The 72089-nt window shown below is 38.6% G+C and overlaps 6 protein-coding genes across 6 annotated transcripts in view; 4 read left to right on the forward strand and 2 right to left on the reverse strand.

Annotated features, from left to right (window-relative positions):
• Window positions 1-16985: 16985 nt before the first annotated feature.
• LOC138888705 (uncharacterized) lies at window positions 16986-17444 on the forward strand. The gene has a single exon (XM_070170617.1). The coding sequence runs from the start codon at window positions 16986-16988 to the stop codon at window positions 17442-17444; it is 459 nt and encodes a 152-aa protein (XP_070026718.1).
• A 9119-nt stretch (window positions 17445-26563) lies between these two features.
• LOC104216309 (probable calcium-binding protein CML15) lies at window positions 26564-27376 on the forward strand. The gene has a single exon (XM_009766332.2). The coding sequence runs from the start codon at window positions 26708-26710 to the stop codon at window positions 27245-27247; it is 540 nt and encodes a 179-aa protein (XP_009764634.1). The 5' UTR covers window positions 26564-26707; the 3' UTR covers window positions 27248-27376.
• A 1045-nt stretch (window positions 27377-28421) lies between these two features.
• LOC104216308 (G patch domain-containing protein TGH) lies at window positions 28422-46994 on the reverse strand. Its single transcript, XM_009766331.2, has 16 exons — window positions 46721-46994; window positions 46062-46152; window positions 45854-45948; window positions 45312-45412; window positions 44658-44719; window positions 44500-44574; window positions 42377-42528; window positions 41157-41232; window positions 40992-41078; window positions 40813-40890; window positions 35352-35496; window positions 33284-33773; window positions 32528-32809; window positions 32321-32449; window positions 30763-30984; window positions 28422-29694 (listed from the first exon to the last, which is right to left on the reverse strand). The coding sequence occupies exons 1-16, from the start codon at window positions 46853-46855 to the stop codon at window positions 28894-28896; spliced, it is 3021 nt and encodes a 1006-aa protein (XP_009764633.1). The 5' UTR covers window positions 46856-46994; the 3' UTR covers window positions 28422-28893.
• Window positions 46995-58158: 11164 nt separating this feature from the next.
• Window positions 58159-59436, reverse strand: LOC138888706 (uncharacterized). Its single transcript, XM_070170618.1, has 4 exons — window positions 58939-59436; window positions 58741-58881; window positions 58583-58665; window positions 58159-58477 (listed from the first exon to the last, which is right to left on the reverse strand). Exons 1-4 carry the CDS (start codon window positions 59434-59436, stop codon window positions 58159-58161), a joined length of 1041 nt encoding a protein of 346 aa, XP_070026719.1.
• Window positions 59437-66363: 6927 nt separating this feature from the next.
• LOC104216306 (protein Dr1 homolog) lies at window positions 66364-70001 on the forward strand. The gene is made up of 6 exons (XM_009766330.2): window positions 66364-66764; window positions 66876-66937; window positions 67777-67866; window positions 68644-68738; window positions 69238-69306; window positions 69621-70001. Exons 2-6 carry the CDS (start codon window positions 66883-66885, stop codon window positions 69792-69794), a joined length of 483 nt encoding a protein of 160 aa, XP_009764632.1. The 5' UTR covers window positions 66364-66764; window positions 66876-66882; the 3' UTR covers window positions 69795-70001.
• A 561-nt stretch (window positions 70002-70562) lies between these two features.
• The window catches only part of LOC104216305 (protein MIZU-KUSSEI 1), a 1902-nt gene continuing 375 nt past the window's right edge, over window positions 70563-72089 (forward strand). The window contains exon 1 of the mRNA XM_009766329.2: window positions 70563-72089. This exon is cut by the window's right edge and continues 375 nt beyond it. Within this exon, the coding sequence (XP_009764631.1) occupies window positions 71414-72089 (676 nt within the window). The 5' untranslated portion in view covers window positions 70563-71413.

Here is a 72089-nt window from a genome sequence, read left to right on the forward strand (position 1 = left end):
AAGATCAGAGAAAATCAGAAAATTAATATCATTCAGCAAAGTCCAAAGAGTAAAGTTGATGCAAGAATAAACAATTTTGAAACCAAATCTTGGTTCTGTGACTTTCTTTTTTGTATTGAATGAAATGTCATATGTAAAGGTATAGCCAATTTATACAAAAATCATATGTACTATTTTGCTAGGTGTCCCTATACTATTTTGTATTTCTCTAATTGATAGAAACTAAGAGTCCACCAAAGTATATAGAGAAGTTCCCACAATAAGCAACTGATTGTAAAACCAAATAGTATAAGGAACCAGGTTCTCTATCAGTTCTCTCAGTAAGCAACAGATTGTAAAACCAAACAGTATAGTTGTATAGGGAATCAGGTTCTCTATCTGTTCCACAATAAATTGATAGTAAATAAAGAACACGCGATATTTACGTGAAAAACTCCTTGCTCAAGGGATTAAAAATCATGGCCTATCCTAGTATGATTTCAACTCCACTAAACCGAGCAAACTTCATATTACAACCTATTGTAATCTAGGAATTAAACTCTTAATCTTTCACCCCTTACAATGACTCTATTGTAAGCCCTTTGCAATAACTCTATTACAAAGCAACAAACCTTGACTAACTCTAGTCAAGAAACTAAACCAAACAGTTGTTTAAATTTGTCCTACAAAGTCACTTCTTGAAAGTAGTGTATGATTAAAAATGAAGAACAAAATAATAAAAACTCAACAAATCTAAGGACTTAAGATATCTTCAATCTTTGGATCTGGTCCTTGAGGTTGCAGCAGCTTTGTGCTTGAGAGAGGTGGTGGCTAGCACTTGAGAGAATATTGTCTTTTGATTTGCAAGTGTTAGAGAAATGAAATCCCTTTCCTCATGTTGATAATATGTGTGTGTGATGTCATCAAGGATGATGCAATAAAGCGTCCTTTAGTTTGGCCTTAGCAAGCTACAGTTGTGCTGCCAGACAGTACAGTGCAGCAGTGTCATGACTCAATTTTCCTCCGCAGGATATCGTTATGGCGCCTAGTTTCTAAGACTAGGTAAGCCTAACACTTACTGAATTATTAGAAGAATCTAACCATTAACTACTAAGATGAAATAAAATCCTTTATTCACAACTTACAATTTTCAAAACCGGCAGTACAAGTCATAAGCTCTACTAAGTTCGCTAAGAAAATCCTTAAGTACAAATGTTCGAAATGGAAATCAAACATTACAAAAACAAAATCAGAAGATGATTCCGAGGCCTGCGAACGCGACGACAGGTTTACCTTGAGTCTCCGCAGCTCGACCAGCCAGCTAATAATCAACAACAACCATGGAACCTGGATTTGCACAAAAATGTGCCGAAGCGTAGTATGATTATACTACAGCGGTAACCAGTAAGTATCAAGAAAACCTCGGTGAAGTAGTGACGAGAGACAGTCAAGATACCTACCAGACTAAACAACCTGAACAAGTATGTAGATGAACTAACAGAGGACAATATCAATATAAAGTTAAGCAGGATAAGGAACATAGATTAATACTTGCAATGATACACTAATAACAATAATATTTAACAAGAAGTTGTCAGGTGTTAATGCTGTAGAGTAAGCTGAACACAGTTTAAGCCGGGGAAAAATCAAATAAAAGGAATCCAACAACAACTCTATAAGAACAACCGCTTTCACACCAGATCTATTCAAGCATTTTTACGAGGTATCGAACCTCATAATCATAGCTCGCGGGTCCCAATTCTTGAACCCTAATCACTTGGCATCTTCTGCCCACATTTTAATTTGTAACCACACGGACGGCTCACGTGCCAAGGGAAAGAAGCTCTCACACAAAAGGCAAGTAGACAAGGATACATGTAGTGGTCAATAACGTTAGGATTCCTCTTCTTAAATTGATGTAGGTGATTAATCTACGTGTATGCTTGTGCAAGTGTTCTACCATGATCCAAGTCAACAAGCAAGAGCAAAGACGATGAATGGCACATAAGAAATGATCACCACAAAATATACAGTGTAAATAAGACAACAACGAAGTTTGAAGCAGCGACCAGCACAACGAGATAGAACTAAGCAAATAATGCAACACGGAGGAGAACAATTAGTAGTACACTAAGGAAAAAAACAATCAAAGACAAATGCATAGAAAAGGAAAATGACAACAGAGCCCTCCCGATGTATCACCTCGTAGTCTCAAATCATAAAATGAATCACAACAGCACGGCAGAATCCTCGTGCAAACAATAACAACCGCACGGTAGAAACCTCGTGTAACAATAACGACCCGCACCGCAGAAACCTCGTACCACAATAACAATCCGCATGGAAGAAACCCCGTGCCACAATAACCTCCGCACGACAGAATTCTCGTGTCATAATAACATCAACATGGCAGAAACATTGTGCCATAAGAAATGATCACCACGAAATATACAGCGTTTATAAGACAACAACGAAGTTTGAAGCAGCGACCAACACATCGAGATTAGCTACATAGAACTGAGCAAACAATGCAACATGGAGGAGAACAATTAATAGTACACTAACGAAAACAACAATCAAAAAAATTGCACAGAAAAGGAAAATGAAAACAGAGCCCTCCCGATGTATCGCCTCTGTCACGACCCAAACCAATGGGTTGCGACGGGCACTCGATGCCTTACTCAACCGAATACCAACGTAATATATCTTTCATATCATATTATCATAGATAAATGAACCAGAAAGGTTGTCATGAGATAACTAGAATAAAGCATGAGGGAATACTCGACATAGGGTGACCCAACTTGATATACGGACTTATACATATGACATACAGGCCTATAAGACCGGTATGATCCTTAATATACTTAAAGCATAGGCCGACAAGGCCATACAAGTATATGTATGTATGACATCTGTCTACAAGCCTCTAAGAGTACATAAATATCATAAATGTTGGGACAGAGCCCCACCATACCAATCAATACATGTCCAAATCCTACTGACTAAATACTCAACTCCGGAGCAAATGGAGCGCACCAACACCTTCTGTTGAGTTGATAGCCTACTTGTAGGACTTTCAACCTGTGTATCGGGACCTCCGAGCATGAAATGCAGCATCCCCAAGCAAAAGGAACGTCAGTACAAATAAAGTACCGAGTATGTAAGGAATGAACATCAGTAAATGAAAGTCATGAGAGAAACATGGAGTAAAAGACTCAACATGTAAGTCTGAATAGTTTTGTGAACCATTTAATATTTAAAAGGTCATGCATATGCATATAAATGTCATACCATGCATAGGTATATGTGTACATAACATCATCAAGCCTTTGTGGGCATCCCATCATATTATATTGGCCAATGTGGGCGAAATCATCAACGTATACCAGTTGATCAGGTGGTGGTATGTATATAACGTCGTAACCTTTTACCATAACCCATATACATATAATATATGCGTATATAACGACATCTGGTCATGGGTCGATATAAATGTATAAATGCATGAAATGCATAAGAAGTACGTCTGTAAGATCTTTCGATATGTCATAAAATCAATATGCCTTCGATTAATATCATGAATAAACTGTATTAACTTACGTATTTTCTGAGATCCATGAACAAAAGATAGAACAATAGGACACATGGGGAATCAAGAACATAGGCACCTCTAGTGTTTCTATGAATAGAGTCATTAATGAAAGTTGTGCATTTGCTCGTTTCGTTTGTATCGTATGGATCATGCCAAAAGGAAAGAAAGGATAGCCTTAACATACCTGAGTCGATTCTCTTGACAATCCATCTAACACACATCAATCGCGGCAAATTACGTAATGGCAGATCGAAGTAGAAAAAATTTGTATGATATTCTTAAGAAAGATTGTACCGTACTCCCTTAGAATCGCGATTTCACACTGCTGCAATTTCATACGAATTGTTGAGCTCCATCTGTTACTTTTATTGAAGATTTCATCCTTTATTTTGTTGAATCCTTCCTCCATCCCCATTAATGAATTAGGGATGTTTCTTATTATATGTGTGGGGCCCACTTTGCAAGATGACTTGGCCAACAATTTCCTCTAAACATGCCACCTACTTACATGAAATAAGAGTCATAATTGCCTAAGGCCTTTGCTGCCACGTTAAGGTTCCTTAGGCTTATCCAAGATCTTAATTAATTATTCACCAATTTCTTAATTAACTTATTAATCTCTCATTAACCAATAATTAATCAATTACCCACATAATTAAGAATTATCTTAAATTACTTAAAATACTACACACTTTATACATCTTACTATCATGGTCATGTGGTACCTTGTATGGCACTAGTCCATAAATACGAGGTATTATAGCTTGGACCATATTTTATCTCAAAATGTCAAACTTCGATGAAACTCATTTTCTTCGATTTGCTTACCCTCTCACCTTCACGAATTTACCTATCACTTGTTTGAAATAGCATAATACTTATAACCTCAAAAATAATCTTGTCCTTGAACTGATGTCAATTATCTTACGACAAATTCAACGTACAATACTACGAGGTGTAACATCCTCGTAGTCTCAAATTGCAAAATGAATCACAACGGCACAGCAGAAACCTCGTGCAAACAATAACAACCGCACAGCAGAAACCTTGTGCAACAATAACGACCCGCACTGCAGAAACCTCGTGCCACAATAACCTCCGCATGGTAGAAATCTCGTGCCAAAATAACATCCGCACAGCAGAGACCTTGTTCCACAATAACATCCGCTCGGCAGAAACCTCATGCCACAATAACTTCTGCACGATAGAAACCTCGTACCACAATAACATCCACATGGCAGAAACCTCGTGCCACAATAACATCCACACAGCAGAAACCTCACGCCATAATAATATCCGCACGGCAAAGACCTCGTGCCACAATAACATCCGCACGGCAGAAACCTCGTGCCACAATAATATCTACATGGCAGAAACCTCGTGCCACAATAATATCCGCACGATAGAAACCTCGTGTCATAATAATATCTACACGACAGAAATCTCGTGTAACACAACACTGAGTACAACAGAAACAACGACAATACACAAGAATCAGGCAAGTAAATCAACTTAGGAACCCCGGAACACAAATAGACGGAAGAACAAACTCATAAGGAAAGGAAAAATAGGAAATAATGGTACAACATAGCAATAACTCAACAAGGAAGAGATAATGTGTAGCAAATATTCTACATAAGTACAAATTCAACGATAAGAGGATAACGTGAATCAATGGCTCCAATTAAGGGTAAGTCAACAATGATATGGGATCATAAATCTTCAATTAGGGCTGAGAAATTACGAAAGAGAATTAACAAACTCAATTAAGGATAAGTAGATCATGGTAAAGATAATAATAACTTCAATCAAGGATAAGCAATTATGAAAAGGATAACATAGCAATAAAAGAAGCAATAACTCCAATTAAGCACATAAGAGTTTAATCGGCAATAAAGGTAAAACATGGAGCAATTAATTCCAATTAAGACACGTAAAGTGAATTTAGTAAATGAGAAATTTTAAATAATAAAACAACTTCATATATAATGAACATAAGAACCTAAAAGGCCTAAACGATCGAATTTCCAAAAAATAAGTCTGAGCACGTACTCAACACCTCGCGTACACGGGCTTCACATGACATAATTAACATAATTAGTACCAAAGACTCAAATCCTAAAGGGTAGTTCCCTCACACAAAGTTAGGCAAGATACTTACCTCAAAGAAGATAGATCTTTACTTTAAAATGAACTTCTCGAGTGAAATAACCTCCAGATGACTCAAATCTAGCAAAAACAACTTCAAATCATAAATAAAACTCATAAGAACAACTCTGGATAATAAAGCTTCAATCTTTAACAAAAACTAAAAAGTCAACCCAAAAGTCAACCCCGGGCCCGCACCTTGAAAGCCCATAAAATTTATAAAACCTAAACACTCATTCCGATACGAGTTCAACCATACCAAAATTATCAATTTTCGATACCAATTTATCCTTCAAATCATCATTTTACATTTTGAATGATTTTTCACAAATTTTCCCCAATTTTCCAACTTAATTCACTAATTAAATGATAAAAATAGCAATGGATTCATGAAATATAACAAGAGTTGGATATAGAACACTTACCCCAATGAGTTGCTTGAAAACCCCACGAAAAATCTCCTAAACCGAGATCTACATCTCAAAATATGTTGAAAATTGCAAAACCCTCGACTTATATGATTTTGCACAGGCACGATCGCACACGCGGCGCATTAGCCGCTTTTGCGATGTCGCATTTGCGACAAAACATCCGCTTTTGCAGAGAATCACCGGAGGTATCTCACCGCACCTGCGGAGAAAGCCTCGCTTCGGCGCTAATGCAGGTGCAGCTAGTGTTGCACTTATGCGATGCCTCTTCACTCTTGCGCCTTGGTCGTCCGCTTCTACGATCACGCAGGTGCGGAATATTCTTCGCAACTGCCTAGACCTGCCCATTTTGCTTCTGTGACCATTTCACGCTTCTGCGTGCACGCACCTGTGGTCCCTCGCGCGCAGGTGCAAAAACACCAGTTAAGAGAAATTCCAGCAGCTCTAAACAATGCTCCAACTATCCAAACCACGTCTGAAACTCGTCAAAGCCACTCGGGAACTCGTCCAAATATACCAATAAGTTCCATAACCTAATACGGACCTGCTCTAGGTCTCAAATCGCATCAAACAACGTCGAAACTATGAATTGAATTTATGAACTTTCAAATATTCCAACTTTCAAAACTCGTGCTGAAACATACCAAATCAATTCGGAATGACGTCAAATTTTTCATGAAAGTACCAAATGACATAACTGAGCTAATAAAACTCTCAAAATTGCATTTCGACCCCGATATCACCAAAGTCAACTCTCGGTCAAACCCTCAACATTCCAAAACTTCAACTTTCCAATTTTCACCGAAATGATTCAAATCACCCTACAGACCTCCAAATACAAATATGGATGCACGCCTAAGTCCAAAATCACCATCGAAGCTATTGGAATCATCAAAATGCCATTTCAAAGTCGTCTACACAAAAGTCAAATTCCAGTGAACTCTTACCGCTTAAGCTTATAAAAAGAAGAATCATTCATTCAACTTGATCCCGAATCATTCAAAAACTAAACTCGTCCACACACGTAAGTCATAACAAAAAATACGAAGTTGTTCGAGACCTTATGCCACCGAACGGAATGCTAATATTTAAAATAACCGGCTGGGTCGTTACAAGCGCTTGCTAGACGATGCATCAGCTTTTACAACTGTAGAGTTGACTGTATGACAACCAGGGGAACTGATCCATATATGTTCCCTATGATGTTCTCTTATCTGATTTCATTGAGAATTGAACCATACATCTGACTAGTTATACTACATGCAAGGGAACTAATTGTATTAAGTTACTTATCTGGTTCTCTCATGAAGTTTATCAAATCATCAAAATAGAAGATGCATAACTTATCAACTTCCCATTTTTTGATGATGACAAAATTAGAATTGATATTCCTCTTGAACACTAGATCTCTACATTGTTCCCCCTACAAATCAACCATATTCCCCCTGAGAACCAAAACAAAGTAACTGATCACAACCGGTTCCTCGAGACTGTTTGGCAAATCATCAAACACAAAGCATAACATATCAATTTTTCCCTTTTTGATAATGGCAAACCCAGAATTGATATTCCCCCTGAGAATCAGATTCCTTACATGTACTGATCACATCTGGCTTGTACCTAGTTCCATGAGAACGTTTGACCAATCATCAAAACATGAAACATCGTAACTTAGAGCAATTTCCCCCTTTTTGATGATGACAAAATTGATGTTGCTCTTGAGAACCAGATTCCTCACATGTTCCCCTGCGGATCAGACCTATAATGAACATGTTATCAACAATGTTCCCCCTATGAAGATGAGTTATCTTTCATGCACAACACAGCATATCAATTCGATTTTGTTTCCCCCTTGTTGACACCTATGTAACTTTCCTTTTTGGCATTATTGAAAAGAATAACAGAAGAAGCATAACTAAAAAGAAGTTCAGCAATATTAACTCATGCCACTTACACAATACAGCATAAACAAGAACAACAAGTGAATGTGATTGCACAAAAATAGAGTAATTTCCCATAGTAGAGTAATTATAATAAAAATACAGTAGTTTCAACAATATAGAAAATGACAATTTAAACAACTAAAGTACCATTGTCATCAAACATAGGGATAAAAAGAAGATAGGAATTTGAGGGAATTTGGAAGAAGTGAAAGACATGGATCACTGGGTAGGAATAAAAGTAAGGGTTTAAGGCCTTGATGAGCTTGTCCATTCATACATTCGCAATCCTTTGATCAATAATCATCTGCTCTCTCAGGTCATCCACTTGTTTCTCAATCTTTCATTTTCACTCTTCTACTTAGCATTATATTTTGTCAAAGGTCCATAGGGACCTGGATCTCTACTTATCTGTGCATGTTGGACCATCAATCAGATCACTAAGAATCTTCCCAAGCTTCTCCTCTTCAAGAACAAACTCTGTCCCATGCACATATAGCATCAGAGTATCATATACAACATAGAAGTTTTTACTTCTTCTTCATAAATATTGGGACTTGGAGGAACAAAGAGGTGATTCTAATCATCAGGATTAATATCCTAAGAAGGATTTGAGGGACCAGGTCCTTCATTCAGTTCCCTATTTTCCAACACATTCACCAGTTCCTCCATCCTTCAAGGCCTCTACAAACCCAGCAATAATTTCAGCCTTACTCTCTAGAATATTAGATCTACCATAATCCTTTTCAGTTAAAAACCTATCAAAATCTACCAAAGACTTCTTGGGTTTCGATTCAGATGGAGTTAGGATTTTGGAAGGTGACACAGTTGGGTTCACTTCTAGCATATTTGGAGATAAAGATTCTTTTGAGATAAGGATGATTTGGTTTTGAAGAAAAGAACCGATTTTGGTTGGGTGTGAGAGAAGGAAATGGTTTTCCTTTTTTTGGGGCAACAGGTCAGTTCAGAAATGTTTAACATTGGACGTCAAAAATTAAGAGAGAGGCAGAAATAAATTAATGATATGACACTTCAGCAGTTTAAAAAGGCATACAAGTATTGAAGAGACTACTAACCTGAGTCACGGGAACCAGGTTCCTTGACGGTTTTTGAAAATTTGAGCAAAAACTCCTAGAGTGCAATGGCACTCATACTTGTTTTCTCCTGAAACTGTTATATGTGTATAACTATAACAGTATAGAATTGTTTATGGAATTTTTCTTTCTCGTATCATTTCCATTCAACACTATATAATCCACATAAACTGCTATGATGGAAATTAAAGTTCCTTTTTTTTATTAAAGAACAAAGAATAATCATTAAGAGAGTGTGAATAACCTTTAAAATCGAGTTCACCTGTGAGCTTTGAATACCACTGTCTTGATGCTTGTCGAAGTCCATAAAGAGACTTCTTTAATCTACATACATGTTTGGGTGATGAGGGATTCATACCAGCTGGAAACTTCATATACACTTTTTTATTTAAATCTCCTTGTAAAAGCGCATTGTTAACGTCTAGTTGGTATAATCGCCAGCCTTTCTTGACAGCAGTTGCCAATAAGAATCTAATTGTGGTCATTTTTACCACGAGAGAAAATATTTTATTGAAGACAATTCCATCTCTTTGTATATCTCCTCTGATTATTAGTCTGGTTTTTAATCTTTCAATGCTACCATCTGAATGATGCTTCACTTTGTATACCCATTTACATGGTAGGGGTTTCTTGTTAGGAGAAAGTTTTATAATTTTCCATGCGTCATTTTTCACAAGTGCTTCAATCTCTTTCTACATCGCCTCCTGCCACCCTGGGTGGTGGGCTGCCTGTGCATAGTGAGTGGTTCTTGAATATTTGAAATTGAATTGAAGAGAAACTAATTAAAAGTTGATAATGCAGCAAATAAATATGAATTGGGTGTTATAGGAGAAAAAACATGAAGTGCTAAAATTTGCTAGTTGAACTGCATTAGTGATGTAATCACTTAGGTAAGAGCGAGTTGTGCGAGTTCTCATGGATTTCCTGACTGTGAATGGTGTGTTACTAGAATTCCTAGGTGCAGGTTGAGGACTGGAAACTGGCATGGGGATTTCTGGGATTTGTGTAACTATGGAATTGCTTGATTGTTCAATATTATTATCTGAATTGTTGGGGGACAAGTCAGGAACCTCAATATTAACTTCTGATGGTTTGGAAAAAGGAAAAAATGATTTATGAGAAGTGCTAGGATTTATAGAAGCAAAAAGGGTAGATATCCTCATGAAAAAACTATTTCTCTAGAAACAAAATTCCTCTGTGTAGTTAGATCAAGCACCTTATATCCTTTCTTACCATGAGGATATCCCAAACAAATACAAGGCAAGGCCCTTGGATCAAACTTTTTCCTGTGAGATAATAGTGTAGGTACAAACATAAACAACCAAAGAATTTAAGCCTAGAATAATTAGGCTTAGTCTTGAATAGGATTTCATAAGGTGTCTTTAATTTTAAAACTTTAGAAGGGAACCTATTGATCAAATGTGTTGTAGTCAACACATAATCTCCTCATAAATGAACTGGTAAATGAGGCTAAAATTAAAGAGATCTAGAAGTCTCCAATAGGTGCGTGTGTTTTCTTTTCATAATTCCATTTTATTGTGGAGTTCCAACACATGTGGTTTGATGTAAAATTCCCAGTCTCAAGAAAAATTCTGCTTGAGTGTTCCCAGTACCAAGCTCAAATGCATTATATGAATGTATGACTTTTACTTTTCTGTGAAACTGCCTCTCTATCATAACTAAGAAAGATCATAAAACAGGAAAGACATTCGATTTGGTGCTAAGAAGATATGTCTGAGTACTTCTATTATAGTCATCAACTATAGTTAGAAAATATTTATACCCATCATATGTGGGGGTGTTGCAGGGACCCCATGTGTCTATGTGAATTAATTCAAATACTAACTTAGTAGTAATGGAACTATTAGGAAAAGGCAACTTGGATTGTCTAGCCATTGGGCACGCCACACAAGGCATAGAAAATTTATCACAAGAAGAATTAGAAATAAAAGAAATATTCTTCATATTACTCAAAGGCATATGGCCTAAACGATAGTGCCAAAAATTCTTTACATCAGATTGTCTAAAGAAGGAAAATAAAATTGGAAAGCTTTTCTGAATACATGATTTCTTCCTTAAAATAGATTGGCTACTAGGTAAAATTGGTTGCTTGGAAGTGAGTTCTAAATGCCTTGATTGCAAAAATGGCTCCTTGAAAATGAGTTCCAAATGCCTTGATTATAGAAGATAAAGACCACAACTTTGTCTACCAATCACCAGAGGCTTCAAGGGGGCCTGCAGGAAAAAAACAAAATAAAGATGTGAATAGAAGTGAACAATTATGGTGCTTGCATAACTTGTGAACTGAAAGCAAATTGAACCTAAAGGCAGGAACATATAACACATTATGAAGAGTCATGTTAGAAAAACTTAAAACTCTTCCCGTGTGTGTGACCCTGAATTTATGAGAATTTGGTAAATTTATACTTTTAGGTTTAGGCAGAGCAGTTATATTATAGAGAGCAGTTTCATCAAATGTCATATTTTCATATGCACCACTATCTAATACCCATGTTTTTCTGCTATTGTGTGCAAAATAGGTGGTGCGATTATGAGAAAAAGTTGTATCAGTGCAGTTAATATCTACATTATTCTCCGAACTGTTGTCTCCATGTTTACTCATCTGAACCTGCTGAAGAAGCTGCAGGAGTTGAGAGATGTTTCCTGAGTAAGTGACTTGATTCCTGAGTCATGTTCTCCATTTTTTTAGAAGTGAAAACAGTACTTCCTTGAACTATCCCTTGATATTTCTTTTGGTTGGTAAACTTGAAATCTAGGGGAACCCAATTAACCTGTAGCATTCTTCAACCACATGACATGGCTTCTTGCAATATGAGCACAGGTTGTTCTTTTTTCCCTCATATCTAGTTTTCTTCCCTTTTGAGTCTCTCATATTGAACCTTTTTGCACCAGCACCCCATTGTGCCGCTATGAATGAAGCAGAATCTCCAGGATAAATAGGAGAATCATGTAATTCCCTTTGCTTATTGAGTAAGCTTGCCCAAGAGAAGGCAAAGGAGAAGACAATTGAATATTGATCCTCGCACCTATATAGGTGTCATTGAGTCCCATAAAGAACTGCAGAAGTCTTTGGTCTTGGTGAGTCTTCAAATTTCTTCCGTTTGCACCACAAACACACTCACATAAATAAGTAGAGAAATTGATAAGTGTATATAACTCATCCCACTAGCTTTTCATTTTTGTGAAATAACTAGACGCACTAGAATTTTCTTGAACCACGGCACTTAGTTCTTTCTGTAGTTGAAAAAGTTTAGCCCCATTTTCTGACTAAACCTGTCTTCTAAATCATTCCACAGGTCTTTTGCACTGTGTAAGTATAGGACACCCTCTGCTATATCCTTTGACAAAGAAGTGAGCAACCAGGAGAGGACCATGTCATTACATCTTGTCAAGCACCTTGAAGACTATAGTTTTCATCTGGATAGAGAGGGTTCCATCTATGAACCCTAATTTGTTCTTTACAGAAAGGGCTATAACTACATCTCTACGCCAAGCTCCATAGCGTTTGCCATCAAAAGTTGAAGAAAACAACTTCATCCTTGAATAGTCAGAAAGATAAAGAAAAAAAGGATGAGATAAATCAATCACCTCTTTCTTGGATAAACCAGTTCCAAGAACTGTAGCAGCAAGTGTAGGTTCACTTTTTTCAATCATCTTGAAAGAAAGCAAGGAAAAACACAAAAATTGAAAGAGAAGATTTGATAACAAGCAAATTAATTAACCTGCTTCTGATACCATGCAAGAATAAATAATTTTGAAACCAAATCTTGGTTCTGTGACCTTTTTTTGTATTGAATGAAATATCATATGTATAGTATAGCCAATTTATACAAAAATCCTATGTAATGTTTTGCTAGGAGTCCTTATACTATTTTGTATTTCTCTAATGAATTTGTACCTTTGTACTATTTATTTATATACAATAAAAATAGAAAATACAGCTAAGATGTTCTAGACTATTCCTTCATTTATCCGTTAGAGAAACACCTAGATAATGAGTCATGTGGTGCTAGCACTTTTGGGGCAAATTGGTCTTTTTCTGCATCTGAAAATATGTCAAACGTAACAAAAGACTCTAGGTTAGTGTTGTACTTAGAAATTTTAGGTCATTCTTCTTCTTCTTCTTCTTCTTCTTCTTTACTTTATCATACGATGGACCTCTATAAGCCTCGATCATAACTTCGATCATCTCCAATTTTAACGTCAACAGTTGAATTGTTCAAACTTCAGACCCAAGAGAACAGTATATGTGCCTCTTTCTGTTACAGATTACTTTCTTAATCTCAATGTAGTGGACTAGGAATTTGCTCTGTTGGTCACCATTTGGTCTACGACAATGTGTTGAGAGGGCATTAATAAGCAAATATAAAAGGGCACAGGCGGAGCCAGTATTTCAAGTTTATGGGTTTAGGATTCTAATCATTTGATGTTACTGGGTTCTAAATTAATAATTTATGCATATTCAATAAAAAATTAAGACAAATACATGATTCGAACCAAAATTATTAAGTTCCGCCGAACCTGCTCCTATCACTATAGCTCTGCCCCTGTAAAATGGTGATAATTTTGCAATGAAAGTACTAAATTATACATGTTCACCATCATCATGTACACTCGTAAGAGGCCATCTTCTTAAGACTAAGAAAACAACAATCAGAAGTGTTTGATCAAAAAGTGTTGAACCATTTATCTAAATCAATTAATGATGAGAAGAGGGGTGAATCTTAGTAAAAGATAATAAAATCTAGACCAAATGATAAATGAAGTAGACGAGACGAAAGATGTTAGTTAATATGTTGAGCCGATTAGACACTTATGAATGTAGCAACATCAATGCACAATAAATCTAGATAAATACGGCTAACGTAATCAAAGTATTACTACCCAATTATTGTGATCTTTTGGGAAGCCTCTTCCCCTGGCCATAGTGTAGAAAAGAAGAAAGTATCAAATGATTGAAGACTCATTGGATCTTGTCAGTATAGAACAATAATGTACACTTTGAGTTATGCAATCAATGAATCAGTTCACCTTTGTATATTCTTTTAGATAAATCTTTTACAAAGTATTCTTTTGTTTTTTTTGCCGGATCCGTTTACTTCTTTACTCTCTCTTCCTATTTATAAGGGACAATTTCTCAAGAAACCCTTAAAATTACAGCATAAAGAATATTTGAAAATCATATTCTCACTATCTCCCTCTAAGTTTAAACTATCGTTAACGTCCTATTTCGGCTGACCGCTCTTGGTTGTCGTCCTTGGCCATAATGACCATCAGACGTTGTGTTGTAGTAACCTCATTCTTCACCTTACTTAACAGCTATCAAGTTGCCAAATTTGGACCCATACAGTTAGTTCATTCACTTGTTGAGGTCGTGGCCCTGCACGTCCTTGATAAGCGGACATCGCCTATATTCGTTTGAGAATTTGGCTATTGGATTACACCGGTTTGGCGAAGGCCGAGAGAGTGACATATTCTATGGAACCCTTGTCGGTGCAGCTTATCAAGATGTGACATCACTCCCATGCGCGTCATCATTACGCACCTTCCCGAGACAGCGATTGATTGCTTATCGCTTTGGTTTTAGCGCCATTGGCGGCCTTCCGCTTCGATTCTCGCGCCACCCAATCCTATAAATAGGGGAAGGTTTTATTTTTTCAAGAACTTTTAGCCATTTCCTTTCTTGTATATACATTGCCTCCTTTGATCACCTCTCATCGGGTCTTCAGCTCGGTTTTCGTATTTTTCTCTTCTTATCTTTTCCGTTCAACCACTATTCCTCATTTCACATTTCACCAACATACCTTCTATTATCAAGATGCCGATAATGCATCGAACACATGAAGAAATTTCCGACGCCACTTCGTTATCCATGGCACCTCCTCCCGGTGGTGAGGATATGGCAGTTGAGGAAGAGGATAACTTTTCTACCGTAAAAGAGATACCCCCAAGAAACCTTATATCCCGGAATGACTTTCATAAAGAACCTGCCTCTTCCCCTATTCTGGTGGTCTCTGAAACTGGGCAGGCTCACATAAATGACCTCCGATCTACATACAACATTCCTCCCCACATTGAGATGGTTCCGTCTAAGAGGGATCTTATGGAGGTCCATAGACCGGGATATAGTGCTTTCTACGTATATCCCTTTGTGATCGGTCACACCCTCCCTCTTCTTCCACTGGTTGAGGAATTTTGTCGGGTCTACGAGGTCTTCCCGGAAACTATCTCCGTATACGTATAAAAATTTTCTAGTACTGACAAAGTATGCGGAGTTGGCGGGGTGTGAAGTTGGACCTTATCACCTTTTACACTTATTTTCCCCAAGTTTTCATAAGAGCACCATGGTACACTTGCGGCATCGTGGGACCAGGGGGTTATTGGTCGGAACAGACGATCGGTCAAGCTGCAAATTTTGGCAAAAATACTTCTTCATTAGAATCGAGCACCTAGTGTCGGACCCCGCTGGATTCCCAGAACGGTGGAATCATAATCGTAGGTGTTGGTACTCGTTGTTTACTTTCGTTCTTCCTAATTTGTACTTATTTGTGACTTTTCTGTGTAGCTGTGAGACGTGCACCTCTTCTCGTTGTTGGTATCGAGGACTGGGTAGCTTGCATACTTCCTTATGTGGGGGGAGAATCGAGATTGGCCTGCTTTCCTCAAACGCTTTGGGCCAAAAGTTCCATCCGGTAAGTGTTCCTTTTGATTTAACCTTTGGCTGTTTGATGTCATCTATTGATATGACCTCTTCGTGATGATAGGTCGTAAGGCTTCCAAGAAGAAGGCCTTAGTACCGGAATTTTTCCAGGCCATCGCATCAGCAGGGATGCAATTTGCCCTGGACGAGTCCGTCCGAGGAGGCCGTGCTCAATCTGTATCGGATAAAGACTTTTCTCGTTACATCATTGTACGGGAAGAGATCTCCTCTCGACCCGTCTATTACCTCATGGATGAGACCTCCAACGGGGATGAAATACCATCGAGGAATAGGAGGAGGTTAGAGCTTGGGAAGGTTATCGCCGCAAATACTAGAAAGAACAAAACTGATGCTTCGGGGGTGGCGTCTTTGCCTGGATCAGGCACAGGTGCTGTTTTTATGGCGGACGCCATTTTGACAGGGAAGTCCCCCAGGACCGAAGGAATATATCAAGGTGGGGGGTCTGTACGATCCGCCCTAGGTGGCGCATCGTCTGTCATCGGAGAAGGCTGAGTTGAGCTTGTCGAGGTCAATGATTCAGGTTTGGATGTCAACCCAGAAAACGTACGAGCTTACTTGAAGTGGCATACTCACGTAGAAATGAGGACGGAAGGTCCTGATCAATACATAGTCATCCTTGTGGGTTATGACTTGTTGGCGAATTACGAGCAGGCAACATCGGTGTTTGCCCCTTTGTGCACTGCTTCCGAGAGCGTGGTACTTAAGGCAATAAGTGATGTAGAGCTATTGCGAAGTATTTCCGACATGGCTCTGTGGGTAAGTGCTTTTCTCTTCTCTTTGTTTTTGGGTTTTTTTCTATACTTAACCCCTTCCTTGTTTTGTATTTGCTTTTCACACTAGACCCTTATCTTGGAGACTGAGCGTGATCGGAGGGATAGGTGGAAGAGCTGTCTTTAGGAGAATGGCCTCCAAATATAAGGAGTACCGTACCAAACATCATGCATTGGCCAATCTCTTCACTTAGGACAGTGATTTTGGTTGTTCCGTGATGGGCTCAAGTAGAAGGAAAAATAGTTGGCGTAGAAAGTCGAATAGCTGAAAGAGCCGGACGAAGACCTGATGAAGGCAATTGCCCGATGTAGTGAACTTGAGGCAGCTCTTAAGGCCAAAGAAGATGAACTCGAGATGAGTAAGGGGGTGATGGATGAGAGTGTCGACATTCAAGTGCGGATGACTGCCTTAGCTGCTGAGCTTGACAGGAGGGCGGCGGAGGCTGTCGACCTTAGGGGTGAGCTGAGCGCTAAGGCTAATGGATTGGCTCATGCTAAAAGGGATAGGGTGTCTACCATCTCTCAGGTAGCGTCTTTGGAAGACGCCCTTCGTGTTTGTAGATCAGAGCAGGATAAGGAAGCGGAGACGTCTGCGCTTAAGGCAGCAAGGTTTGAGGGACGTATCCGAGATCTGGAGGCGGAGTTGTCCGTGTTAAACGAACAAGTTACCACTTTGAAAGATGAGGATGTGAGACTGTGGTTGCAACCCTCTACATCTCATGCTTCGGCCGACCATGTCATGCTATGAGGTTTATATGAGATGTGGGTTCATGCCGAAGCTCAACTTGACATGTATAAGTCTCTTCGTGCCGATGAGAAGGTGTTTGAGGCAAAACTTTAGGAGGTGCGTATTAAAGCAGGTGTCGCTCGTAAGGCATGTGGTTACGACCCTGGCATGCCTAGAGGAGACGATGTTGATTATGACGATACGGACAAGCTCGCCTCCGATTCGTGGTACAATGAGGAGTATGCCACGAGGGACGATGTGGCGTAGGACTTGGTTGTATTTATTTTTGTTTTGCTATTTTTGTGAGTGCGTCCTTGAGCCCTTTATAAAAAAAACTCTTATAATGTTCTCTTTTTTTGTTGCGAGAGGGGGGCCCTGGGCTATCCAGCCTTGTGCGATATTTTGCCGTAGGTGACCGCGGTATTTAATAACTCGAACGAGTTTATAGTGATTCGGGCGATGTCGGATGTCAAGTAATCCATGTGACATAGACTATTTAATGATTTTGAGCGAGGTCGAAATCTTTATTTGGCGATGACCTTTGTCGTAAGGGTGTTATTTCGAGTAAATGTAGAAATGTTAACCCGTTGCATTTCGAACAATGTCGAATCATTGTCTTTGGCAACGGCCTTTGCTGTAGGGGTGTTATTTCGAGTAAATGTCGAAATGTTAACCCGTTGCATTTCAAACGAGGTCGAACCATTGTCTTTGGCGACGGCCTTTGCCGTAGGGGTGTTATTTCGAGTACATGTCGAAATCTTAACCCGTTGAATTTCGAACGAGGTTGAACCATCGTCTTTGGCGACGGCCTTTGCCGTAGGGGTGTTATTTTGAATAAATGTCAAAATGTTAACTCGTTACATTTCGAACGAGGTTGAACCATTGTCTTGGGCGACGGCCTTTGCCGTAGGGGTGTTATTTCGAGTTAATGTCGAAATGTTAACCTGTTGTATTTCGAACGAGGTCGAACCATCGTCTTGGCGGCGGACTTATCCGTAGGGGTGTTATTTCGAGTTAATGTAATAATAACTCGTTGCGTACGAAATGAGGTCGGACCATCCTCTTGGGCAACGGCCTTTTCCCTAAGGGTGTTATTTCGAGTTAATGTCGAAATGTTAACCCGTTGCATTTCGAATAAGGTCGAACCATTGTCTTGGGCGACAGCCTTTGCCGTAGGGGTATTATTTCGAGTTAATGTCAAAATGTTAACCCGTTGCATATCGAACGAGGTCGAACCATTGTCTTTGTCGACGGCCTTTACCGTAGGTGCGTTATTTTGAGTAAATGTCGAAATGTTAACCCGTTGCATTTCGAACGAGGTCGAACCATCATCTTTGGTGACGGCCTTTGCCGTAGGGGCGTTATTTCGAGTAAATGCCAAAATGTTAAGCCATTGCATTTCGAACGAGGTCGAACCATCGTCTCTGGTGACGGCCTTTGCTGTATGGGCGTTATTTTGAGTAAATGTCGAAATGTTAACCCGTTGCATTTCGAACAAGGTGGAGCCATTGTCTTGGGTGATGGCCTTTGCCGTAAGGGTGTTATTTCGAGTTAATGTTGAAATGTTAACCCGTTGCATTTAGAAAGAGATCGAACCATCGTCTTTGGTGACCGCCTTTGCCGTAGGGTTGTTATGTCTAGTAAATGTCGAAATGTTAACCCGTTGCATTTCGAACGAGGTCGAACCATCGTCTTTGGAGACGGCCTTTACCATAGGGGTGTTATTTCGAGTTAATGTCAAAATGCTAACCCATTTCATTTCAATCGAAGTTGAACCCTTAGTTGTGAAAGAGGATCAATGGAGAAAAGTTTTATTTCATTTACTGGAGTATTGTACATGTCGATTTCATTCATTCATTGGAGATACATGTTGCTTTCGTACGTACATTATTGTACATGTGGATTTCATTCATTCATTGGAGATACATGTCGTTTCGTACGTACATTATTTTACATGTCAATTTCATTCATACATTGGAAATACATGACACTTTCATACGTACATTGAAGAAGTTTCCTTGTATCTAGTCCCTTCATTTCTTGGCATGAAGATTTCATCGGTAGGCGGGGCGATGAATTATACTTTGAACTTCGAGACGTCCCCCTTGTCTCCTCGTTAAAAACCTCCCTGAGAAATCCCAATTGGGATAAAACCTGAGTGAGGGAAAAAGAGTACGACTTGGGTGGCGTCGTTTTTCAGAAGTGGAAGTATTTGAGATGGGCGAAATTCCAGTTGTTTTGTAGTAGTTTTCCCTCCATCGTTTCTAGTTGGAATGCCCCTTTCCTTGCTGCCGCTGTGATTTTATATGGCTCGTCCCAGTTGGATCCCAGTTTTCCTTCTTTTGGTCTTTGGTTGCTTGTGTTTTGGCCTTGAGGACGTAGTCCCCGACTTTGAGCGGTCTTATTTTGGCCTTCTTGTTGTAGTACCTTTTCGTTTGTTGTTTTTGGGCTACTATCCTCATATGAGCCATATCTCTCCGTTCTTCTACTTCGTCCAGGTCTTGTATTCTATTTTTGTCGTTGTTTGGTACACTCTCATTGGAGTATCTCAGGCTGGGTTCTCCGACCTCAACGTGTATGACGGCGTCAGTTCCATAGACTAACGAATATGGTGTTTCGCCTGTGCTGGTTTTGGCATGGTGCGGTAGGCCCGTAGTACTTCTGGTAGTAGTTTCGGCCATAGCCCTTTAGCGTCCTCAAGCTTTTTCTTTAGTATATTCAATATTGTTTTGTTGGAGGATTCTGCTTAACCGTTTCCAGCAGGATGGTATGGCATGGAGAGTATTCGCTTGATGCGCCATTTTTTGAAGAACTCGGTCATCTTTTTTCCGACGAACTGAGGTCCATTGTCGCAGTTGATTTCTTTGGGGATGTCGAAGCAGCATATGATGTTTTTCCATATGAACGTGATGACTTCCTGTTCGCATATTTGGGCAAATGCACCTGCTTCCACCCATTTGGAAAAGTAGTCAGTTAAAACTAAAAGGAAACGTGTCTTACCTCTCCCTGCAAGGAGGGGTCCGACGATATCCATTGAAGTGACGGAGTGCAAAAGTTTGCCTGCTTGGTGTATCATAGATGTGTACTTTTGGCATAGTTCACATTTCTTGACGTAATCTAGGCCTCCCTTTTCATAGTGGGCCAGTAGTATCCCACCTGGATGAGGCATCTGACGAGGGCTCGATTGCCTGTATGGGCACTGCAATGACCCTCGTGTACTTCCTCGAGCACACGCCTTGTTTGATTTGGTCCTACGCATTTTGCCAAAGGACTATCGAACGTCTTTTTGTAAAGGTCGTGATTTATGAGGTTGTACATGGTCGCCTGTATTCGAAGCTTTTTGGCCTCCTTTTTGTCTTGCGGGAGTGTTCCCTCCTGCAAATATGTCATGATGCGGTTGCGCCAGTCCCATGTTAAATTTATAGAATGTACCTCTACTTGGTCTATTGATGAGTGGAGGAGGGTGACCACATTTTCCCTGATGATATTTTTGGTTGCTGCTGCCAGTTTAGCGAGACCATCTACTTTGATGTTTTGTGCCTGGGGTATCTAGTCGAGTCAGTAGTCGTCGAATTTTGGCAGTAGCTTATGGATTTCTGCCCGGTATTTTTGTAACCTTTTCTCCTTGATTTGGAAAGTTCCAATAACTTGGTTAATAACGAGTTATGAGTCATATCTGAGGACGACTCGTCATGTACCATATTTGAGGGCCAGTTTCAGTCCTACAATTACGGCCTCATACTCGGCCTCATTATTAGTCATTTTGGGCACCATATGGATTGGCAAATCACTTCGCCTATTGGGACTTCAAGTACAAGTCCCAATCCAGACCCCGATGCATTAGACGCACTGTTAGTATAAAGGACCCAGAGGTCGGGTCGTCTAGGGGAGGTGCGAAGCGCTTCTTGCTCGACCCCGGACAATATTTCTGCACTAAAGTCGGCGATGAAGTCGGTGAGTACCTGCTACTTTATCGCAGTTCGTGACTAATATGCTATATCGTGCTCGCTCAATTCTATGGTCCATTTGGCCAATCTGCCTGATAGTTCGGGTTTGTGCAGGACGCTCCTGAGGGGGGGGAAATCATCACTACTGATATAGGGTGACATTGAAAATATGGTCTAAGCTTTCGTGAAGCTATGACCAATGCTAGAGCTAGTTTTTCGAGGTAGGGATACCTCGTTTCGGTGTCAACCAAGGTTTTGCTGATATAATAAATTGAAGATTGCGTACCTTTGTTTTCACGGACCAAAACCGCGCTTACCACGACTTCTGAGATGGCTAGGTAGACAAGGAGGCGTTAGTCGGGGTCTGCCTTAGCGAGTAATGGTGGCGAGGACAAGTATGTTTTTAGTTTTCTTAGGGCGTCGATGCATTCTGAATTCCACTGGAGTCCATTGTATTTCTTTAGCACATTGAAAAATTTATGGCATCTATCCGATGACCGTGAGATGAACTTCGACAGCGCGGCTATCCGACCCGTCAATTTTTGTACATGTTTTTTTACTGGTTAACATTTTGGGTATTCCTTTGATGGCCTTGATCTAATCTGGGTTGATTCGATGCCTCTTTCTGATACCAAGAAGCCGAGAAATTTGCATGAGGTCACACTGAAGTCGCATTTTTCGGGGTTTAGTTTCATGTCGTAACGCCTTAGTATGTCGAAAGCTTCCTTCAGGTCATCGATGTGGTCTTCTTTTCTTTTCGATATAGACTTCTAGTATTTTGCCAAGTTGATCTTTGAATATCTTGGTGACCAACCTTTAGTATGTCGCTCCCGTATTTTTTAGTCCGAACGGCATGACTCTGTAGCAATACGTTCCCTAGTGGGTAATGAAAGTAGTTTTTTCTTGGTCCTCTTCCTCTATGACGATCTGGTTGTAACCCAAGTAGGAATCTAAGAAGCTTAGCAACTCATATCTTATTGTTGCATCGATGAGATGGTCGATATGTGGCAATGGAAAGGAGTATTTTGGGCATGCTTATTCAGGTCCGTAAATTTAACGCACATTCGCCATTTTTCGTTTATCTTCTTTACCATGACCACATTGGCAACCCATTGGGGATACTTTGACTCTCGGACGGAGCCATTGGCAAGCAGCTTATCGACTTCTTCGGTGATGGCTTCGTTGATTGCGGAGTGAACTTTCTCCTTATTTGCCACAATGATGGGTAGAGGGGGTCAACATTCAATTTGTGCATGGCGATGTCTTTCAGGATGTCTGGCATATCTGAATGGGAGAAGGCAAACAGATCGGCATTGTCAGTTAACAATTTATGAAACTTACTTGGTTCTGAGAGATTGTGCCCGATATAAGCCTTTTCTGTGCTATCATTGCCGTCTAGTTGGACGGGATTGAGATCTTCTATGGTCGACTCGCCGGCTTCCACGATGTCGGGATCCTTCATAACGTCCATCTGTACGTCGAGTTTGGGTCCCGACGTCACTAATTGTTATGCTTCCGTACTTGCTCCCTTTAGTTGTTGGGTGTGTACGCAATCCTTGGTGATGTGATAGCATTCTTACGCGGTGCATTGCTCACTACGGATGCTGAATATTCCCCATGGAGTAGGGAACTTGATTACTTGATAGAGACTTGACGGGATGGCTCGCATGGCGTGTATCCATGGATGCCCTATAATGGCGTTATAGGTTGTGTCTTGGTCCATGACGTGAAACGTTGTTTCCAGGGTGACTCCTCCTGCCAGGACAGGTAGCATTATTTCTCCAGAAGTTTGCTCGACTGCATATTAAAATCCGTTAGTGTTATGCAACGCGGTACTATTTTATCTTCAAGCCTCATCTGTGCGAGGACTCGAGGATGGATAATACACGCTCCACTTTCATCGTCCACCATTATTCTTTTCATATCAATATGTGAAATACGTAAAGTAATAACAAGAGCATCGTAGTGAGGAAAAGACAAACCGTCGATATTTGACTTGTCGAAGATGATACTATCTTCGAGGTCATTATATCGTTCATGAGTGATCAACCGTTTGAGTTTGTGTGTAGTAGTGAACTTTACATGGTTGATTGTTGTCCCGTCACCTCCACCGATTATCATTTGATTGGTACGAGTGAGGGAGGGCAGTTTTGGAGGTCCCTGGGGTTGTTTGCATCCCCGGGCAAAGTTGGCTCGCCCTCAGTCACTCATCAGTTCTCTCAGGTGTCCCTAATTAACATTCTTACTACCTCTTGCCGTAGACCTATGCAATCCTCTGTTTACTGACCTCATTGTTAGTGGAATTCACAGAGGATGTTCGATTTCTGAGTACTTGGATCGGATTTCATTTTTTGCGGCCATTGTACCTTCGTGCCGAGCTTCTCCAGTGCATACACTATTTCTGAGGGGGAAACACAAAAATTGTGAGCAGATAAGAGCGGAGGCATGCCTCTTTCGTTTTGTTGTGTCGTGGCATTATGAGGAGGGTCATCTGTATTCCACGGGGGAGGTTGGATGGCTACTCTAATGTAGGGTTGATGTATATCTCGTCCGAGACGGGGACCCAACTGGCCTCTTCGACCGTCATTATGACGATCCTTCCTTATTTTTGCTTGAACTGATGTCAGTCGTTGAATCTGGCCATTGAGATCGTCCTCGTCGGCCCTTACCTCGGCGCAATAGGCGTTGTAGATTTCTTCCCAAGTGGTGGGAGGGTATTTCATGAGCCTGCTTAATAGCTTCCTGGTTGCTCTCGACCTATTCCTGCTCAACCTATTCTGAAAGGCCGCTACCGCCATCCCCTCTAATAAATTCGATAGGCTCTTTCTCACCCTGTTAAATCGGGCTAAGAAGTCCCTGAGTCCCTCACCGGACGTTTGCCTAATGGCGAATATGTCGTTTACCCTGGCTTTCGCCTTTTTAGCTCCTGCATGAGCGGTGACGAACTTGTCCGCCATTTCCTCGAATGTTGCTATTGATCGCGCCGGCAGTTGTGAGTACCAGGTTGGGCTCCCACCGTTAGGGTTTTGCTGAATTTTTTCAGTAGTACTGATGGTACTTTTTCTTTCGAAATATCATTGCCTTTTACGGTTGTGACGTAGTGGATGATATGATCCTCTGGGTCTGTAGTACCATCATATATTTTCAGGTATGGTGGTATTTTGAAGGTTTTAAGTATGGCGTGGGGGTTGCTTCCTCGTTGTACGGTTGCTCGATGAATCGACCGACGTCCCATTTCGATAACAACTTTGGGGTGCCTGATATTTTATCGACCCTTTCTTGATGCTCCTTCATCTGGTCATGGAGTGCCTTATTCTCATTTTCCATTTCCTCCATTTTCTTTAGAATGGCTGCAAGTGTGTCGTTACATGCGTCAACAGTGGTATGAGTATTACCTGTTCGAGGGGCGTCTTGTTCGCCAATGGTTGTCATGATATCTATGTGTGCAATGTCTCTATTCTCCCTTTGAGCGGATTTTTCAAGTATGTTGTTCAGAGTGTTTGTTAGCCATTCTTCTAGTAACCTTTTTACCGTCGGTGGTGCCTCTCCTGTTGTAGACGTGGAGGCTTCCTTTTCGCGCGAAGCAGTTACGCTTTCGCGTGGAGAAGGCGAAGCGTCTCTCCTAGGTGTAGCGGTTGGTGTCACGTTTTCATTGTCTGCCCTGCCGTCTTTGTTGATGGTGTCCAGGTGGTTAGTTGTGACACCCGCTATTACTTTTAACCTTGCATCTCGTTTTCCTGCCATCGTTAGTTTATGCAAAGCTAGGAAAGATGGATATCCCTTTATACGATCTAGATGAAACTAAAATTTCAACCAAAGACCCCCCCCCCCCACACACACCACATTTCAACTAAAGACCCCCTCCCCCCCCCTACAGACGGCGCCAAATTGTTTGACCAAAAGGTTTTGAACCTTTTGTCTAAATCAATTAATGATGAGAAGAGGGGTAAATCTTAGTTACAGATAATAAAATCTAGACCAAATGATAAATGAAGTAGACGAGACGAAAGACGTTAGTTAATATATTGAGCCGATTAGACACTCATGAATTCAGCAACATCAAGGCACAATAAATCTAGATAAATACGGCTAACGTAATCAAAGGAAGTTACTACTCAATTATTATGATCTTTTGGGAAGCCTCTTCCCTTGGCAATAGTGTAGAAAAGAAGGAAGTATCAAATGATTGAGGACTCCTTGGATCTTGTCAGTATAGAACAATAATGTACACTTTGAGTTATGCAATCAATGAATCAGGCCATCTTTGTATATTCTTTCAAATAAATCTTTTACAAAGTGTTCTTTTGTCTCTTTTCCCGGATCCCCTTACTTCTTTATTCCCTCTTCCTATTTATAAGGGACAATTTCTCAAGAAACCCTAAAAATACAATATAAAGAATATTCAAAAAGCATATTCTCATTATCCCCCTCTAAGTTTAAACTATTGTTAATGTCCTGTTTCGGCTGACCGCTCTTGGTTGTCGTCCTTGGCCACAACGACCATTAGACGTGTTGTAGTAACCTTGTTCCGCGCCTTACTTAACACTTGTCGTTGTAGCCAAATTTGGACCCATACAAAAAGCATTCCCTTTTTCTATTAGGTCCTCTTTAATTTACTTTAACCTATTAAATATCTCTTTTTAAAGTCAATAAGCAATCAGCATTCTCTATCAACAAAAGCTACGCCTCTCAAGCTAGCTGCTGTAGGTTGGTATGACCCCATAATATCATAAATGCTCTATTTGGGTTCATAATATTTCAATGCTCTATCATGTTTATTTATAAGAAGATAAATATATGTAAATCTTTAATAACCAATAGTTTATAAAAATAATAATTTAGTTGTAATCAGTATATATAATTTAAAGTCCATTACTTTTTAAGTTTTGAGTTGAATGATGAGCACAAAATTAAATCCAGTAACCCACCTCAGGGACACAAATGACTTTAGGAAAATTCAAAGAACTGACATACGAACGGCTCTTTCTATTTTTTTATTTTTTTTATTTAAGAACTGAGCTAGGAAGTTCCCCTGAATGATACATTGAACTTCATCCTTCCAACTTTAGGCTAAAAATTAAATTAAATTAAATTAAATTAAATCCACCGACGCCCAATTCTTTACTACAAAATAATCATTACATGGAACCCATATATTGCTTTCAATTCTAACTGACCAATTCTACGCCTTGACTGAACTCACATCTCTTTAACACTGCACAATCTCCTCTCATCACCACCAATTTTCTCTTCCTATTTTTATCTCTTTTCCTTTTTTGTGTCCTCTTTTTTCGTTTCTCATTCTACTATCCTTTAGCTAAATAATACCAAAAAAACATGCAAATGATCAAGCCATTATTATTAGAGGGGAAAAAAGGAGGAAATCAAATTATGTCAATTCTTCAAGTTGATCAACTTGACCAATTACGAAACATATTTTCAAGATTTGACATGGACGATGATGGTAGTCTCACACATTTAGAACTAGCTGCACTATTACGTTCGTTGGGTATAAAACCATCTGGGGATCAAATTCATGTTCTTTTAGCCAACATGGATTCTAATGGAAATGGAGCTGTGGAATTTGATGAACTTGTTAATGCCATTATGCCAGATTTAATTAATGGAGAAATATTGGAAAATCAAGGACAGCTTTTGGAAGTTTTTCGATCGTTTGATCGAGATGGCAATGGTTATATTACGTTGGCGGAGTTGGCTGGATCAATGGCTAAGATGGGACAGCCGTTAACGTATCGTGAACTAACGGAGATAATTAAAGAGGCTGATGTTGATGGAGATGGTGTCATTAGTTTTAATGAGTTTGCAACTGTTATGGCTAGGTCTGCTGCAGAATTTCTTGGCATCCCTATTTCATAACAATGGCGATGCTTTGATGGTTTGGTATTTGTATCAATCAGCTAACTGTACAAAATCTCATAACTGTCTTGGTATCAATGTGTTGATGATCATCTTTACTTGTGAATAGTTTTGAGTCGATTAATGGGATATTGTTAGGCTTTGTTTTATTCTAAATTTTACTAGTTGGTAAGATTCATGTAGATTAAGACTAATTCCCCCCGTCCCCTTCCCCTGGTTTCTTCTCTTTTCTCCCCAACAGAAAGGAAAGAAAATGTGTCTCTGTATTTTTTTTATGTAGACATTAAAGCAGTTAGGTGCGTATTGATTAGCTAATCCAGTGGAACCATTGTGGCTATGATTTGAGTTGACATGGAGACTGCAGAGTGTTTTTCAAGTAAATTTGTCCGCCAGTTGGCTAAAGCATTCCCTTGCCAGAAAGCATTACCAACCAATATAAATACAGGGAACAGCAAGTGAATATTAAAAGAGGAATGGTGACAGATTGTCAAATTTTAGAAAGACTGTTAGCAATAATACAAAGGGAATTTTGGGGGTACAGTTGACTCCAGCAGATAAGACGCACCGTAGGTCATCCTCGGCCTTCTTCGTTTTCGATGAAAAAAAAAATGTCTATCTCCAAAAGCGTTTTCCTTCCCCTGCCACACCTCCCTCCCTTCGTCGAGCCTTTCCTTTAATGGTTGGGGAAAGCCCTACAGGTAAAATACAGGAAAAAAAGGGATGGATTTCAACCTTGCTTTTTTAGGTCTCACGCTAGCTTTTGACTTATATGGCGCTTAGGCCTAAGGTCAAGTAGTTTGCCTGTAGGCGAGGTAACAGGAATTACTTCGACAATTCGTCGAACTGATCCTTATAACTTGTAAAGGCAACTAGCTTATACTTAGTAGGAAGTAAAATCACTTCACCCATGTAAGGCAGTATCCTTTTCTAGAGCTTGATATGGGATCAATTACTCTATCATCGTCATTCCACAGGTTTTTTCATTTTAAAGGATGGAGAATGCAAAGCTCTATCTAGCAATGCATCAGCTTAACAAGTAAACTTCCGACAAGCAAGCCATAAACCAGTTGCGACGTCCTTCCCAGGTATACATTTGCCATTTTTCAGTGCAACCTCCAAAGAAGAAAAGAAAATTGAAAAGAAAAAAGAGTATTGGAAAAATTGAAGCAGGATAGATAGAAAAATCCACTTGCTCAGATAGTAAAAAAGGAATCACATACAACATAGAACGTACAAACCAATTCCCAAGACCTCAGAAAGAAATATAGGTGGCCTGCTTTACCATTAAATAAGTCTTTAAACCATGAAACAGATATTCAGACCAACCCTACAATTATACAACTGTGTACAATGAAAAGCTCGATGGATGAGATGAGCCAGAGCAGACTGAATGAAGATGATCACTTGGCAAGTCGAAGGATTTTCCTAGTGAGATCTTCAGCATCCTGTCTCTTGGCACCTATTGATTGACCAAAGAGCACGAGCTCTCTGCATAGTGCTCAAATGGGCACAAAGCAGTAAAAGCAAGTAGCATGAACTGATCCAGTAGAAACAAACCATTTATCTGGAACATCGTGGATATTTATTCAGCAATGAATTAAAGTAGTTCCTTAAATCCATTTCAATTGGGCAGATGATAAAATGTTTCAGTTCCTGTATCTACGCTTCTCTCTCTTAGCTTCTCTACGTTCTTTTTCTGAACCACCGTGACGAGAATGTCTACTAGGACTTCGAGAGTCTCTCCTTCTATGTTTATGGTGCTTTGAGTGCCTTCTACTACTCTTTTCCTGAGATGATTTTTTCTTTCGTGACCTTGAACGATGACGGTCTTTATAATCTTCGGATGAATGAGAAGAGGCATCCCCATCTGGACTGCTGCTTCTGTGAGCTCGCCTGCGCTTTCTATCAATTTCATCTTCTGATGAACTGCTGCTCTTATTTTGGTGCTGATCTCCTTTTGCTTTTGCAAGTATATGTGCTTGAGTTTCCTTTTCAAACCTATTTTTTTCAACATCATCCCCGTATCTTTCAGTTACACTTCCTCCGCGACCATTTCTCTGAGAGTTGATATCTATAGTTCCTTCTCTACTAGATCTACCTTCTCGAGAGATGTTCTGATTACTATTTCCTACTGCCAATACTGGATCTGACAAATCCGCACCAACAGTGTGGGAGGCGGATGATGCATTACCAGTTTGGTTAATGCTCTTTGCTCCCAGATCTACCGGAACAGCATCCTTTTTAGCTGGGTTACTGGTTTTGTTTTCTGGCAAAGGCATATCGACAGGAACCTCCAAACCTAGTTCTTTGCCCAATGATTCTAAGAAGTCACCAGCTATTAAGCGATTTAAAGTTGTATTAGCAGCTTCAACCTTCTTTTGAGGATACTCTGCAACATTCTGATTGCTAGTTTCTGCTTCATCATCCGAATCATCAGAGAATATAGCCTACAGATGAATATTGAACAATACGATAGGCTGTAAGCTTATGCAAAGGAGACAAAGCACACTAGGTAAATGAATTCATACTACTCGCTCATCAGCAGCTTGATCTTACAATCTCTAAGAAAAGCACCCAACCCCATCCCATCACACACCAGGGAACAAAGCACATTAGATAATTGAAGTCACACTACTCGCTCATTAGCAGATTGATCTTAAAAACTCTAAGAAAACCACCCAACCCCATCCCACTCCAACAGAAGGGGAAAAAAAAGAAGAAAAAACATATCTGCTAGAAACAACCTATGTTGCGCGGACTCTCCAAAATATAGCCGCACCCGTGTCGGATCCTTCAGAAATGCACTACTTTTGGAGGATCCGACACATATCCGGCCACATTTTTGGAGAGTCCGAGCAGCATAGGAAACAGCAGTAAGGCAGTTGCAAATTGAACTACTTTTTAAAATAATCAATATCAGCAAAAAAGCATCCTTCTTCAGGCAATGCACTAGGAAACTGAACCAACTAACCCAAGCAGTAGCTAAGTTCATGAGATTTCCAACTTGATCCACAAAGCAGGGAGGAATTCCTGAGAACAATAGCCCCAATCAGAAAGCAATAGAACCCGCCACTCACCCATTCGTGGAACTAGAAATTGAGAAGAAAATAAGCCATCCCAACCCTTCTTCAAACAAAGAAAAATGAGAGAAGAAACATTCCACACTTCCATCCCTTTTGACCTCCGTAAAAGTACCACCTATCCCTTTTGACCTCCCTAAAAAAACTAAGTAATCGAAAGCACTAGTTTTTTTAACCTAATCTAAAAGCACTAGTTTCTAACCTCGTTTTTGTAACCTCGAGGTTACGATCTATCACATACATCTGATACATCTGATATACAACCTCATCAAGGAGCAAATAGAAGCGCTTATTGCGGATATATTATCGTTGTCCCAATAGCAAAATCAGTATTGTGAATATCCCAAATAAGAGAGAACTTAGCAAGAATAGTCTCCTTTCAATAAGGAACTACAGTATACTTTAACAACTGATTTGGACAAGAAGACTAAATACCTTGTACAAATCAACAGGCCTTTCAACATTTTCTGGTTCTGTCTCAACCTCAATTTCCTGGTCAACCATTAGTTTTCCTTCTTTACGGCCTTCCTGGACTCGGAGAGAGGATTCGATCCTATCCCCAGAAACATCATCTTCTTCAAGCTTTGCAGCTTTAACAGAATCAGGCAAAAATACAAGTGAGTCCAATTTGCTCCTCGAGCGTGGAGCTGGGGGTGGCTGCATAATACAAGATAGAGCTCAGTCAACTTTGGTGATACATGGCAAAAGAATTAGATAAAGATGTATTGAATGACTTCAGAATTAGATAATAACAACTCACCTATTTATATATATCTAAACAATATGTCTAACAAGGACAATATCTAATTTAAAAACTAACACTTCTAACATTCTAACACTATCACTTAACAATCTAACACGCTCTCAGTAATCTTAACATTGTAAGATGCCCCTCAACCTCAAGGCGGGATACCAAATTGAGTTTGCTCATTCTGCGCCTCAATAAATTAAACCCTTGAGAGAATAACACGTAGCCAGTATTTCAAAAAAGCTGCTCGAAAAGTTGTCAAACAAAGGCAGGAAGAGCTGCCGAAAGAATAGGAGGAACTGTGGATGGAGAGAGTGTGACTGGAAAGATCACCAGAACAGTGAGTAGTAGACCACTGTCTGATGACAAAGGAGTTTTTTTATTTTTTATTTTATTTTGCTCTTCTTAGTTTCAATCTTTGTAAAAGACATTCTTATGTCAAAGCCTAAATCAACTTCCAGAACAGAAAATACAAGAGGTGCTGAATGCAAATATAGCAATGACTTTTTTTTAATTGATAAAAAAGGGACTTTTCGTTTTCAAGAGCTGAAGAAAAAGTTAAAAGATTAAAAAAGGCCACATACAAATAAGGTGAATTCTCCCTGGAAACTTGGACTCCCTTAATCTTGCCATATCCATCAAAAAGCAATAATTTACTAGGAGCCAACTAGGTATCTACGGATAACAAGGAGACCCCTTTATCTTCGCAAGTCATAATTACAGCCTACATCACAAGCAAAAGCCTAAATATATCAAATCCATTAAATTCCATGTGAATAACCTAATTCTATTTGGATCACTTAGAGAAGAAATCAGAAAATTCCTACACTCAAGATTCAAGAATGTTTACCGTGACAATCAATTACAGTTAAAAAAAAAAGGAAGGAAAACAACCCGTATCACAATCATCTGTCAACTGTCCTCTCATCTACCAGAACCAACCTCACTGCTAGCGTGAAGATGTGCTTAACTCTTAGCGAATTAGTAGGTACATGTGTTGGTGGGAGGTATCAGGTACCCTGTGGATTAATCGTCCCGGACACCATGGTTTTAAATATATATATAAAAAAAAAGGCTTTCCTGGGAAAACACATGAAGCCCAACTGAACTTTCATAAAAAGAAAAAGTTGATGACTTCAACAACTGCAATTTCTTCAGGAGATACCAGTGCCCAGCCAAAGTACAGGGGTGGAGTTTGATAGATTGACACATAACAATCATGAAATATACACTAATTGTTGGTACCTTGCCCATATAAGGGTCATTAAGATCAAAGCGCTTGCAAAGAAGAGGTGAAGGTCGCCACTGGAATTTCTCCCGTTTTGGATACATTTTTGCTGCCGCTAAACCATCATCTTTACCAAATTTAGGTAGCTGCAACAGACAGCAGTTAAAATCAGGACAAACTGCCAACTTCAAACCATTCACTCAGAAGTTAGATAGTGTACGTGCCTCAGCTCCAGAAGTGAATTGCAATCCTGCAGTAGCTAACGTACTTGAGAAAAACTCATTAGGCGGAACACTTTCCTTTCCCAATTTTCCTTTATTTATTGCCTCGGCTACAGATTCAAATTCTAACCTTTCACGAGCACGAGCAGCTTCTGACATATTACTTGCTCCACCACCATCTTTAGGGCGAAGACCTCCGTGGTATTTTTCCTTCAGAAACTGCTCGAACCTTTCTTGCTTAGCAGGATCATCTTGGAAAGGCTTTGCAGCTTCAGGAAGTTCAGTCTGCAGAAAGGAAGTTCAGAATCAGCAATCACCAAAACAAATTCCAGTTTACGCTGTGGCAAAACTAACTCATGTATGCCTTTCTAACCTCAAATGCATTTTTCATTTTTGAGGCCTTAAACACTAATCTACTAGTTACTCAGCACTAAATCTGAATACAGCTTGCTACATAAACGAGACAACTTTTCAACTAAAAGTAGCCAACTTTGATGATCACTATACATATGACATTTTTACACTTAAAATCGAGGCCAAAAAATTAAGTTTAAAAAAAGAAAAAGGAACCTGGATCCCAAGTATACCAACCTTTGTCTTGGACACCAGAAAAGACAAACAGTAAGACACTACCTTGACCGACCCCTACCAAAGTTGACTTAAAATGGTGCCAAGATAGTTCGTGAAACAACCAAAGATTTATTCAGCCGAAACTGAGTATCAAGCTATACTAAAGCTACCCAGTAGTGAACTACTTACCACTGAAGCAGGTTTAGTAAATGTATCTGAAAGATTGGATGGGAAATTGATCACATCAGCAGATATACCAGCAGTATTTGCGTCTCTCAAACTTCTTTCGATAGGCTTCTCTCCTAATATCTGACCGCGGCTTTCCGCGGTCATCTTCTGCACATTCCGAGACATTTTTGCATCCACCTGTTGTTTGCCTTGATCATTACGTTTCTGTCTCTCCTCCCAAAGTTTCCTTGCATAATAGTCACGACCCATTCCTCCATTCAGGAAACCAAATAAAGGGTTGAACTGATTTTTCTCTCTAGAAATGTCCTCAAGTAATTTACCGGAACGAGCTACTAATGTAGCCAACCCTTCAATCAAGATTCTAAGATTATTATCCTCTGGAGGAGGAACATCAGGGGGAGGGAGATCTGAAGTCTTGTAATCAAAGTCAAGCGGAGCTGCAAACTTATGATGGGGAACAAAATTCTGTGGAATCGCTGGAGGATCAAATCTGTTGACATTGGTGAACAAATATGAGTTAGAGTGAAAAAAATGAAATAAAAGTTGACAAGGTTTCCATCATATGCAAGTGTGACCATACACCTTAAATAACTTAATTTCTTGATCGCATCTAGAGAAATAGCAGCTGTAGAATAGATGAGGAAACAACAAAAGACGGATAAAGGAGTCATTAAATCCTTCATGACCACAACAAAAGCAAAGTAACAACAACAACAAACCCAGTAGTTTCCCACGAGTGGGGTTTGGGGAGAGTAATATGCACGCAGCCTTACCCCAACCCTTAGAATGGCAGAGAGGTTGTTTCCGATAGACCCTCGACTAGAGAACGACAGAAAAAGAGAAAAGGTAATTGCAACAAGTAGGAATAACAACAAGATGAAATAAGATCGAATCAAAGAATGCAGTCAAACTCTAGGTAGTAATAGCCATATATCATACTAACACTAATGCTAGCAAACTGAGTAAGACAAAGAGAAACGCTCGACTACCTATGAACCTTCTACCCTAATCTTTGACCTCCACACTCTCCTGTCTAGGGTCATGTCCTCAGTTAGCTCCAGTTGCGCCATGACCCGCCTAATAACCTCTCCCCAAGACTTCTTAGGCCTACCTCTACCCCTCCTACTGCTCACCGAGGCTAACCGCTCGCACCTTCTAACCGGGGCTTCTATACTTCTCCTCTTAACATGCCCGAACCATCTCAAACTCGCTTCCCGCATCTCAACCTCGCCTCCCACAACAAAAGCAAAGTGACGACCCTTATTGCGGAGAGCTAAAAATTGTTGTGGAAGAACCAAAAAATGGTCTTAGGAATTTTGCTACTAAATTTCTTTATCAATAGAATTTTTCATTTTTCTCTTCTTTTTTTGGATAAAGACTTATCAAGGGATTATAACTTTCCCCTCGAGGCATTACCTTCTATGGGTGCTGAAAACTGAAGGATTCCCACAGTTAGGACATAAGAACATCTGGCCTTTATCATGTCACCAGCTCTCTCATCTTAATATCCACCTCATGTTTGTTAGCTCTATTGCAGCCAATGAATGGCATACAAAACATTCTTTCGGAATCTCATTCTAATAAACAAGGGGAAGTTGTAAATAATAAAAGGCATATTTGTCCAATGGAAGACCAAGACATGACTTGTTTATCTGCATAGTCTGGTACTAAAATGGACAAACCCAGATAGAAAACATGGGGTATAGCTATAGACAGTAATTTGAACATGTTGGGCCATGCATAATAGACATTAAGTGTAAAAACTAAGTCCAAAAATTATTCCAGTTACTGTATCCATTACAAGAGCTTTTTATTTACTTCAATAGTGACATATTGGCTGTTTTTCATCTGGGTGCACCCACAGATGCAGATCCTCTGCTCAAAAACATATCCTTCATCCATCCAAGGAAAAATAAAATGGCATGCTTCAACATTCTTTGCACCATCTGATTTTTTCTATCTTCTAGATTGAACTGTGGTCAAGCAGGCGCAATAAGATAATTAAAGATGGAGAAGATACAAACAGCTTGAGTTTCTTCCGATAAAAGAATAAGTGTCGTGAGAATACCTTTCCAGCTGATAATCGGACTTTGAAGCAGCACTAAAACCAGGTAAAACATCATGCGCCTTCCTGTCCAACAGTTTCAGATTCTCCACCTTTGGTCTTGAAGGCTCTTCAACTTCCTCGACATAAGTCTCTTCGAAGTCATAACCTGTTAAGGAATTATAGCCAAGATAAGAAACTTTCAAGCACAACTACATTTTTGCCCCATACCTCTGCGCTATTACGAGCTGGAGGGATGCGAATAAAGACACAATTAACGCAAAGTCATAAGATCACCCGATACTAGAAGAAAGAAAAATAGTGTGTTACTTTGCAGTTTCCAACCTGCAAACTGGACCAAACGAGCATGCAGGACAACACTTGACTGTATTCAGGAAAAGTCTACTTAGAGAGGGAAAAAAAGTACTGCAAATCCAGGATGGCAAAACGAAGCTATAATCTCTAACTTATAAACACTACTTCTTTCTTGAAAAGTACACATGGGGAAAGAAAAATAGAAGGTAGTAAAGACATTTTGCAAATACAAAAGAAACTTGAGAACGAAAGGGACTTCAATAAAATTGTTAAGTAGTTAGTCATATATAGTGTCCCACATCGAGAAGTAGATACTTATTATTATGTAATCATGTATATAAATAGGGCATTGTACAACATTTTAGATAATTAATAATATTTTTTTCTCGTGCTTTCTCACATGGCATCAGAGCAATCGTGAGATATTTATCGCTGTGCATAAATTCCAGCGACTCCCGGAAAAAAGAAAAAAAAAACAAATAGCCTTTTTCCGGCAAAACAGCACTGTCCGCAAAAAAAAGTCCATATTCGTCTGTATTGTGCAAAAACCAACACCACCACGAGGTAGATCAGCTTTCGGCGATCAACCGGTAAAAATTTCTCCGGCAAACCTCCTCCCACGCGCCCTCACGCGCCGCCGGGAAATTTTTCCGGTGAATCTCCGACGTCACACGCCGGAGCGTGAGGCTTCTTCCGACCATTTTTTTGGCCGAGCTTCTTCGGGACAGCCTGGTTGCACAGTAATTCCGATCCTACTCATACCTTTTTCTTTTTATTCCGATCACTTTGAGATTTTTCGGCAACTACACTGACTTTCCGGCAGCTACAGTTATTTTTCCGACGAAACTTTTTTTTGATAGATTACTCGGGAGGTTATTCCGAGTCTTTTCATTCAAGTTTAAATCAAATTCCGACCACTTTTATATTCTCCGGTGCAACATTATAATGGCATTCATATCAGAAGCCTTTAACTCACAATCAGTTGGATCCAATCCAGATGGTTTCTTTACCAGATTATATTGAGTTCCTTCAGTACAAAGCATGTAAACAGACATCTTCAGGGATAGCTTTCATTGTTCAAAGAGATAGTAGTGTGACTTGTGTCTCCCAATCTTCAACCCCTGAGTCTTGGGTCATTGATTTAGGTGCATCTGATCATATTTCTGGTAACAAATCTTTTTTCACTAGCATTTCGTATTCTAAATCTCTTCCAACAGTCACAATGGCCAATGGGTCTCAAACCATGGCAACTACAATACGTCAAGCAAGTTTACTTTCTTCCTTACCTTTAGATTCTGTTCTTTATGTTCCCAATAGTCCTTTTAATCTCACTGTCGTTAGTTGCTTAGCCAAATCACTTAAATGCGTTGTTTTGTTTCTTGATGACCTTGTTTATACAGGAACGCAATACGGGGCGGATCATTGGTACCTGCATGAATCAGATGAACTTTATTACCTTATCCTTGCAAAATCACATGGCCTCACATCTTGTCTTCCTTCAATAACTTGTCTTGTTACTGATTCACCAAATTTATCACATAAATGGTTGGGACATCCCAGTTTGTCAAAACTCCAGAAAACAGTACCTGGTTTATCTCACTTGTCCACTCTCGAGTATGAGTCATGTCAGCTCGGTAAGCATACCCGCTCCCATTTCCCTCGGCGTCTTGATAATCGAACAAAGTCATCTTTAACTTTAGTCCATTCAGATGTCTGAGGTCCTAGTCGGGGCAGTTCTACCTTGGGATTCCGCTACTTTGTCAGTTTCATTGATGATTATTCCAGGTGCACTTGGATATTTTTTATGAAAAATCGGTCTCAGTTGTTTTCTATTTTCCAGACCTTCCACGCTGAAATTCAAAATCAATTTGGGGTTTCTATCCGCACATTTCGTAGTGATAATGCCCTCGAGTATTTGTCTTCCCCATTTCAGCAGTTTATGAACTCTCATGGGATCATTCATCAAACATCTTGTTCATACACATCTCAACAAAATGGGGTAGCTAAAAGAAAGAATAGACATCTTATTGAAAATGCTCGTACCCTACTCATACAATCTCATGTTCCGTTGCGTTTTTGGGGGATGCAGTTCTTAATCTTGTTATCTTATTAATCGTATGTCATCTTCGGCTATCCAGAATCAAGTTCCATTTTCTGTCCTGTTTCCTCACTTACCTTTATTCTCTCTTCCACCCTGTGTCTTTGGAAGCACGTGTTTTGTTCATAACCTTACTCCGGAAAAAGATAAGTTAGTTCATCGTGCTCTTAAGTGCGTAGGTTACTCGAGAACGCAAAAGAGGTATCGATGTTATTCTCCTGACCTCCAGCGGTACCTTATGTCAGCTGATGTTACCTTCTTTGAAACGCAATCATACTTCATAGGTCCAGGTAATCACTTAGATATTTCTGAGGTGCTACCAGTTTCATCTTTTGGAGATTCAGTCACTATCTCTCATTCATCTTCCTCTACAAATCCAGCTCCAACACTTACAGCTCCTGTTGCAGCTCCAACACCTATAGCTCCAGTTCCACCACTTATAGCTCCGGTTCTACCACCTAGTCCAGTTCAACCTTCTGCAACTCCACCACTCTTGACTTATCATCGTCATCCACATCCAGCATCAGGCCCAGGTGATTCACGTCCTGCATCAGATTTTGCACCTACTGCGGACTTGTCTCCTCTTAGTCAACCAATTGCACTCTGCAAAGGTGTACGATCCACACTTAATCCTAATCCTCATTATGTCGGTTTAAGTTATCATCAACTGTCATCACCTCATTATGTTTTTATATCATCTTTGTCCATTGTTTCTATCCCTAGTCTACAGGTGAGGCACTATCTCATCCAGAATGGCGACAGGCTATGATTGACGAGATGTTTGCTTTACATGTGAGTGGCACTTGGGAGCTTGTTCCTCTTCCTACAGGTAAGTCTACTGTTGGTTGTCTTTGGGTTTATGCAATCAAAGTCTGCCCCGATGGCCAGGTTAATCGGCTTAAGGCTCGTCTAGTTGCAAAAGGATACACTCAGATTTTTGGGCTTGATTATAGTGACACTTTCTCTCCCGTGGCTAAAGTAGCATATGTTCGTCTCTTTTTGTCCATGGCTGTTGTACATCATTGGCCTCTTTATCGGCTAGACATTAAGAATGTTTTTCTCCACGATGATCTTAAGGAAGAAATAATATAGAGCAACTACCTGGTTTTGTTGCTCAAGGGGAGTCTAGTGGTCTTGTATGCCGATTGCGCAAGTCACTATATGGTTTGAAACAATCCCCTCGAGCTTGGTTTGGCAAATTTAGCACAATTATTCAGGAGTTCGGTATGACTCTTAGTGAAGCTAATAACTCAGTATATTATTGGCATTCTACTCCTAATCTGTGTATTTATCTGGTGGTTTATGTTGATGATATTGTTATTACCGGCAATGATCATGATGGTATTACTAATCTGAAGCAGCATCTCTTTCAGCACTTCAGTATTTTCTAGGTATTGAGGTCGCTCAGTCTAGCTCAGGTATTGCTATTTCATAGCGGAAGTATAGCTTAGACATTCTTGAGGAGACTGGAATGATGTGCTGCAGACCTATTAACACTCCTATGGATCCGAATGCTAAGCTTTTGCCTGGACAGGGGGAGCCTCTTTGAGATCCTACGAGATATAGAAGGATGGTTTGCAAATTGAATTACCTCACAGTGACTAGACCTGACATTTCTTTTCCGGTGAGTAAGCAACCCCCACTTCTAACCAAGAGGTTGTGAGTTCGAATCACCCCAAGAGCAAGGTGGGGAGTTCTTGGTGGGAAGAAAGTCGAGGGTCTATTTGAAACAGCCTCTGTACCCATGGTAGGGTTAAGGTCTGCGTACACACTACCCTCCTCATACCCCACTAGTGGGATTATACTAGGTTGTTGTTGTTGTTGAATGTTGTAAGTCAGTTTATGGATTCTCCCTGTGATAGTCACTGGGATGCAGTTGTTCGCATTCTTCGGTATATAAAGTCAGCTCCAGGCAAAGGATTACTATTCGAGGATCAAGGCCACGAGCAGATTGTTGGGTACACAGATGCTGATTGGGCAGGATCACCTTCTGATAGGCATTCTACGTCTGGATATTGTGTTCTAGTAGGAGGTAATTTGGTCTCTAGGAAGAGCAAGAAATAGAATATAGTTGCTCGATCTAGCCCGAAGCCGAATATCGGGCCATAGCTATGGCAACATGTGAGCTAGTTTGGGTCAAGCAGTTGCTCAAAGAGTTGAAGTTCGGACAAATCAGCAAAATGGAACTGGTGTGTGATAATCAAGTTGCTCTTCATATTGCGTCAAATCCGGTGTTCCATGAGAGGACTAAACACATTGAGATCGACTATCACTTTGTCAGAGAAAAGATACCCTCAGGAGATATTGTTACAAAGTTTGTGAAGTCGAATGATCAACTAGCAGATATTTTCACTAAGTCTCTCACTGGTTCTCGTATTAGTTACATCTGTAACAAGCTCGGTACATATGATTTATATGCACCGACTTGAGGGGGAGTGTTAAGTAGTTAGTCATGTATAGTGTCCCACATCGGGAAGTAGATACCTATTATTATGTAATCACTGTATATAAATAAGGCATTGTACAACACTTTAGATAATTAATAATATTTTTCTCCCGTGCTTTCTCACAAAAATTACTTGAAAAGTGCACCAGAGTGCATTTTGCACCCCAGTAAATGGACTTCTATTAAACCTTACTTCTGCATTTTGCACCAATGAAATTCCCCATTGATAACATATGAATTTCAAACTTTTTATGCCTCAATTTCCTATCCCGAACTTTTGGTTCACCAACCACTACTCCCTCCCCCTCCCTGGGGCCAGTCAATGAGCATAAACTTTTTTGATAGTAATAAAGAATTTCATTAAAGATCAATGAGCATAAACTCAGTGGCGGTGCTTGGTATAACCATAAGCAGCACCAGAGTTTCTGCAACAAAAAGGAATAGACACAACCGGAAAAAAATGATCTTGTCTTCATAAGAGAAGAATAAAAGAAGGCAGCAGAGGAATTTCCATAGTCCATATTCCTACAACTAATTTACTGATTCTTGCACTTATCAGTAAAAACCTGAATTTATTTGTTTATTTTTGCGAACTTGATTTACTGCCAAAAGGAGAAGACATAAACCTGATGCATACACATCTTCATCTTCAACATCAAGATCTTCAAGTGCCCCAATACCAAATCCAGGAGCAACCCTTCCTGCTGATAAAATCAACCCAAATAGCTAAAGAGCCTACATAGATAATGTAGTCTTTGAAAGAAGATAAAAGGTACTATATGAAAACACATGGATTAAATCTTACATTTGAAACCAAATAGGCTATCCTTCAAGACTAGAGGTTCTCGATGCCCGATTTCCCTACTCTTAGACATCCGTGACCTCTTCTTTTCTGAAATAAGCAAAGCAGTTAGCCACTGACAATATAAGAGCTCAGCTAATGTTTTCTCTTTATTGAGACATTAAGTACCTCTAAACTCAGGAGCATGTTTGTAAGGATCATAGCCTAAACCATGCAAGTCCTCCTTTGGGTTTAGCACATAAACCTAAATAAGTAAAGAAACAACCCGGAAAAAAGTTAGGGAACCAAGCATCCCAAAGCATAAATTAAAAGAGAGCATAGAAATTTCTGTAAGAATACAAAACCACTACTTTTGTTATCAAAAAGAAAAAGAAAGAACGCAAGCAAATGACAATCTTCTGATCTCGCTTACAACCATGTAGTAGGAACGAATGCATCCAACCCAAATGGAGAATCCCATTTTGTCTTTATCAGTTCTCAAATACTGAAAACTCAAAAGATTTCATGAAAAAAGGAATGCATTGAGAAAGAGAGTTTCTTGCCATTGAATGGCATGACAAAAAGACTGTTTCTTGGAGTAATCAATCTCCAAAGGCCTGTGTGCACTTTTTTTTTAGATCTTTAATTGATTTACATCTTATAATGTTGTCAATTGAGGCCAGCTTTCGTTCTCCTTTTACTCTTCATTTTCTAAGAAAATTATTTTTGTCAGAACAATGTCGGGCAAAGGAACTATGTTAGGTCGGCAAATACATGCAATGAGTTAGTATGTTGTAATCTAAATTCCCTTCGCATGTAACATGTTCATAGAAGATGTTATATTATTCATTATCCAGGGTAACATAGGTCAATCACTAGATTCAGTTGACATCCCCTTCTTTCACCAAACAAAAAAGTGAATAGAATAAACTTGAGAAATCATACAATCAAAAAGTTCAGTACAGATAACCTCACTTTGTTCTAGTTGAAACTTGAAAGAGAAAGAAAAAACTGAGATCCACACATCAGGCACTCCTAAAAGATTAGGGGCATAAGTTATAAGAAACGAATGCTTTAAGAAAATCGATAGCATCATTGTATCGCCCAAAAAAAAGAAGAAAAAAGACAGCAAAATCTCGCAGTCTTCCACTCACACTGGCCACGCCAGTAACATAAACAGACTAAATGAAGCATTACCATGAGGATGAGATGCAATTAATAAAACGCTGAAACAGTCAACTTTCAAAATTGTAACAGAAATATAAAGCCCTAGATGATGAAAAAAGACTTGAAGATATAAAGCATCAGACACACCAAGACGGTGAAACAGTCAACTTCCAAAATTGCAACAGAAATATAAAGCCCTAGATGATGAAAAAAGACTTGAAGATATAAAGCATCAGACACACCGGTGTGCTCTTCGAAAACTGACTCCCATCATCAGTTGGTAGATCCACAATATTATCAGCAGCATCTTCAACTAGCCCTGAGCGCAAAGGTTGTGTGTTGACATCAGCAAAAGAAAATGCAAGAAAAGCTTTTCTTGCCTCTCTCCTAGCATCTGCAGATCAAAAAGAGAGAGACGTGTTTACTGAATATACATATTCCAACAAATCCACTCATAGTTTTTTTTTTGTTGATAAAGTAATCTACTCAGTTCATAAAGCATGAGAATTAAATATTTAACTTCAAAATTATTGGGTAACAATGATCAAACACTACACCCAAAAAATTACGCCAAGAACAAAGGCAAGAATTGACTGTCCTACAATGAAAGCTCAAACAGGTAGCCCCAATATTTTTATGATGCTAACCGGTAACCCCAACTCTCTATGAAGGTATTCTTCAACACCAAATATGTACCATAAATGTACATGAAAAATGTTAGGCATCATTAAAATAACTCTCTAGAAACAAAGGAAAAGGAATTCTGATGAAACTTGTAAAACAAGTTCACACTTCCTTAGCACCCGCGGCCTAGTGGTCAATGAACTGGGAGGAGAACCATGGGGTCTCTACATCAAGTCACTTGGTGATTTCTTCCTATCAGCCCAAGTTTTAGAGGGCAGAACTACTGGGTACTTGTATTCGTGAGAGGTAGCAAGTATCCGGTGGATAGTCAAGGTGCGCTAAAGTTGGCCCAGACACCATTGTCATTAAAAAAAATAAGTTCACACTTCCTTCCGGTCTAAATAGCTTTCTTAAACCAGTGCAAAAGTACTCTAGTAAGGTCAATTTGTCAACTCCGATATGTTTGCTTCTGACAATATGTCAAGAACTGATTGGACTATACAAATTTTCAATATCAAACTAAAGTTCTACCAGAGCCAAACAACTAGTTAAAGCATTCTGCAAAAATTAGTGGAAATTCATGATGGCTTGCTCCCAGTCTTAACAGTTATCTTCGAGCAGCTTAAAAGCTGCCCAATTAAGTCATTGCTAAAGTTCTTTTCACGCTTGTTTTCAAAAAGCTCAATAAATACTGGTCTAGTATATTTAAGTGTCGGACTGTCTACTGAACTCATCAAGGGACTCAACTACTAGATTAAACTTTCAAGGACAAGAATTGTAGCTTCATACTAAGAGATAATAAGGTACCGACCAGGCATACATCAAAAAGTACCGACCCACATCACCATATACACATTTTGACCACCACTGCTCCCTAATGAGGGCGATAGATCAGCAGACAGACAAGAACATGGTCCCGAAAATCAGTCAGCTTAGTTGAACAAACTTTCACTGAATTCCATTGACTAACAATGGAAGGAATTCTGAAGGATCCTCACAAAAATAGAGATGCATAGAACAATTGTGGTTTTTGCTGGAGCGGTACATAACAAAATTCACAAATGTTCCAAAACCTCAAGTTATGAATCTTTAGATAATCATATCCTTGTGGGTATTGGCTTTAAACTGAAGCTTTCTATATGAAAAAGTGAGCAGAAAATCTTAAGAAATAAAAAATTTATTCACTTGACTGAGCACCACACTAAAAAGACCAGAAATTACATTCAAATTCCGAAATTTTCAAAAGCACAACTAAAAAATGGCAGCCCGGTGCACTAAGCTCCCGCTATGCGCGGGGTCCGGGGAAGGGTCGGACCACAAGGGTCTATAATATGCAGTCTTACCCTGCATTTCTGCAAGAGGTTGTTTCCACGGCTTGAACCCGTGACCTTCTGGTCACATGGAGACAACTTTATCAGCTACGCCAAGGCTCCCCTTCAATCAAAAGCACAACTAAGGCTATGAAAATTGAATTTTCAGAATTCAAAAGGAATACCATCTTCTAGTTGGGTTTTCCACTTCATATTTGATATTACCTCCCTATAACACATATAAATATGGAAAATATTTGTAATACTCCCCAATCTTACCCAGCCAAACAAAAACATAAACAATTTGAAGCATGTATGGCTAAATTACATCCGAGACCAATATTGCATGCCAGGAAATGCTCCGTACATTAAAAGTATTCAGCAGACTAAGCATGACATAGGGAAAAGGGGTTTTAAATGTAGACACATACTATATAGGGAATCAGTATGTGAGTCCTTAATTGAGCGACCACATCGCCATCCCATCTTCTGCAGTAATTTGAGCCCTGCCCAAAAAATAAGAATAACATAGTGAGAAATTATTCTCTTCAAGAACAAAAGGTACTTCTCAATGGACATAGAATCAGACCAATGGACTCTGTCGCTGGAAGTACCACTTCGTCCGGAACTGGTCCAGGTATAGCAGAGGGCCTGCAGTACAAGCAAAATTTTAGAAGTATAAAAAGAAGAAGATGAAGGAAAAGAGTAATTAATTTAAAGCTAAAAGAAGGCAATTTAAACATCAAAGGTTCCTTCAATCTAGTTCTACTCGAGTGAAGATGGAACCAACACTAACGAAAAACAGAGAATAAAAGTTTAAACACAACAATTAACTGAGTCATGTTAAATAGGGTAGGCTGGCACGGACAGCATAGGTAAACGCAGCAAATAAGGGAAGCTATACTCCTGGTACATCGAGAAAACTATTCATTCGCAATGTCGACTACATCTGTTGCTGAGAATAATATATGTACATCAAGGAGGCGACTATCTCACCCATTATGCGGTCATTTAATAATCACAAGAACCTTTTTAGGAAGATGCAAAGCATATATGATATAGTGACGAAAGAACATGCCTTAATGTAAAATGGACATAAATCCTTTCAATAACAGTAAAAATTGTGCAGCAAGACTGCAAGAAACAGGGTTGCACTTCATGAGGAGGATATTAAGATTACAACAGTCTAAGCTAACAGACTAATAATTTTATACATAAGAAGCAGCTAAACATAATAGAACACCTCTGATTTTGCTCCTTCTCAGCTTGTTTACGAGCAACTTCAGCAGCAGTAAATCCAAATGTATCATACTGCATCGATGTCCCCAGACGACCCTCCATTTCCTATGATGTAAAACTAGAGTAAGCTTCTAGGGAAACAGAAACAATAATGAACGGATGATCAGTACCAGCTCAACTCAAAAACATGTCATTTTAAGCTTCCAGATAATTCACAAAATGAGCACCATGAAGCCGTAAAAGCTAGCATTGCCAAGGCAACGGTGGAGACCGTGTGATTAACCAGTAAACGTATATTCTCTCAAAAATTCTCTGTCAAAGTAAATACACGGAGTTTGTATTTGCAAAAGGACGTCAACTGATAATAAATTATCTTTTGAGTAAGCATAGCATCCCTCGCTCTCTCACATTTCCAGCCAAAAGCTGATATATTTTCAGCATATTTATTGAAATTTCTAGGTGTAACTCAAAAGCAAAATAATATACCATTCTATATTCTTATTATAAGTTTATAACTATGAAGAAAATGCAAGAAAGAGAACATACAGCTTTCTCATCATCATCCAAGAAGTTAAAGAGACTCTGTTGTTTGAATTCAGCTCTGTTTTTCCTGGACGACGTAAATGACTGCGGAGTCCATCCTACAACATTGTTATGAATGGTTCAAAAAGAATCTTACATTAGTAGGTCCAATAAAATTATCAAAAGTCACTGAAATGAAGCTCAAACAATAAAATGGGAAATTACACTCTACCCTCTTTAGAGCCAACTGTATTGTAGTATCCAGCGGAAAAGCCACCAGTAAATGCCCCATGAAATCTCCTCCGTCCCTCTTCATCTGTGACCTGAAAATCAATTTCTCTAGTAAGTAAAAAAATCAGATGGAAGAAGATAAACAACAAAGCTTCTGTGGATGAAAAACTTTGATCAAGCACCTATTTTAATCAAAAGTGGGAATGGGAAATAAAATGGGATACAGGTATTAATAAAGTAGTAGGTCGTCTGGTTACCGCGATAAGGATACTAATAGCGGCATAGAATTTGGGATTGTATTTATCCCATGCTTGGTTATGGGTATTGGTTAATATCCGTAGACATTTTATACCAAAATGGTGGTATTACCTATCCCATATAGAGGTGGGGTAGCTAATCCAATGGGATATCCTTGTCTATCCCACAATTGAACCAAACAACCCTAGGTTCGGCAAAAGCGTTAAAACAAATTATCAACTTTCTTATACTATCAATTAAAACTACCTTAAACTCAACACGCGTGATATTTAACCCCCAAAAAAAGGTGCTATGCAATGTGTAAAAAAGGAGGTTACATTGTCCACTGGAACTCAAGTAATTTCACACAAGAAACGAGCAGAAAAAAAAAATCCAAACTCATTAATCCATGAAATCGAGTACCTCTTGTTTCCATGGGGCAAGGGTTCGCAACTGGCCAGAGGCCTCAGCGACGGCCTTCTTCTTGCGGCTGGTCACATCTTCTTCTCGTTCTATAGGTGTTCCGTAGAATACGAAATCTTCCTCGTCGCCATCCATTAATTCAAGAAATTGGCCTCCGATGTACGCAGACAACGGCGTGAATTCTACACTCTACGGGGCTCCGGGCCCCGAATGTCTGGTTTTTTATAATCTCTTCTAGAAACTAGTACAAACAAATTTGGAAATAGAATGGCTTTTCACAATTGTTAATCAACATTTTATACGTTTGGAGTATTTTAATTGGTTTTCCCCTCCTATACCAAGAAAAACAAAATGCTTCTCTCTTTAATACAAGAAACACATTTTGATATTTTATGGCAATAAATTAATACTTTTTTCACCTTAAGTGATTTGTTTATAGTTCAAATTATTGAATGTTTTATTTGAAATTATATTCTTACGTTCATTCAAATATAAATGAAGAAGTTATTTGGTGAATTTGTTAAATATGCTACGGATATTTCTAAATGAATGTTATTAATATTGCGTGTATTATAGATGAAATTATGAATTTTGAATATCACTAGCAAATTGATGAGACAAGTAGTTTTTTAACATTTTTTATTATTTTCTTTAATTAGTTAGATTTATTGGCCAATGGCATTTGAAATTCTTTAATTAGTCAGAGTTATATTTATTGCCTTATTTTTACTCCATGAATATAAAACAATTTGTTATATAAGCAAATACCAATAATATAGATTAAACAATTGTGATATTAAATTATACAAATGCAAATGTTGATGATCTAAATAATATAATAGATTTTGCATTTATAAAGTCACCAATCAATTACATTTGAATTAAGATATGTCACCAATTTTGTTGGTACATATTCTTCACAAAAAGGTTAATAATTTTATGCCAACTGATTCTAAAATCTATCATCCATCAAAATGTAATACAAATTTGATAGTAATAAGAAATGCACAAAGTGGACAAAAAATGTTTCTCTACTGACATAGTTACGAAATTTATTGTCAAGGCAAAAATATATTAAATGAAGTGTTTTAAAAGGCATGGGCATATGGCAAGACGGCGAGACCTAAGCCTTGTGACACGGGGCTAAACTCCATGGATATTTTAATTTTAATATTTTATAAATTAATAAGATAAATATATAAATAAAAATACAATAAACTTATCAAAAGATTCCAAAAAATTTTAAAATTCCTATATGTGTGTGTGACCCCGCGCACACGCATGAATCATACAAAAGAATATTTTACTTAACTTCACACATACATAAAAATGCATTAAACATGTAGCATGACTGTGATAAAGTATACTTGAGTTGTAAAAATGATATTCTAATTCCTAATAATCCTAGGAAAGAAAATGGAAATAGTATAAAATAATTATTTAAAAGTATAAAACTAGAAAACTTATTATGTACGACATAATAGAGTCTCTAAATTAATATATAAACTAGAACGAAACGCCTTCTAAAATACTAATAAATGAATACTCTAAGTTCATTATGTTTGATTCCTTATTTACTGTCAGAAAATAGCTATTAAAAATAAATGTACAAGTGAAAAGTATAAGCATTTTTTTTTATTTGAACCAACTTTATTTATAATTGTCATGCTGCATATGCAAACCTTAACACTTCGCAGTATTGACATTTCAACAAGTACTTTTGCAGTAAAAACTTGACTAGTATAATTAGTAAAAACGAGGCTAGATTTTTTTTATCACTAACTTTTATCTATGAAATTTGTCCAGCGTAGAGCAAATCTTTAATTGTCAAAAATATATGGTGATTCAAATAGGTTGCGTAAGATATACTTTGAAATTGAATCTATGTCTTAATCATACATTTAACTTATGCAATTGACCCGAGTGATGGAATAAAGCTAGAAACTTATTACAGCTAGATTTCGATCGATTTTGAAAGAGTCAAGATCTTCTCTATATTTGTGTGTTTTAGGATTTAAAACGTTCACTTTTCACATACGTTGAAGACTATTTGAGTTCAGAATATATATATATATATATATATTAAGGACCAAAGTCCATTGGTGATATATTTAGGAATAAAAGGCGAATTTTAGCCAGGCTCAATGGTATTCAAACTTCTACTGCTTATCATTCGAGCCACCAAAATTTGGAATCTGCCTTGAAACTTGAATTTAATAATATCCTAAAGATTGAGGAAGACTATTGGAAACTCCGCTTTATAAGTCAATGGCTCAATGAGGGAGATACAAATACAAAATTTTACCATGTTATGGCTACCAATAGGAAAAGAAGAAACAAAATTATTTTCTTTAAAGATGAAAATAACAATCGGATCGATGATTCTAAGGTCATCCTTAATCATACTAAAGAGTGTTTTAGTAACATTTTCACAACAACACACACCTCCAGTGATTGGAATGCTATAAGATACGGTCCAAAAAGCTATAACAATACTGACCTATCCTCACTGGATAATCCTCTCACAAACGGTGAGATTATTAAAGTTTACTTCTCTTTTAAACAATACAAAGCTCCGGGACCGGATGGACTTCATCCTTTTTTCTTCCAAAATTATTGGAACATAATTGACAACTCGGTAATTTATCTTTGTAAAGAAGCCTTCAGTAGTGGGGAAATTCCTAATGGTATAAACGACACCCTCATATGTCTTATCCCCAAAATTCCCAATGCAAATAACTTAAAAAAATTAGGCATATATAGGACTTTGTAACACTATTTACAAAATCATTACCAATGTCATCTCAAATGGATTATAGCCCTTCCTAAATAGCCTCATTAACCCTTATCAATTAAGCTTTATAAAAAAAAATAGGAAGGCTAGTGACAATGCTATCATTATTCAAGAACTCATGCTCAAAATGAATAAATACCGTGGTAAAACACACAACATGTTCTTAAAAATTGACCTAGAAAAGGCTTTTGATTGTCTTGAATGGTCCTTCATTTATAGAGCCCTCACCTTCTTTAATTTTCCCCCAAACATTACTAAGCGTATTATGAACTGTATTTCCTCATCAAAAATTGCAATCCTAGTTAACGGCTCTAGAATTAATTATTTTGCCCCTACAAGAGGTATTAGGCAAGGGGATCTGTTGCCCCCATACCTATTGTTAGTTTGTATGAGTCCATCAAACAGTAGAAAACTAGAAAACTTATTATTTACGACATAATAGAGTCTCTAAATTAATATATAAACTAGAACGAAACGCCTTCTAAAATACTATAAATGAATACTCTAAGTTCATTATGTTTGATTCCTTATTTACTGTCAGAAAATAGCTATTAAAAATAAATGTACAAGTGAAAAGTATAAGCATTTTTTTATTTGAACAACTTTATTTATAACTAGTTATTTATAATTGTCATGCTGCATATGCAAACCTTAACACTTCGCAGGATTGACATTTCATCAAGTACTTTTGCAGTAAAAACTTGACTAGTATAATTAGTAAAAACGAGGCTAGTTTTTTTTATCACTAACTTTTATCTATGAAATTTGTCCAGCGTAGAGCAAATCTTTAATTGTCAAAAATATATGGTGATTCAAATAGGTTGCGTAAGATATACTTTGAAATTGAATGTATGTCTTAATCATACATTTAACTTATGCAATTGACCCGAGTGATGGAATAAAGCTAGAAACTTATTACAGCTAGATTTCGATCGATTTTGAAAGAGTCAAGAGCTTCTCTATATTTGTGTGTTTTAGGATTTAAAACGTTCACTTTTCACATACGTTGAAGACTATTTGAGTTCAGGATATATATATATATATATATATATATATATATATATATATATATATATATATATATATATCAAGGACCAAAGTCCATTGGTGATATATTTAGGAATAAAAGGCGAATTTTAGCCAGGCTCAATGGTATTCAAACTTCTACTGCTTATCATTCGAGCTATTTTTCCAAATTTTGGAATCTGCCTTAAAACTTGAATTTAATAATATCCTAAAGATTGAGGAAGACTATTGGAAACTCCGCTCTATAATTCAATGGCTCAATGAGGGAGATACAAATACAAAATTTTACCATATTATGGCTACCAATAGGAAAAGAAGAAACAAGATTATTTTCTTTAAAGATGAAAATAACAATCGGATCGATGATCCTAAGGTCATCCTCAATCATACTAGAAAGTGTTTTAGTAACATTTTCACAATAACACACACCTCCAGTGATTGGAATGCAATAAGATACGGTCCAAAAAGTTATAACAACCACTACTAAAAAAATCAGGGTTTAGCGATGGACAAAATCTGTAGCTAAACAGAAAAATCCGCCGCTAATCTCATTTAGCGACGGATTAGCGACGGATTATCAAAAGATTCTTCTAGCAACGAGCATTTTAGCGACAGATTAGCGACGACGTTCGTAGCTAAATCCAGTTTTTTTTGTAGTGAACACTGACCTATCCTCACTGGATAATCCTCTCACAAACGGTGAGATTATTAAACCTTACTTCTCTTTTAAACCATACAAAGCTCCGGGACCGGATGGACTTCATCCTTTTTCTTCCAAAATTATTGGAACATAATTGACAACTCGGTAATTTATCTTTGTAAAGAAGCCTTCAATAGTGGGAAAATTCCTAATGGTATAAACGACACCCTAATATGTCTTATCCCCAAAATTCCCAATGCAAATAACTTAAAAAATTAGGCATATAGGACTTTGTAACACTATTTACAAAATCATTACCAATGTCATCTCAAATGGATTATAGCCTTTCCTAAATAGCCTCATTAACCCTTATCAATTAAGCTTTATAAAAAAAAATAGGAAGGCTAGTGACAATGCTATCATTATTCAAGAACTCATGCTCAAAATGAATAAATACCGTGGTAAAACACACAACATGTTCTTAAAAATTGACCTAGAAAAGGCTTTTGATTGTCTTGAATGGTCCTTCATTTATAGAGCCCTCACCTTCTTTAATTTCCCCCCAAACATTACTAAGCGTATTATGAACTGTATTTCCTCATCAAAAATTACAATCCAAGTTAACGACTCTAGAATTAATTATTTTGCCCCTACAAGAGGTATTAGGCAAGGGGATCTGTTGTCCCCATACTTATTGTTAGTTTGTATGGGTCTATCAAACAGTAAAGTATCTGGTACTCTATGAGGTTAAGCTGAGAATGCTAATAAAATTGTAAGTAAAGAAGACAGGGGATTTTTACGTGGAAAAATCCCATAAAAGGGGATCAAAAAACCACGACCTACACTCGTAGGCTTTTAACTTCACTAACTTGCAATCTTACTATTACAAGCCACTTTGTAATAACCCTATTATAAAGACTTCAACTAACTTGTGATGCTTTCACCACAAGCCACTTTGTGACTCTTCTAGTTACAAAGACTTTAAATTTATGACTAATCCTAGTCACAACATAAACTCGGAAGTTTACGGATTTTTGGTTTTCCTAAGACAAAGCTTATAAGAAAGTAAGATAGGAGATACAATGAAGAACAAATAACAAGATTACAACTCAATTACGGATATACATAAACTCATTATGAAACTGATCCTTAGTAGAGTTGTCTTCTTGTTCTTGACACACCAGTGACTTCAATGTTGGATGAACACTGTTATGCTTAAGAGAATATCACTGAATGCACAAGTAAATTTCTTTTGCCTTGCACCAGGTACAAAACACATCACAATGGATGGTAATGTCAATTCTTGGTAGACGCTTCTTCCCAATGAGAAGTGACTGTTGCACTGTCTGTTGCACTGTCACTTTTGTGTAGTTGCGTTCCAGTTGTAAAGCTGACTTGTACTTCTGTCAGAGAACAGTAAGGGACCAGGTCCCAGTTGTGTTCCTCTTTTGTAACAGTTACGAGATAGTCATTTTCTGTTGTTACGTTCCAGCTGTACAATTGACTTGTACTTCTGTCAGAGAATCGTAAGGGACCAGGTCCCTGTTGTGTTCCTCTTTGTAATAGTTGCGGACAGTCACTGACTTGTACTTCTGTCGGAGAAACCTAAGGGACCTGGTGACCTGGTCCCTATTGTGTTCCTCCATGTGGTTGTTCATTCATTTGCCGGAGATCAAACTAGACGTTATTCATTTGAAATGTATACCATGTGGGTCAGGTTATCTATCTGGTTCCTCACAATAAGTTTGTTAGATCATCAAAACATAAGAAGCATAAGACAAAGATATTGAAAACCCATCAATTTCCCCCTTTTTGATGATGACAAACTGAGGCATTGATAGTATTTGTTTAGAGCATAAATAACCAGATAAGATACCAGAAACTATACAAGTTCCCCAAACTACACAAGTTCCCCAAACTACATAATCTCCCCCTAACCGTTAGCTTTTGATTCCCCCTTAAATCAACTCATGACCATTGACCATTGATTGATTCCCCCCTAATCTCAGATCCCTCAGACATTGATTGATTTCCCCTTAATCTCAGATCCCTTATGACATTTTTCCCCCTTTGGCATCATTAAAAAAAGACACAAGTAGGTAATTAGCATAAAGAAGTCTAATACAGCTAACTCATACCACATATGTGCACACAACATGACAGAAAAGAGAAGCGAGAGGAACACAACATTGTACAAGCAAAACGAAGAGTTGTTTTAATAATATTAATAATGGAATGAGCAAGACAGGAGCAGTAATAGTGAATTCCAGCATGCCATCACAAAAAAAATCAAACAAAAAGAAAACAACAACCACAAAATATTAGATCAAAAATAGCTGGCCACTGAGAGGATCCTAGGGGACACTAGAAGAAGGAGGCTTGGAAGAAGAGGCATCGATGGTTTTGAGAACCAGGTCCAGTCTCGTATTTGCAGACAGTTGTTCTTCAAGCAATTTAGCCCGAAGCTTATCGTTTTCCTTTGTCAGTCGGGCAACTTCTGCAGTAACAGAATCAGGCCCTTTAACTGCTTGACTGAGCTGAGTTTCTAGTATGGCATTTTGAGCTCTCAACATTCTGATCTATTTAGAAGCTACATTTTGAGCGTTGATCAAATGAGAGATGGTCGAGATGCTTCCACCAACTCTTTATACACATTCACATTCTTCTAAAGTGGTTTTAGAGAAGGTTTGTTTACGTGTGCCCACTTTAGGATTCCCCAAGGGGACATTGTAGAATCTGAACACCTGAGTGAGGAGAAAGCCATATGGCAGCCCATGATTCTCACCTTTAAAGTTTGCCACCTTTTGCATATGATCTATCATGATTGCTGGCAGATTGATTTTGACAAACTCATCAAGCACTTCCATTAAGACCATATCTGGTTTTGTGGCAATGGACCGTCTCTCAGAACGAGGTAAGAGCACCTTATTGACCAGTTAAAAAAGAAGCTGATACTCAGGAAGTAATACCTTCTTATGCACCTGTTCCCCCTACTGAATAACTTGTTCTTTCATGATAGCTCTCCTAAAGTTGACACCACATACACATTTGATTGAGGACATTCCTTCACATGGAATTATGAGAACCTTTTCCAATGCTGAAGCGTCGAGTACAATGTCTACTCCATTTACTAGAGCACAAATGTGATCCCCCTCAACGGTGAAGAGAGATGCGTAGAAAGTTTGTACCGCATCTTCGTACACCAGAGGCATGATCCCTTCAAACAAGTGCTCCCATTGCTGAAATTCCACTATCTCCAAAATTTGTCTCATACCGGCCATCTTTGAAATTGCTCGGTCAAATGTATGAAGCCACAAGACTTTCTGAGTTCTTAATCTCTGCTGCCAAAGACCACTATCACTGGGCATGGTCCTCAGAGCACCAGGTTCTCTGACAGTTTCCCATTTTCATTTGCTAGATCCTTCAACAGACTTTCCTTTTCAGCTTACTAGCCCCACAGTATCATCTTCAGACATGGCTTGCTCAACTGGACTCTTTTTAGACTTGTTGCTGCCATTCATGGATGCATCGTTTTGTTTCCCAATAGTTTAATCGGAAGCTTTATCCACAGACTTTTGAGCTTTCATAGATTGTTGCACTAAGGAACCAGGTTCCTTTGGAGCATTTTTGTCATTCCCACTTAATGGAATACTCTTGTCAGTAACAAATTTCCCTTAAATCATCAACCTCTTTTTCCTTGTCTTGACACTCATCCCACTTTTCTCTAATGTAGACTCAAAACCCTCTTTCTGTTGTGACCTGATAGTGGGTGACTTGGAGGAGGATTCTAAGAGCTTAGGATGATCAGGAGGTGCAAAAGTGGGTTTTCCTGGAAGAGGATCAGGTTCTTCAGTAGGTTTTTCTGGGAACGTCTCATGAGCCGAAGACTCGAGGAGTGCTATGGTTCTTACATCGCCTAGGAATGGAGTTTCTTCCCCCTGATACTCAGACGAGAGATATGCTCCTTCATTTATCAGACTCTCAGCATCAATAGCCATGATGTTATGCGCCGCTTCCTTTTCTGGTGACTCTGTGAGAGTTACTAAGTCCAAAATGGAGGAGTTCAGATACTGATCAGGATCATCCTCAAGGACCTCTGACACTTGAAAGGTGAAACCCCTGAGTGTTCTTAGATGAGATTAGAGGAGTGACGAGACATAGAGTTCTTAATGTATGGGAGAAAAACAGGGTTTTTCAAAAAATGAAAGACTATAGGAAAAGATGAGGAACTAGGCATGGGTACAGTAGTATTGGAAGGGGTGAAATAGTGAATCTCTATGGATGATTTCAAGGATGATAGGGAAGTGGGAGTGGTGTGAATGGTGGGAGAATGAGGCGATCATTCGATTGCCATTATAGGAGTATTTGAAAGATAAGTAGAGTGAGAGAGATTAAAAGAGGATCACAACTATACAAAACAGATGAAGGTTCATAACTTGCTGTGAGGGAGAAAGAAAGTTTTATTGGAAGAAGAACTAATGATTGGAAGAGAGAGAAATGGGTTCTGAATAGTTCTTGCAAAGGTAGCAGGTTTGTGGGAAAATGTTATCGTGCAAAGAGGATGAAGGGATTTGAAAGACAAGACATGACATGCAAACTTTGAAAAGTCGGATGATGTGGTAGTTGAGTTGAATTTGAGAAGACATGCAGAATAAGCACATTACTACTAACATGTGGTACAGGAACCTGATGCCCGAACAATTTTTTGAAAAGGGTTTTAGCAGCTCTTCTTTCGCAGTTCATAACTGTACATTTAGCTTCTATGATCGTCATGCGTGTTTACCTGCAACGGTATTGATATGAGTTAGGCTTGGCCAGAAAACACTTTAGCTAATTTTACCTGAAGGTGTTTTTCATGGCCAACTGATGGGGAATCAGGTTCTCCATTAGATCTTAATACCCCAGCTTCACCTTGTTTCTTCCAAAATGTTCCCTACTCAAAGCTGTAGTGAAGGTATATGGAATTTGGTCTTTCGTGCTGCAGGATTTTCCATAGATCAACCCTTTCTCCATTTTGACCTTCAGAAGATAATGCTACCCTTCAATGTGCTTGGTCCTCTTGTTTTGAACTGGATATAGAAGATATACCATCAGAAGATACCCCAAGATCTTCCAGTTGCTGCTCAATTTATAGGGTTTGAGCACGGCAGGATGCTCCCACTACACATTCTTCCTCAGTTGTTTACAAGGCCATTGAGTTTTGCTTCCTTGTGCCCCAAGAGATGAGACATGAACATGGCAAATGAACCATTCCATAAGTGTTTTTCCTGTCCACAAGAAAATCTGCACAGTTAACATCATCATACCCAACAGGATTAAAAACTGTCACTCGTGGGGTAATACAGGACCAGGTCCTAAGTTCTCTTAAGGTATCTCAAACTTCTTTTGGTAGCCTTCAAGTAGGATTCCTAAGAACTTGAGTTTGGATTCTATTCTGGAGTGGAGATACATAAGGGACTAAGATTTTTTTTTTGTTGAGTTTTTAAATACTTATCTAACCCTAGAATAAAAGGGAGTGATTAAGTTGCCACATAGATGAGAGATTTTGTGTTTCTAGTTTGGGACTGAGATTTGATTGGTAGGGGAACTTGGGAGGTTAATTTGATTTTCCCACACTCTTTGTTTTGTTGCTTGTGGAGTGCCATGAGCTGCATCTCCACTCTTTCTTCAACTTTAGTGGTAGTAAGTAAAGTACCAGGTTCCTTGTGAGAAATGGAAGATGATATTGCATTGTCTTTCACCTGTCTCCTTCATCTTACTCATCATATCAGTCTCCCTATTTGAAATCTCAGATATTTCCTAGGGACCAGAGATGGTTCATCATATTGATCATCACCGTTTCTTTCTTGATCAGAGGAAGGTGTCTTGTTGAATACCCCATGACCACTTCCTTCCACTTAGTGTGCCCTTTGTTGTAGACTTTGTGACTTTTGATTTGTGGAGAGTATCCCAGAAGGATTCCTTCATCGCCTTTTGCATTGAACTTCCCAAGCTGGTCATTCCAGTTGTCGAGAACATGACATTTTCAGTCAAGAAGGTTCTCAAATGAGTTGTCTTTGGTTTTCTTTCATTTGGCAGATCATAGTGGGTTTTGATCCAAGAAGAACCTGATCATACACCTGTTCACCAAGTAGAAAGCAGTATTTACTGCTTTTGCCCAGAAATTCTTGGCGATTCCATTATCGATGAGCATTGTCCATGCCATGTCTTCCATAGTTCTGTTCTTTCTTTCAACAATACCATTTTGTTGTGGAGCCCTTGGTGCTGAGAAGTTGTGTGTGATTCTATTTTTGTTACAAGCTCATCAAATTTGGCGTTGTCACATTCTGTCCCGTGGTCAGATCTGATGCATACTACCTTTAATTTTATCTTCACTTGGATCTTTTTGACTCTAAGTGAATCTTGAATTTGACAGACCACGAACCAGGTCCTTCTCAAGCATCTCATATTACCAGCTTGTAAAGATTCAAAGTCAACAACATAGATGTTCTTGTTTCTTTTGGCCACTAAGACCTCTTTTGGCCACTAAGACCACTTTGCCAGCCATCAGATTGGTAACTGTGCACTCTTTTGACAAGAACTCTACTTTGTTCCCTTTATCACGGATTTGAGAGATACTTAGGAGACTGTACTTCATGTCATCCACATAGTACACATTCTCAATTGAGTGACAGAGCATTATTTAATTCATGTTCAAGCTTGATGTGTGTCTTACTAGCTACTTCATTCCCTTTCCCAAGCCTCACAGTCCTATGTTATCTATTGAGTCCCTAAATGGTTTCCTCTAGGTCAGTGATTATCACTAAAAAATATCCCTTTCTTGCTCAGTAGCTGCAATTTTTTCTTCTAGAGTGTGTTTCTCATTGCTAAGACCTTCTATTGTTTCATTCAAGTCAACAATTACTACCATCAGGTCATTTCTCTCATTTTCACTACACAGACCACCAGATCATTTCTAGATTGCTCAGCTTCTCCTAGTTATATGGTCAGGGTCTCCTTATCATTGTCAAGTCTATAATAAGCATCAATTAGAACATTTGCTAATGACCTTAACTTCTCAGAAGAGTAGGATTTCATATTTCTCTGAACATCCCTAAAATTTACCTCATCGTCTTCATCTTCTTCATCATCATCAGACTGAGCCATCAGCACGAACAGTGAATCATACTTCGTTGCTTCAGTTTCCACTACCATCATAGAACTGCTTTCTGCATCTGGTTCCCTTTCTAATTCACTAGAGGAGTCTCCCCAAGCAGCAAGAGCATGTTTCACAATATTGTCAGCTACACTTTTTCGACTGAATCATTTGTCCTGAACCAGGTTCCTTTCTTCTGTTTTGTTAGGATTTTGTTTGTACTGCTCCCGTTTCGCAAGTGGACAGTCTTTGATGAAATGCCCTGACTTTCCACACTTGTGACAGAGATCATTGTTCCTTGCTTTACTTGAACTGCCCCTCTTTGGTATACCATCATTCGTTCGAACCATCTTTTGAAATCTTAACGTAAGATAGGCCATATCACTATCTTCTTCACTCGAGTCACTGCTTTCAGCCTTGAGTACCAGGTTCTTTTTCTTTTTTGGCTCTCTTCTTTCACTATCTTTCTTTCTTTTCATCTCGTATGTCTTTAGATTGACAATCAGCTCATCCATGGTTAGAGTTTGTAGATCTTTAGCTTCAGTGATGGCATTTACCTTACTTTCCTAAGAACCAGGTAGAACACTGAGGATTTTTCTTACAAGCTTGTTTCTGGGAATAACATCCCCAAGTGAATGAAGCTCATTTATGATGGATGTGAATCTGGTATGCATATCCTGTATAGACTTATCATCCTTCATCCTGAAGAGCTCATACTCTGCGGTGAGCATGTTAATCTTGGATTGTTTAACCTGAATAGTTCCTTCCTGTGCGGTTTGCAACGCTTCCCATATATATTTGGCAGTATTGCAAGCTGAGACTCTATTGTACTCATCGGGTCCTATACCACATACCAAGATTTTCTTAGCGCGATAGTTCTTTTCTACAGCTTTTCTGTCAATATCACTGTACTCCTTTTTGTCTTTTGGCACCATTGTTCCAGTTTCTTCAAGCTTCTTCATAGGAACATGTGGACCATCACAAATGATGTCCCACAGTTTTGAATCTTCGGCCATTATAAAATCATGCATGCGAGTCTTCCACCAGTCATAGTACTGACCATTCAATCTAGGAGGTCTGTAGGTTGATTGTCCTTCCTCAAAGTTGGGTGGAGCAGCCATTGAGACCCTTTCTAAGTGCTAACCTTTTAGAAAGAACCTGCTTTGATACCAATTGTTAGTTTGTATGAGTCCACCAAACAGTAGAGTACCTGGTCCTCCATGAGGTTAAGTTGAGAAAGCTAATAAAACTGTAAGTAAAGAAGACAAGAGATTTTTACGTGGAAAAATCTCACACAAGGGGATCAAAAAACCACGACCTACACTTGTAGGCTTTTAACTTCACTAACTTGCAATCTCACTATTACAAGCCACTTTGTAATAACCCTATTACAAAGACTTCAACTAACTTGTGATGCTCTCACTCATAGACGAAGCCACCTTGAGCAAAGGGTGGTCAACTGACCACCCTTCGCCGAAAAATTACGAAAAATTATACTGTGTATATAAGTAAAATATTGATTTTAGATATATAAAACCTATATTGAACACCCTTTGTCAGAAAATTTTTTCTACTTTTTTAAAGTTTGAATACCCTTAGAAATATTTCTGGCTTCGCTACTGCTCTCACCACAAGCCACTTTGTGACTCTTCTAATTACAAAGACTTTAAACTTATGACTAATCCTAGTCACAATATAAACTCGGAAGTTTACGAATTTTTGGTTTTCCTAAGACAAAGCTTCTAAGAAAGTAAGATAAGAGATACAATAAAGAACAAATAACAAGATTACAACTCAACTACGAATATACATAAACTCATTATGAAACCGATCCTTAGTGGAGTTGTCTTCTTGTTCTTGACACACCAGTGACTTCAATGCTGGATGAACACTGTTATACTTGAGAGAATATCACTGAATGCACAAGTAAATTTCTTGTGCCTTGCACCAGGTACAAAAGACATCACAATGGATGGCGATGTCAATTTTTGGTACACACTTCTTCCTAATGAGAAGTGACTGCTACACTGTCTGCTACACAGTCACTTTTGTGCAGTTGCGTTCCAGCTGTAAAGTTGGCTTATACTTCTGTCAGAGAACACTAAGGGACCAGGTCCCAGTTGTGTTCCTCTTTTGTAACAGTTGCAAGATAGTCACTTTCTGCTGTTACGTTCCAGTTGTACAGTTGACTTGTACTTCTGTCAGAGAACCGTAAGGGATCATGTCCCTGTTGTGTTCCTCTTTGTAATAGTTGCGGACAGTCACAGACTTGTACTTCTGTCGGAGAACCCTAAGGGACCAGGTGACCAGGTCCCTGTTGGGTTCCTCCCTGTGGTTGTTCATTCATTTGCTGGAGATCAGACTAGACATTATTCATTTGAAATGTATACCATGTAGGTCATGTTCTCTATCTGGTTCTTCACAATAAGTTTATTAGATCATCAAAACATAAGAAGCATAAGGCAAATATATTGAAAACCCATCACCTATTTATTCTTTGTATGAAAATATTGTCCACACTCATCAATCACAAAGTAGATATATGTCACGACCCGGAATTCCAACCGTCGGGACCGTGATGGCGCCTAATATCACACTTGCTAGGCAAGCCAATGTTAGAGTATTATTAACCAATTTCCTTTACGTTCAATGAGTAAGGATAAACAAATTAAAACAAGTAGAAATAATTGTAGAAGTAAGTAAAGAGCCTTCTTGTTTATATACTATTACCAATATTGTTGTTATTACTACCCATAATTCGGTGTCACAATCTACTAACATACTATGATTTTCTACAAACAATAGTCTGAAAGAAATTACAACTGTTTTGAAAATAAAGAAAATAGTAATGTAGAGAGGTAAAAGGGGGCGTTAAGGTATGCGGACGCCAACATGACTACATTGAGTCTCCACACCATATAACCTGAAGCCAACCTCTCAATCAACCACTGCCTGCTCCGAAATTTGCACGTAAAGTGCAGAGTGCAGTATCAGTACAACCGACCCTATGTACTGGTAAGTGCCGAGCCTAACCTTGATAAGGTAGTGATGAGGCTACGGCGGGGCAATTACAATATAACATGCATACAGTGTATAATAAAAGCAGGAAGGAGAACGGAACAAAATAAAATCGTAACTTGCAAGGAATGAATACATAACTCAATTATCTCATCAAAACCCATCTATAATAAGTCCTTAAGTAAAATGCAAAACCAAAGAACAAGTTTACAGTAGAAGAAAGATACATAAACACATAAACTGATGCGACGCGCATCCCGATCCCACCATATAATCAATATCAATATGAACCCTTATTCCTCCTCAGTATATCACCCGTATTCTTCATGATGCGGTGTGCAACCCGATCCCACCATATAATAGCAATTCACCCTTATTCCTCCTCAATATATCACCCTTATTCATCTTGTTGCAGTGCGCAACCCGATCCCACCATATCAACATAAATTACTCAACAAGTACAAAATTTCACAAATTAGCTCAAAACTCTTCACAATATTCAAACCTCAAACCAAAGCAAATGAAAAACTTATACATTATGAAACTTCACACAATAATGCTACTCACTGAAATCAATCCAAAATATACCATAAAGCACGATAAACCAGCTTAATCTAATAATATGAGATAATAAAACTACGGGGTAGCTAATACCTTCAATAATGGAAAACAATGTCCGAAAAATAGCAATTTAGCATGGAAACACCAGTAAAACATTTAGTAGTTAAAGCAGGAAAGAAAATACAATAAAAACGGGAAGAAAACAGGCAAAAGAGATAAATTGGCGGCGCATGGGTACTCTTTACCTCACCTATACGCCACTCACATGGATTTTCACATAGCAATTAAGTCCAGGATCCCTAATCCCTCGAGTCAAAGTTAGACACAATACTTACCTCGATCACACGAACAAACTCAAAGCTCAATCACAACTTTTCCCTTCACACAAGCCTCCGGACCAATAAAATCTAGCAAATTACCAATCAAACGATTCAATTTAAGCCTTAGGAACTACCCACGATAGCAAGGAATTCAATTTAGGCCATTTTTGAAAAAGTCAACAAAAGTCAACACCCGAGCCCGCTTGATCCAAACCCGAAATTCGGACCAAAATCCGATTAGCCATTCACCCCGAGCCCGGATATACAATTGGTTTTAAAATCCGACCTCAATTTGAGGTCTAAATCCCCAAATTTCGAAATCCTTAATTTCTATCCAAAAATCCCCAATTCCACCATGAAAACCTTAGATTCTAAGTTAAAATTTTGTAAAATGAAGTGAAATATTGAAAGAAACTAGTTAAGAATCACTTACCTATGATTTGGGGAAGAAAAAGTCTTTGGAAAATCGCCTCTTGTGTTTTAGGTTTTGAAAAACTGAAGAATGAATGAAAAATCCCGTCCAAAATCATTTTGACCAGCTGCAGGTATCGCATTTGCGATCAGGGGTTCGTAAATGCAAACCTCGCAAATGCGAACTTCCCTTCGAAAATGTGAAGATTGTCATGGGCATGTTAACATCACAAATGCGAATAATTGTTCGCAAATGTGGCCAGTGCTGATCGCAATTGCTATTTTCTTCGCAAATGCGAGGCTCACATTTGCGAGCCAGACCTTGCAATTGCGAAGTCTGAATACCTAAAGCATGCCAACAAAATTTTCTAAATTCAAATCACTCCGTAGTCTACCCAAAACTCACCTAAGCCCTCCGGGCTCCAAACCAAACATGCACACAAGACTTAAAACATCATACGAACTTGCTCGTGCGATCAAATCGTCAAAATAACACCTAGAACTACGAATTTAGCACCAAATCACATGAGATTCTTAAGAACACTTTGAAATTCCTATTTTCACACCCGGACATCTGAATCACGTCAAATTAGTTCCGTTTCTCACAAAATTCCACAGATAAGGCATAAATATTATTTTGGACATGTACTGAGCTCCGGAACCAAAATACGGGCCTGATACCAATAAGATCAAACATTAACCAATTTCTTAAAACCAATAAATTTTCAGACTTTCAATTTTCATCAAAAATTTATTTTTCGAGCTAGGGACCTCGAAATTCGATTTCGGGCATATGTCTAGGTCCCATATTTTGATACGGACCCATCGGGACTGTCAAAATACAAGTCCAAGCCCGTTTACTCAAAACATTGACCAAAGTCAACTAAATCAATTTTTAAAAGCAAAAATTATTATTTTTATCAACTTTCGACATAAAAGCTTTCTGAAAATACGTCCAGAATGCACACGCAAATTGAGAATGACTAAAATAAGATTTTGAAGGCTTCAAAACACGAAATTGAGTTCTAAAACATAAGATGGCCTTTTGGGTCATCACAATATGAGATGTTGGGATCCAATAACCGTAGGAAAAAACAACTATCAATTATCACATTTGTTCTACGCGGATGATCGTAAGATTAATAAATCTATAAACACTATTAAACATTGACTTGATTTATTTGTTCCTTGTTAGGATAGTCTATCAATAGGGGCAAATTGAAAATTATTATCTCCAAACACTGTCCCCCCCAAAAAATGCAACAACCTATCTAGTGTCCTTAATATCAATATTAGTCACACATTTGGAAAATACTTAGATTTTCCCATTACAAACTCAAAAACTAGAGTGACTGACTTTCAATTTGTTATTGACAACATGCTAGCAAGATTAGCCACTTGGAAAAAAAACTGCCTTACAATGGAAGGCAGGTGCACACTATCTACCTCATGCCTTAATTCACTCCCTAACACATTATGCAGTATACCCTCTTGCCCTCAAAGATTCTTAAAAAATATTGACAAAATACAAGAAAACTTCTTATGGAGCATAAATACTACCTCCAAAAAACTTCATCTTATAAAATGGGACAATATCACCAAGGACAAAAAAGGACGGTGGATTATGGATTCATACGGCCAAGAGTAAAAATATAGTAAACCTAGCCAACCTATCTTGGAGACTCATCTCAAACACTCATTCCTCTTGGGTAAAAACAATTTACGAGCTTCATACAGAAAGAATATTAAAAATTCTTCGTTTATTCGGTATATTATTATCCAAGGATGGGATATTTGTAGTAAAGGTATTACTTGGATATCCCATAAGTTATCTTCTCTCAGCGCCTGGAATAATCGTTGGATCCACCAATCCCCACCGTTACGTCAATGCATCTATGGTCCCCTTGCCCCGATTGATAATTTGCTAACCATTAAGGACATATAGATTAACAATCAATGGACCTTATCAAAAATCTCTATGGAGCTTCATCATTCCTTGATTAACAAAATAAAAGCCACCACTCCTAATTCTAATAATTGTGACACTCCTATTTGGTCACTAACCACAAATGGTCACTTTACTAGCAAGTCGTGCTATAATCCATTAGACACCCAATCAAACATAGCTTAGGACTTTACTTGGATTTGGGAGCTGACTTGTCCCAATAAAATAAAATTCTTACTATGAAAATGCTACCATAACAAACTTCCTACTAGAACTTACTTAAACCGCATTGGTATAAACATTGACCATACTTACACCTTTTGTAAGAATGATAAGGAAACAATTACCCACATTTTTATGCACTACACAGCCGTAAAAGACTTTTGGAAACACTTAGGCATAGACATAGTCAGCTGGGATACAACTAGTATTTGGTTGACAAACATTCGTGATCATAATTGTTTACTAAAAGAAGAAACCATTAATTGGAAAGAAATGTTTCCCTTTGCTATATGGTCTATTTGGGTCAATATAAATAATAACCTATTTAATAACACTACTAACAAATCATTCATGCAATATACTCACAAACATATAGTGGAATATAAACTCCTCACAGAAAATGAAATTATGCCACAATAAAAAATCCACATCTCAGTAAAATGGCTTAAATCTACTTATAACCATATTAAGCTTAACATTGACGACTCCTTTAAGGAAGAAACATCTAGATGTAGGCTTTGCTGCCCTCTTCAGGGATAATAACGAAAAATGGGTGCTTGGGTTCCAGGGGTCTCTACCTGGCCTATCACCATTGCTTGCTGAGTTGATGGCACTAAAGACAGACCTACATCTTGCAATGGAACAAGCTTTCATTAACTTAGAAGTGGAATCGGACTCTACGGATGTCATTAACTACTTATAAAATGGTAACACATTGCTTAACAATATTATTCATGAATGCATGTTATTGATAAACCAGGTGAGAGTTCAAACAATCGAGCACAACTTCAGAGAGGCCAACAAACCAGCTCACAAGGTAGTTAAGCATGCTCTTCATGTAAACAATAGTTGGGATCTCGAAATTATGCACTATCCACCATCTTTTGTAACCGATGTCTTATCCTCTGACTATGAAGGTTCTATCTACCTAGTTAAAAATATTAGCAAAGATGCAAGCACTAAGCTTGCATCCCTTGGAAACAAAAATGTCATGCGAGACATTAGTATGTTATGTAATAACCAAATAGGTAATGTCCCTTTGGGCAATGTTAACTATGTAAACTCTATTTTATGATCTATATATAATAGATCCCTGCTAATAAAAAAAAGGACCAAAGTAGTCCAACAACAACAACAACAACAACAGCCCAGTATAATCCCACAAGTGGGGTCTGAGGAGGGTAATATATACGCAGACCTTACCCCTACCCCGAAGGGTAGAGAGACTGTTTACAGGAGACCCTCGGCTCAAAAAAAGCAACAGGTGCCGATATATTAGTTCCATAAAAAATGCATAATACAATAAACCAAAGTAGTCCAACCCCTATATATTAAAGACCCTTTTGATCATTTTCTCAAACCGAAAAGGTCGTAGCCAAAATGCCAGATTTTAATGAAGATTTAATTTAAATAGACAATCACTTAACCAGTTAAGAAATATAAACAGTAAATTAGTCAGGCTATTTGTGTAATGATTCTATTCCAAAATGGAGCCCCGAGCCCAACTACAGAAGGCCCATATTGAGCGAAATGGGGTTGGCATCACATAATTGGCAGATCCAGCAGAGTCGGAAACTTTCTCGTCTCCTCTCCCTTTAATTGGCAACCACTAACTCCATCCACCCGACCTTTTTTTTCGTTTTGCTGAAAACTATATAAGCAACATACGTTACATGCAATCCCACACACTTCGCCCATGCGTGCGTACCACGCCCCATTTAGCATCCACAAGAAAGATGGGACCCGCGGATTATGCACGACACCTTCCGTTTCGCGCGTGGAGAATCCCTCTTTGAATGCGCTTTGCCCTAGTCGTCTGCGGACACACCCTTCTCTCTCTATATCCACCATGAACCACCACCGTCAGCGACTCCGATCACCTACTTCCATCCCTTTCCGATTTCTTCAAATCGGCCGACTTGCAGCTCAATTTTCTCGCCGATCTGCCAGTTTCGCATTGTCTCCTTGTAAGGTAAAAATAGTTGTTTTATATTTGTTTTCTCGTATTCAGCTCTTTCGATTTTGTTTATCTAAGAATTTATGAGTTTGGTATTAAATTCGAGATTTTGATTTGGTTTTGAAGGGTTAAAATGGATCCAATGGATATCGTTGGTAAAACAAAGGAGGATGCTTCGCTTCCCAAAGGTTTTCCTCTTCCTTCTCCATGTTCTCCTTTTACAGCTGCGTATGTGTGGTATATATTCATAGAATGATCTATGTTTCTCTGTTTTTGTAGCTATCGTGATTCTGTATTTTTTATAATATATTTTTTGGCGAATTATCATGTTATTCCTGTTTGGTTTGGTGTTAAAACCTAATGTTACGAGATTTTGAGCGGATGAATAAGGAGTAAGCAGAGAGTGATATTAATTTCTCTTGGAGGAGGGGTTAGGGTTAATAAAAGCTATTGTAGCAATTTTTACAAGGCTGTGAGATAGTGGCAGAGCTGGATTCAAAAAAATCTTGAAGTGTCATACCTAAGATTTGAACATGTGACCTATAGCAATTTTTGAACCCCCTAAATCCCTTTACCATTACACTAGAATCTTCCCTCATGGAAATGGGATTCAACAGTTATATATAACCAAAAAAAATCATTTTTGGCCTTTTTCACTCTAAAATTTTCTGGAAGGGGGGTTCAATTGAACCCTCTTGCCTCCCTTTAGTTCCTCCCCTGCAGGGAAAGGGGATTTTGTGAAATATTTCCGAAGAGGGTAAAAATTGATTTGTGCGCGACTTAAGTGATACTAACTGCTTCTGAAAAGAAATCTGAATTTATTAGATAATGAGATTCATGATTTCAGTTGCGAAATCCAAATAGTGGTAATATTGAAGTTTTTTTTGCGCTTCTGGTTTCACCTTATAATCTTTTTTGTTGTCATCATGTGCTTGTTATTTGGGATAGATATGTGATTTTTCCTGATGGTTACTTATCTGTTTGATTTGCTGAATATTATACTGATTGTAATATTTTCTATTCTCAGCAACTATGACAAAGATTATTAAAGAGATGTTGCCTCCTGATGTCCGGGTTGCCCGAGATGCTCAGGATCTTTTGATTGAATGTTGTGTAGGTGAGTTGATTTTAATGTGTCTGATTTAATTTTTGAGTTTAGTTTAAAGTTCTTTAAAGTTCTGTTAATGTGATTTAAAGTGTTGGCCGTTGTGTTTGCTTCTAATAGCATCTATGCCTCTCTAGAATATTAGGGGGAATAAGTAATAATCTGTATTTACATTGGAGGACGACGGTTGACTAGGAAGCTTTTTCTCTAGTTGTTTGTTAGCCCTTGGTTGTCACTTGTCACTCTTCCGATTTAGTGTTGTGAGACACAAGACAGAGGATGAGATAAGCATTGAAGAATAGGACATAGTTGGGTAGACAGGTAACTATTAAAGGCTTTCAAGTTCTTTTTAACTCATCTTAAGTTGTACTCCGTCGATGACTCCTGGTAACTCAAAAAGCGAGAGTTCTAATGAAACTTGATCATTACTCTGTTATACTAACCTATTCCTTAATCCTTTCTTATAAGACAACCTATTCCCTAATCTTTTTGTTCATTCAAGATCTTTTGGGATGTGGTTGGCAGAAACAAAGTGTAATAATTCATTTCGCTACAGTGCTTTTATTTACCTACTTCCATTGATGTTTTTGATAAGCATATTTCCGTTAATGTTTTGGTGGGTGATGTTTGTTTGCTATTTGAACAGCATTGAAGTTTCTCCTATCTTCTTTCCTTATACTTGATTATATAATATCATCTCTTTAGCTTGAATTCATACATGTCGAATCTTCTTAATATGGTTATTTTTCTCATTTGCATGGTGTTCTGCCTTTCATTGTTATTGTGCAGAGTTCATCAATCTTATCTCATCAGAATCAAATGAAGTTTGTAATAGAGAAGATAAACGAACAATTGCACCAGAGCATGTACTCAAGGCTTTAGAGGTACTTCTTGATCCTGCAGTTTCTCTATTATGTTCATCATCTTCATCTTGCTTCTTTTGCAATTCTCTGTCTTTTTCACCTGTAATCACCCTTAGCATGAGCTCATTTGAAGTTGATTTAAAGAAGTTCAAACCTACTTCTCATCCTAGCTCATGAAGTTGCACAATGCCAATAAGGATGATGAAATGCAAATGTTGTTAATTACTTTCATGTTTGGTTTGCTAGTTTGTTTCTCCCCCAAACGTGATGTTAGGCCTTATCAATTGCAGAGATCACATTCTAGTTTCTTTTCGTCTCCAGGAACAACCTTTCATTGTGAAATCCGTTTACCAGTTTTAACCTTTAAGCGTGGTACAAATACTTCTTCAATTGTATGTTGAGTAACAAGAAACCTTAATTAAAACAGTATACTTTTAGGTTATTTTAATATGTTAAGCTGTGAAAATTTGTTGGATATCCTTCCGTTTCCTTGGAATTGTGAACAGCTTTTGTCTTTCAGGTTCTTGGCTTTGGGGAATATATTGAAGAAGTTTATGCTGCATATGAACAACACAAACTGGAGACTGTGGTACGTAAGGGCTCATTTCTGTCTCCTTACATGAGTTGGAATCTATGAATGGCCTAAAATTAGGACATTTTAAGACATCCTTCTGCTGTTGAACGGAAGTATCCAACCTTTCATGGATGCGTCACAAAGTGTTATATTTATTCCTCTCTTTTTTTCTTCTCACCTTTGATCGATAAACCTCTGCACATGGCTAGAGAATTAGCCGATTGTCGTGCTAGCTGACATTTATTTTGAATCCGATAATTTTTGCAACCATCTGAAATGTGAAAAGATTTTCATTGACGATTGCCCTTTGCTTTGTGTTTCTTCCGCAGGACACTGTGAGAGCTGGGAAGTGTAGCAATGTAGCTGAAATGACTGAAGAAGAAGCGTTGGCTGCGCAACAGAGGATGTTTGCTGAAGCACGTGCGAGGATGAATAGAGTTGTTGCAGCTCCGCCCAAACAACAAGACTCAGAAGCAGAGCAAAAATTGGATAGCCAACTTTAGGACCTCCTTTTTTTTTTCTTTTTCTGTAGGCAATCAGCACCTTTCAGTCGTTTTAGAGGTGGTTTCTCTTCTATCATGTACAAAAAGATCCTGGCACCTGCTTGTGAACATGAGTTCAATTTGTACTCTTTTAATTATGTCCATATGTTTTGTAATTAGTAAATTTGCTTCAGAATGTCAGTGCTTTTAGTATATTTATTTTCGTCAGAGTGGGAATTGCTAGTGCTCTTTATCATCAGTTGGCTCTTCACACTAATTGGTCGACTCAGCCCCCACCAGGACCAATGTAATTGATTTCTTCCGGGTTTGCATCTTTATTACTTTTACCAAATAAAAATTGTAGGACGAATGATGAATGCGAATGGTCATACTTGTAGAGGCTTTACAACTCAACGATGCCTAATTGGTATACTTTTGATTCACCTTTATTCCTAACTGTCTTCGTTTTTGCTGGCATTTGAATCCTAATCTCCTATATTTTTCACTCACTTCTTTGTCTGCCAGTCGCAAGTCGTTTCCCCTACCTTGGACTCTTGGAGAGGGACAACAACAACAACCCAGTATAAACTAACAACAACAATAACAACCCAGGAGAGGGGACAACAACAACAACCCAGTATAATCCCACTTAGTGGGGTTTGGGGAGGGTAGTGTGTACGCAGACCTTACCCCTACCCTGAGGTAGAGAGGCTGTTTCCAAATAGACCCCGGCATCCTTCCCTCCAAGAACTTCCCACCTTGCTCTTTGGGAGACTCGAACTCACAACCTCTTGGTTGGAAGTGGAGGTTGCTTACCATCAGAGCAACCCCTCTTGGAGAGGGGAAACTAAAAGAAATTAAACACTGAAATGAAAATAAACATGCCTCTGTTTCTCCATTTCATTCAGGCCCACAGTATCAGGTCTGAAGTTGGCGTGACGAAATTTTAAAAAAATGAAAGAGGATGAGGGAACTGTAAATCCTGATCAGAGTGTCAGCTTTGATGCACTGTGTATCGCAGGTTACTGTGTCTTGAGTCGAGACATTATATTTCATGTTTTTTGTATGGTATGAGAATCTAAGTGATTGCTGAGCTGAGGCAAACATTATCACGGTCTGTTCCCTTTTAGATATGGGGTGCAGGTTTTATCATACGAACAAAACATGAAGCAGAACATTGTGTTGGGAGGATGTCTACTGCAAATAGTGATGCTTCTTTGGTTCTCTCTTTCACTGTGATTTTCGTGACCTTTTTTTTTTTTATTTTATAAAACACTGTTTTGGTTCAGGTCAAAAAGAGCCAGTCAAGCTACTTCTTTCTCACCATACCCCACAAGAAAGTGAAATAACACATCTTATGTCTCCTTGAGATTCCTTTCTTTATTTCAAAACATTTACCTTTCTCTCCCCACACCCTCCTCAAGCCTTCTCTCCTTTCCCTATTGTTTTGACACTCCTAAGTCCCAAATTCCCACGACAGTATGTGGGGACGCTTGTGTCAGATTCCTATTTGCTCGAACAAATAAGAAAAGAAAAAGGAAATCCATTTAATAAAGAAGAAACCAGAATCTTTCTACCCCTCCTCAGTCCTCACTCTCCACTTTAAAAGTGCAGACTACTCTTGATTTTTCTTTTCTCAGATGAAGACAATCATGGCTAAGAGTTTCCAAGACTTGTCTTCTAAGAGGCAGTTCCACTGGACAGCTAAAGTCAGCAATGAAGAAGAACAAGATGAAATAGCACATAAAGATCCATCCTCAAAGCCCTCCTCAGACATCAACAGAAATGAACAAGGGAAAACAGAGAATATAAAGTCTTCTACTTTGAACGCTATACATGAAAACAAGACAGAGGAAAACCAGTTAAAACAAGAATCAGCTTCAGCTTCAGCAACAAGGAGGAAGCTGCAAACTATAGCAGTGGCCAGGCTAAAATCTGTTCTAACTTCACTCGGACGAAACAGAGGAAACTTACAACAAGGTCTTGGAACCAGAGTTGTAGGTACCCTATTTGGTCACAAGCGTGGACATGTACATTTTGCATTTCAGAAAGATTCCACTTCACAACCAGCTTTCTTAGTTGAGTTAGCCACTCCTATAAGTGGATTAGTCCAAGAAATGGCGTCCGGGTTAGTTCGAATTGCATTGGAATGTGACAAAGAGGAAGAGAAGAAAGCAACTAGACTCACAGATGAGCCTATATGGAGAACTTACTGCAATGGAAAAAAATGTGGTTTTGCCAACAGAAGGGAATGTGGGCCAAAAGAATTACAGATTCTAAAAGCAGTTGAGCCAATATCAATGGGAGCTGGTGTTT

This window comes from Nicotiana sylvestris, chromosome 3, assembly GCF_000393655.2.
Source record: "Nicotiana sylvestris chromosome 3, ASM39365v2, whole genome shotgun sequence".
Taxonomy (NCBI): Eukaryota; Viridiplantae; Streptophyta; class Magnoliopsida; order Solanales; family Solanaceae; genus Nicotiana; species Nicotiana sylvestris.

What these genes read in the sequence shown, in the direction of transcription:
- LOC138888705 (XM_070170617.1), top strand. Translation starts at nt 16,986, where the DNA reads ATGAAGGCAATTGCCCGATGTAGTGAACTTGAGGCAGCTCTTAAGGCC.
- LOC104216309 (XM_009766332.2), top strand. Translation starts at nt 26,708, where the DNA reads ATGCAAATGATCAAGCCATTATTATTAGAGGGGAAAAAAGGAGGAAAT.
- LOC104216308 (XM_009766331.2), bottom strand. Translation starts at nt 46,855, where the DNA reads ATGGATGGCGACGAGGAAGATTTCGTATTCTACGGAACACCTATAGAA. An exon ending in TACAGTTGGCTCTAAAGAGG is followed by an intron (nt 45,949 to 46,061) that starts GTAGAGTGTAAT and finishes ACAATGTTGTAG; the next exon opens with GATGGACTCCGCAGTCATTT. An exon ending in TCCAGCGACAGAGTCCATTG is followed by an intron (nt 44,575 to 44,657) that starts GTCTGATTCTAT and finishes TTTTTTGGGCAG; the next exon opens with GGCTCAAATTACTGCAGAAG.
- LOC138888706 (XM_070170618.1), bottom strand. Translation starts at nt 59,436, where the DNA reads ATGGCTGCTCCACCCAACTTTGAGGAAGGACAATCAACCTACAGACCT. An exon ending in CAAAAAAGAAAAAGAACCTG is followed by an intron (nt 58,666 to 58,740) that starts GTACTCAAGGCT and finishes AGATTTCAAAAG; the next exon opens with ATGGTTCGAACGAATGATGG. An exon ending in CTCTGTCACAAGTGTGGAAA is followed by an intron (nt 58,478 to 58,582) that starts GTCAGGGCATTT and finishes CAAATGATTCAG; the next exon opens with TCGAAAAAGTGTAGCTGACA.
- LOC104216306 (XM_009766330.2), top strand. Translation starts at nt 66,883, where the DNA reads ATGGATCCAATGGATATCGTTGGTAAAACAAAGGAGGATGCTTCGCTT. An exon ending in GGATGCTTCGCTTCCCAAAG is followed by an intron (nt 66,938 to 67,776) that starts GTTTTCCTCTTC and finishes TTCTATTCTCAG; the next exon opens with CAACTATGACAAAGATTATT. An exon ending in ATGTACTCAAGGCTTTAGAG is followed by an intron (nt 68,739 to 69,237) that starts GTACTTCTTGAT and finishes TTTGTCTTTCAG; the next exon opens with GTTCTTGGCTTTGGGGAATA.